The 60,935-nt window shown below is 42.3% G+C and overlaps 1 protein-coding gene across 6 annotated transcripts; it reads left to right on the top strand.

Annotated features, from left to right (window-relative positions):
* The first annotated feature begins 13,603 nt into the window (after positions 1-13,603).
* Positions 13,604-59,846, top strand: PKNOX1 (PBX/knotted 1 homeobox 1). Of its 6 annotated transcripts, none has more exons than XR_014618954.1 (13): positions 13,604-13,706; positions 22,918-23,005; positions 27,557-27,658; positions 30,889-31,016; positions 32,181-32,352; positions 45,500-45,670; positions 47,152-47,251; positions 47,742-47,839; positions 50,241-50,369; positions 51,409-51,485; positions 53,162-53,334; positions 54,309-55,496; positions 56,896-59,846. XR_014618954.1 is itself a non-coding variant. In XM_084298152.1 (12 exons), exons 3-12 carry the CDS (start codon positions 27,608-27,610, stop codon positions 54,518-54,520), a joined length of 1,311 nt encoding a protein of 436 aa, XP_084154278.1. In that variant the 5' UTR covers positions 13,604-13,706; positions 22,918-23,005; positions 27,562-27,607; the 3' UTR covers positions 54,521-59,846. The 6 variants fall into 6 exon arrangements, 4 of the variants coding, with proteins under 4 accessions (XP_084154278.1, XP_084154276.1, XP_084154279.1 ...); XR_014618955.1 differs by having other exon boundaries at positions 54,309-57,054; positions 57,691-59,846; XM_084298152.1 differs by having other exon boundaries at positions 27,562-27,658; positions 54,309-59,846.
* Positions 59,847-60,935: the final 1,089 nt, after the last annotated feature.

The following is a 60,935-nucleotide window of genomic DNA, read 5'->3' as shown; positions in this document are numbered from 1 at the left end:
GTTGAAAACCCCAAATCTGAGGTCCAAAAGTAGTAATGAAAGCAGAGCTTGAGCTGATCACTTCAGGTATTGTAAAGTCAAGGGTTTTTTTGGCTGTCCTTGTGCCTCCTCTGGCATCCAGTCATGGTAACCAGTGCAATCTACAAGGCCATCTGCAAGATGCACCGAGCCTGTCTGAATTTAAGAAGAGATTGGACTGTGAACTTAGGCACATGGTCTGAACTTTTGGGTAGACCTGTGCGGTGTCAAGAGTTGGACTTGATGATCCTTAAGGGTCCCTTCCAACTCAGGATATTCTATGATTCTATGATTCTATGATCTATTTTAAATTTGGGAGATGAGCCTTTTAGCTGGTCCACTTACAAATCTTCCAAAGCATGTCCCCAGCTTTCAACAAAACATGCTCAATGCAATTGAGCAAATGCAAAAAAAATGCAATTGCTCTGGTTGCCTGTAAACTCACGGGCCATAAAATACCTGCCTTTAGTCTTTTCTCCCACCACATGAGATGCTACTGGCAAAGCCACTTGTACAATTACGTTGTCTACATTTACATGTGAAGAATAAACAGTGAGAAGTTTGAAGGCTATCTGAAGATAGTTCTTCCTTTAGCTGCTCATGGTGACGGGAACACGAGTTAAGAAGAGTCTTGAGGCTGTCCAAGTCTGCTGAAGCAGACTGCTGTAGCAGAGTGGGACTTTTCAGCTTCTTGCTGATCAGAGTCCTGCAGCTCACAAAAGGACTGTGGTGGGATTTTGTGGTCTTTGTGGCTTTGGGGATGCTTGTGAGAGCAGCCATTTGTCTGTACCGAATGATTTTATTTGCTGGTGGGCCCAGTCAGTGACTATTCCTGTCCTGTGAGAAAGGTAGAAGAAAACACGCACATGCTATCCTGTAGGATCATAACCTTAGAATCATGAAAATTGAGGTTGGAAGTGACCCCTTGAGATGATCAGTCCTCTGCTCTGCAGCAGGTGCAATGAGATCACGTTGTCCTGGGCCCTGGCTGGCTGAGTTTTGAGTATCTCCAAGGCTGGAGCTCCCATAGTCTCTCTGGTTACCTCCAGCGTTCCAACATCACCACAATTTAAAACAACAAGACACAGCTAACAAAAAAAAAAAAAAAAAAAATCCCAAGCCATCCCATCATGAGAGTTAACTGCAAAATAGAATAAGAGGGACGCAGCTCTGTAAATCTGTCGCCCCACAGAATACAGCCTATGGGCTGTGTGTTAACTCCTTCCTAAGGCTCCCAGAGCCCCTGCCAGGTATCTGAGTTAAAATTAGTGCCTAAAATTCTTAGCAGCAGTCTCGGTTTCTCCAGTCTGACATGCGCTTCAGCCGGCAGTACCCCTTTCCAAATCTGAGTGTTTTGTCGAGTCTGGAGAGTTCCTAAAGCAGTTAATATCCAGTTGGTTAGAAGTGACCTAATTAGGATTATTTGCGCCTTCTGGTTTTGTTGGTTGGGTCTGTGACGTGTTTTCTCTTTCTGTCTTATCTCCCCCCATCATTACGAGGTGCTTATGGTATTACACTTTGCTGTTTGCAGAGTGGAGACGGATACACTCGGTTTCCAAAACCTATGACAGCATGTTTCCAGCCCTGGAGAGGGAACATGCAAGCCAAGACACCTTGTACTAGGCAAATGCCATTGCCCTCTATCAAAGGAGGGGGCAACAGTTACTTTTCCCTAGGGGCTTGGAAAAGGACTTGAAAGAGCCACCCCTTCAAGCTTTCATGTCTCATTTTCATGCGCTCTTTTGTCCTAGAAGCATCTCCTATGCTTAATTTAGTTTAAAATCGTGCCAGACCAGACCTTTCTAAACTGCACTGACGCTTCCCCAGCTCCCCTGGGGTGTCCTTAAAAGCGGCCTATATTCTGTTATACTAGGACGGGGATAATTGTGAGGAAAGAAACTCAGACGATAGAAAACAGAAGGCTAACGTAGCAGCTGGGAGCAAGGATGGCCCTCATGGCTCAGGTGTGGGGCTGGCTCCGGGTTCGTTTGCGAGACCCCTGGCTGCCTGCGTAACCTTTGGCAAGTCGCATCAGCTCTTGGGTTCTCGGCGTCGTTTTATAGATGAGGAGTTAGTGGTCCCAGCTTTCTCTTTGTTCCTCATGTCTATTTACAGAGCAACTCGGACTGAAAACTCGTAAGAAAATAAAGTGTGTTTTTTTTTTTTCCTGCGTCTTCTATGTCGAGCACGCATATTGTTTAGAAACTCTGAGCTAATTCAGGTTCTCCCAGGAGACGCGGTGCTTGTTAAAACGTTGACAAAAATATGCTACAGATAGCCTACACAGAAATGCCAGCGATTCTGAAATTGCATTTCAGGCAATGGCAAGGCCGTTTAGATACAAAAAAAAAAAAAAAAAAGCTTTATGACTGTTCCAAATACAACTTCCAAATAGTGGAAGACTGTTAACAGACGGGAAAAATTGGGGAGGTATCCAAAACCAGCAATCCACCCTGGTGAGAAATCCAGCTGCTGGGAAGTGGAATGGTGCTGGAATTCATACCAGGTTGTTGTCTCTGGACACCAGTCAATGGCCTCCATCTTTTATATCGCCCTCCCATTAGCAATACGGATCCGGTGGTTTTAAACTCTTTTTCTCTTGGTGGCTGGGCAAGCAGAAGGAGCTTTTTCTCTCGGGTCCTGAGGAAGCTTTCCAAAGCTGTTGTCCAGAGGAGGGACACCACGGCTCTGCCCTGCTCCTGAAGGTGGCTGTGGGGCAGAGACAAACCCACCAGCCTGCCCTTCCTCCAGCTGGTTTCCTCCTGCTGGGCCTGCTCACCTTCACAGCCTCCCTCTGCTCTGAGCATCCTTAGGACTCTTCCCCGAGTGTGCTTTCTTTGGCACAACGCTGGGGAAGCAGCCTGTCCGAAAACCTCAAGACACCCCCGTCCCCTCCCTGCAAATTTGAGGCGACTATAAGAAAAAAAAAAAAAAAAAGAGAGATCTAAAGAAAAAAAAAATAATAGAGAGCTCTTTTCCTTGATGTTAGTAGTACGTTTACGATTGTGGGGTGGTTTTTGGTTGTTGTTTTTTTTTTTTGTTTTTTTTTTTGAGATTTTCCACATAGCCTTGAGGAACGGGGGAAGCGCTTTTCCTGGATGTTAAGACTTCAGGTAACAACTGCACGGCTCCAGCTGCCCGGTGTCCGCGGGCAAGCGTTCAGAGACCTGGCAGCACTTCAAGCGACCGAGTGCAAGCACCGTGCTCGCTCCGGGCGTCCCCCTTGCCCTTTGGCTCCCAGCAGCCGTGCTGCTGACCCCTCTGCTCCTCTTCCCCCTGCCGCGGCACGGGACGGGCCCCAGCAGCAGCGAGGAGGCAGCCGGCCGGAGGCTGACTTCGAAAGGCATCATTGCGTCTCCTCACGTCACGCCGGGTAAGTGATCTTTGCTGTCCGACGGGCCAGGATTTTCCTTTTTTTTTTTTCTTCTTGGCCAGGGATGTAGGTGCCGTGCAAACTGACCGCAGAGATTCTGCTGTATCAGCAAGCAAATCTTCCCCTCCATCAGTGGCGAGGTAGCTTTTCAGCCCTGAAACGTAACGCACGCTAAGAAAGATCTCTGCTGGACGCCTTTCAAATCCCCTTTAAATGAACTGTTTGTAACCTTGTTAGGATTTTTTTTTTCCCTCATTTTTAATGTTTATATCATTCAAATGGAAATATTAAAACCAGCACTAGCAATAAAGACGGTTGCCAGTAAAATAAACAGTTTGGCCTCTGACTGCACAGAGGAAGCAGACCGACTCAAGGAAACATTTTCTAAAAGTCACTTTTCTAACCGTGAGGCTACCCAAATATAGCTATTTCTTATTTAAAACCTGCACTATTTTGTAGCTTAAACTAATCCACACATCTAACTGAACGTGGAAGAGCATGTTAATTGACACTCCTCTTCCTCAGCAACACTGAGGAAGGACGCTAGACTGATATATGAACTACAAAGCAAAAGTGAATAGGAAGCAATAGAGAGGTATTTCTGAGGCTCCAAAAAGAGTTTGCAAGCAATAAATAACAAACTAACATGAAATAACAGTTAGATGTATGTGGGATGCTGGTAAAATTCTGGCTCTGGATGAATCACGTGGAAAAATTAGGATAGGCTTCTCTAATGCCAGACTTTTGCCTTGTCTCTTTAAAACTCTTTTGGTGAAACTCATAGGGAGGTATGTCTTGCCCAGTTTGCATTTACTGTTGTAAAAGTATACGTATGTAGAAGACTCACTGGTAGGGGATCACATATGGGACTCTATCCTTGAAGTCACTAAGCTGGTGAGTGTATTTTACACCTATTTATGTTGAGCGTGCTCAGCAACTTGCATGAGGAATGCCATGTCCTGAAGGGCTGACTTCCTAATTTGTGGCTCTGTATATTAGTTCCTTAATGAACACACACTTGTGTTTCTTTATTATCATTATTACTTTAAAGGTTTCAAAACTCCTCACAGCTACCGTTCCTTTTTTCCGTAAGCCCCGCTACCCCTTCTTCGACACTCTGACTTTCTAGATTTCAGATCTTGGCTACGGTGTTGAGGATCAGGTTGCCGGCTGGGGACATCTGGATAGGTTTGAGATCCGTGCATATCATAATCAAATCTCCTAGCTATACGTTTTGAGTCCATGTTTTCTTTCCTCCTCTCTATTTCTCGTTGTCTTGTGTCTTCTGTGTTTGTTTGAGTGAATCCAGTCTCACGCTATTATTATAGAAATGCTTTCCTCACGCACGGTATGATTTTTTATAGCTTTAAATTTGTTTTCTTTCTTTCTTTCCATCACATATTTAAATAGGTAGAATAAGTTAGGTAATACGTACACAGGGACTGCTCCACCATGGAACGGAGCTTTAAGTATCTCTGTTAACACATGCTGCAGCCAAAGAAGTTTACAGCATGCAGAGGGAAAAGGTTATTGTTAGTGTAACTGAATAAGTATTAGGGTTAATATATAATGTATAGGTCTAATAGGTCTATGTAATGGATAGTTTTTATTCATCATAAAATGTTCAAATGACTTGCAGATGTATGACTGCTGCAGCTGTTGCAGACCTTGTAATGGCATTAGGCTGTGACTCAGAGCGCAGCCCCTTTGCCAAGAGATTCTGGCAGCGGCCGCAGTTGTGATATTCCCATTGAAAAAAGTATTGTCAGCTGTGGAGACGGTGATACAAAACCGAACTGGTGTACGAGAAAGGGGCAAGGCTGGGTCTGGGTACGACGGGAAAGCGAGGACTCTGAACGTTTCTGTTGTTTTGACGTTTTATTGTGCCAGCAGCGTCCCGCTGCTACGTGGGGAGCAGCTGGAATTTATAGTCGCTACAGGTTGTGGCTACAGGCAGCTTCTGTTACACTAATTGGGGGAAAACATAGAAAATACCAAACCTTTGATAATACGAAATGCTGTTCCTGGGTTTTAAAAAGGAAAGCTACTGTTCCTAGGAGTAGGTAGAATTGCATCTCACTGTGCGAATGCGGTCTGTTGCACCAGCTTTGCAGGACGAAAGCTAGGCTGCTTTCTGTCTTTGGAGATTGTATGGTCAGGGAATACGCTTACTAGCTGTCAAAAGAATGCCATCGTCCTGTAGATGCACGCAGTACTGTGAAATAGTACTGAGAAAAAAAAAAAAAAAACATGTTTTGTGTTTGTTTTTGTGGGTCTGATTGAAATAAGAAGAATAAGGAAGACTAACCTCTGAAATAGGCACACATTTTATACATGGGATGTCATACTGAAATAAGTATACTGGTCTGATCCAGCTTTTTGGTTCCTGCACAACTGGAAAAGCAGAAGCACGATCACTTTTAGAAGGCAGTGCCAGTGTGCAGTGACAATACCCCAAAACTGGAACGAGAGAAGCAGGTCCTAGGGACAAAGCTGAACTCTAAGTCTCTGAAATGGTGAGGGAACGTAACCTGTCCGTTCAGAGCTTATTTTATTGCTGCCTTTTCTGATGCTTTAAACTACTGATGGAGTGTGTTGGTTAGATATGGAATGGACTGCAGTGCTGACTCCTGCTTTCCACCGACAGGTACAAAGTCATAAGCAGTAATGTTTCTGGCAGTTTTCAAAGGCCTCTGCAGTGCCGTATCTTTGAAGCTAAAGCCACCAAAATATGCAGAATATTATAAAAGTGATGCAATGTGTATGAACTTCACTAACTACATTCACAAAAGAAAATCCATCCCCTATGCCTTATACGTTAGTAAAAGAGAATGAGTTGCTAATGCTTCTTCTCCAGGGTCTGAAATTCCCTGGAGAGGACAGAAAACACTAGGCAGAACGACTGTGTTGGGGCTAGGAGCTGAGAGCTAGCTCTCCCCTATCCAGGGTAACTCATTTGGTCCTCACCAAGGTTTTTCTGGAGAACTTTGCTGGGGTCCGGTCATCAGGAAGCCGTGCATGGCAGCAGCGGGTTATTGGGCATGCCAAAAAATTCACCTTGCCTTAGGGGCTGGGGACTGTAACAGCGAACAGTTTGGAGGTTTTAAGTCTCTCACTGCAAATCTGCACCTGCTCTGGGGGATAGAAGTCGCTGCCCTGAAGCCTCCAGGTGAGACCCTGCATGGATCATGGAGGTGGGCCAGCGTCCTGGGGCAGCGCAGAGCTTTGGGAGCAGGCCTCTTGGGACATGCCCATGTGGCACAAAGCAGCTTGGCGCTGTAGATGCCCGTCTCAGGTCTGAACAGGCCAGTATGTCTCAGAGGAAGGAGCAGAGCTTGGCGGGGGTACAGCATGGATCCCACAAGCAGCACTGCTGGGCTCACGTAGTGCTCGGTCTCCAGCTGACTCGCCTTGCTGCTCAGCCCACCCGCTGACCCAGGCACAGCATGGGCTTGGTATTACTCCTGCTGCTTCCAGAGCCAAAGCTATGTCATGCAGAGCCTGGGTAGGGATCTCTGTACCCTAATGCTCCACAAGCTGTTGATTTGTCCCTTCCTTCCTGGAACGCCTTCTTGCTAATAAACCTTGGTGAAAATGTCTGGGAAGTCTCCTGTACCTCCTCTTCCTTGTGAGGAGGGGCAGGCTTAGGGGTCTCAACTCCTGGCTGGCCAAAGGACATTATAGAAATGCAGTCTGTAAGGGGGTTCAGAAAAGGGAAGGGAGGAGTTAATGGTGGAGAAGACTGTCAGTAGCTATCAGATGTGATGGCCTGACTGCAGCTTAGGTTTCAGAAAGGTGCTGATCCCCAGGAGCAACGAAGAGACACAAGGCTGATCCCGTTGTTTCCATGTTTCTCGCACTCTTTCACCAAGTGTTTACTGTTGGGACTCAAGGCACTTTGGCCCACATGGTTGTTGTGATGTGAAGTTGGCAGGAAGCACTGCCCTGCAGTTGAGAATTAGTTGCCAACGAGGTCTACCTGGTTGGTCACGCACCCATGTGTCAGCCTCGTACCCTGGTGACAACAGCCCTCTGTGTGGAGGAAGAGCCTGAAAGCTCTCCATTAGTGGGAATGCTGCCCCAAACATCGACAGCCGGCTGATCCAGAGCCTGGTCCAGGTGTGTGACCCCTCCAGAGGGAGGATTTTGTCTCCATGTGGTGGTAGGACCGCGTGTCACACCTGGACTGGCGGTGCGGGCCTGCAGGTGGTGTAAGTCCCACAACGGGGACCATGGCAGGGGGCTCGTCTGCTTTCAGCCCAGGCGTGGCAGGGAGGATGGGGAGCGTTTGTGGATCGCTTCTGCCCTTGGCATTTCCTATTTGCCTTTAGCCCAGTGCAGACGTGTGTGTGGAGCTCAGCTTTTCTTTCGCCTTGTGCTAGGAGCTCAGGTATCTGGCTAGACGGTCACATTAGGCAGCGAGGCACCTAATCCTCACCGAAGGCCGCCTAATCCTCTCAGCTTAATGGCCTTCTACTCCTTCAGATACTCCCGTCTTTCTTTTTTTTTCTCTGTTTGCTAAGCAATTGCTTCCTTTCCTCTTCCACTTGTTGGGAGCAGGCTGGCCGGCCGGCCATTCTCCCTCCCCGCTACCAACGCCTCTCAGTTCTGCTGGCCTCCAAAATGCAGAAACCCATAAAAGCAGCTGGAAGTAAATGAGTAATGGAGAGGAAAGCCGGGTCTCGATGGACTGGAGAAAGTGCTCTGTAGACCACTGTTTGAGAACCTCTCATTAATGCTTCCCGGTTATTTTTTTCTGCATGTCGCTTTGCCGAATCCAACTCCTGCTCCAGCCAGTGGGAATTGTTCCACTGACTTCTGTGAGAGTTGGATCTAGCCCCTGGTCTGGAAGGTAAAACTAGTCTCACTGGTCTTCTTTTATTTCAGCTGGTTTCACTCTCTGCTTCCCAACTCCCAGAATAATGTGAATGCATTCATAGTCCTCCATGGTGGGATTCATGTAACGTGTCCTTTTTACATTTTTCTTAAAAATAAAGCAAACAAGATGTGTATCAGCAATTCCACCCCATTCCACCTCTGTCCTTCTGCTTTTCTGCTCCTCAGTCCTTTTTTTTTTTTTTTTTTTTTTTTGCCCTCCCTACCCCTTCCACAGTGACGTAAATGAGAATATATCTTCCTAAGCATAACACATATTTTGGAAGAAACTTTGCAGTCCAACGACAAGATGCTCTCAACTTTTGGCATCACTAAAAGCAGAGGGTTTGCCCTCAGAAGGTAATCTGTTCGTAGTATCTCAAGTGGAAAAAAGGCACATGGAGTTGTGAAAGATGTTTGTTCCATCACCATGGAACCCCCGGTGCAACTCCCAGGGCAAGGCACCGCACGAGGGGAGGCAATAGCGTTTTCCTACATCACAGTTCAGTCTTCAGCTTTTAAGCATACTCTGTGCTTCAGTGATAAGCTTTTTTTTTTTTTTTTTCTCCTTAAAATAGAAGTTTGTTCAAATTAACATCTCTGGTAGCCAAAAGTGAGCGGTGAAGAGCGTGGCACTCCAGAACGTACAGAAGGGAGCTTTATCTTAGAGAGCCTTGGGGTTTTATCCTCCAGATCTCCTAAAATTCTTTCCAAGCAACGTGTTAGATATTGGTAATGCAGTGACTCAACCATATAAACAGATGGAGTGAGTAGTATGCAGCCAGTGATTCAGCTAATGTACAGCTCTGGAAATCGCAATTTGATTTAATGAGAGGAGAAATGTTGAATAAGATATAGGATTTATCATTTTTCCTTTCCTGAAGGAGGCTCTCAGTAGTTTGTCTTTTCTCACGAACAAAAGAGAAGGGGGAAAACAATACAATAATCACTCATCAGAAAGGATGGCATCTTGATCCTGATGCAGAAACTCCTTCGAGCAGGGCTGCAGTGCAGTGCCAGCTCTTGGTCCAAGCCCAAATCCTGCTGTGGGACATGAGCTCTTAATTTCTCCAGAGGGAGCGTTCCCAGCTGAGTTACACAGCTCTCCACGATCTAGCTGAAGCAAAGCTTGACATTTATTTAGACTGAGTTAACTCGTTAATTTCAGCTTTAAAATCTTAAAAGCCGTATCCATCATAAAACAAGTCGCACATTTTTCCCAGGCTCCTCCTGTACCACGTAAAGTTGCGGCCGCAGATGTGAACGTGCTGTGCATGCCAACCGGGCGCACAAAGGTTGCTTTTTGGAAAGCTCTCCAAGCAGCCAGAGGATTACATCGCATTGACGCGCCTGGTGGCAAACTTTCTCCCTAGGTGTGATAAAAGAAGAAACTGGTTTGCCATAGAGTCCTCCCATTGCTACGAGATCGTCACTTCAAAACTCACCTGATTTGTATGGAAATCTGGGGGAAAACCTGCTCTGCTTAGATTATTCCAATCTCCCTGCTGCAATTACAGCCTTTATTCAATAAATTAGGAGGGCAGATTACTGCCACCCGCATAGGAGCCCATCCCTTCTCTTCTAGGTAAATGTTTCCTTTGAGAGCTTAATTATGAAAGAGTTGCAAAGCGCACCGTCTAGAGTAATGCTATGTATCTAAAATGAGAAATCTCCTCTTTCTGAATAGGTTTAATGCATATGAATGTTGTATTATGCACGCAGTTGTAACATTTAGAACTTGGAAATTACTAAAAGGTGCCACAGCAATCCTAACCTGCCTAGCAACTGTACGTAGGATCCAGTTTTGCCCTCTGATACGTTTATGCAGTCCTGCTATCAGTATATTGCAACTGAAAGGGTGTTTCAGAGAAGAGATCTGGGAGCGTGCTTTTCTCATTTGGTGAGACGGGACCTTAATAGCTTAGTGTTTGCAAATATGTGGTCCAACTGTGGGGAATGCTCTTATCTATCTGGGACAGTTCTCAGTAACCAGCTAAGGCCCTGGCTCTGCAAACATATCTGTGCTTGCTTTAAGGAATGAGCTGCGCTTAATGAGCGTATTTAATATGCACAATGCGTAGAAGTAACAGCAGTTTGAGAATCTGAGTATTCTGTTATTTGCAGTTGCCAGCCTAAATATTACTGAACCTAATTTTTACGTGCTTGTAATTTGCAAACACAAAGGATTAAAATGGCATTTTATTCAGCCTTCCGTGCAGCTTGTGAGTTTTCACTTAAAAAAAAAAAAAAAAAAAAGCAGTCTCACCATCGGACTGAAGTGAGTACACCTAGGCCAGTGGAAGTTCAGAGCACAAAACTACACAAATTATGCAACAATCCTCACAAAATGTGTAGTATAGAGGATTCCCTCCCGATAGCTGCCTTCGGTCTTGTGTATTGGACCCTCATCCTTCTGCAAAACTGATGAGGGACAACACACTATGTTTGGATGTTCAGAAATAAAGAAAGAAAAGGATACCTATCCTTTCCTCTGATCCATTTTTTTTTCTTTCTCTCTTTTGTTGTTGTTTGCTTGGTTTTATTTGTCTTTGAATTACTCTTCTCAATTTCTTCTTCATTCCTTTCCCCTGCTCCTCTCCTTCCAGTTCTTTCCGTTTTCCAAATGTTGCATGCTTCCCTCAAAAGCCTTGTCATTTGTAGTGCCCTTCTTAAATCTGCATCTTCTGGAGTCATTTCAGCTGGTGTATTTTATAAAAGTAAGCTTCTTAGCTTTCAAGCCTGCAGAGCCTGTATCAGAGAGACCATAAGATAAAATGAAAACCAGGGACTTCTCATCAGTGGCTGTGAACAGTGAATTCGAGGGGCTTAGAGATGGGTGGTGGGAAGGTACAAGTTAGATCAAGGGTCATTTTTGGGTTACTTGCTTATGGGAATGAGGTTTAAGTGGCTATGTCATGTGGGCACAGGTGTATTTGGGGATGTATCGATGCCACTTAATAACATCTGAACCTAGCGATTTACCTAAGCACCATCTTAAGAGATAGGATTAAAGCTGTGCGAATAATGGAGCTCCTGTAGCTTTAACAAAAATGAGTTATCGAGGAGAGATGAACAGGAATCATCATCCAGAATACTTGCTGGACGATGGGAAGTCTGCAGCAGGAGCTTTTAGGCAACAGAGTGCCCTGATGGAAAGAGCCCTTATGCACACCACAGCTTCGGATGAGATTTCAGTCAAAGCTTACATTTGCCTAGACCCTAAAGTTACCCAGTTGTGAGGCATGCAGGTAGGGACCTAGGCTTTCTTTGTGCTGGTGCTTGGGAAATCGCGTGAGTTAGGATCAAGGGAGTCAGAATGTGTATCTGTGCTATGGAAAGTGGAAGGGATTGAGAAGAAAAAAAAAAAGTGGAATAAGATTAATTACAAAGGAGACCACTAAATGAGATTACTGGGGTGAGGGGAAGAGAGCAGAGAGGAACTTCTACACCTGTTGTGTGTGAGGGGGGAGCTGGGGAAGAGAAAGTGGCAGGCAGGAAAAGAAGGGCAAGTGAAGGGAAGCAGGAGAAAGGAAAATGAAAGTTGGGAAAGGCAACAAGAAAGGCTTTGAAGATACCTGGGAGAAGGGATTAAATAGAAACTAAATTAGTCTGCATTTAATCTGTTCTTTCTCAGAAGGAATCAGTGAAGTCCTGTCCAAAGAAGCACGGGCAAAGCAGATGGAGAACAAAGGGTTTGCAGGGTGAATCAAATCTGAGGAGAAGGCAGGTCCGGGCATGGGAACCAGTTAATGTGAGGCACTGTTTAGTGAATGTGTCACTAATGAATGTGTCAGGGATGGCGAGGGAGGAAAGTTGTGGTAGGAGAAGTCAGCTTGGCCACAGGAATCCTATGAGAGATGTTGCATGGCGCAAGACCAGGAGTAGAGAACGAGGCTTTTGTGAGTAAGAGAAAACTGAGGTGGCTTTTGCTTTTTATAATGTAGTTTCTTTACATGATTCACGTGAACTTTTGAGCACCTTGGATCAGCCTGGTTCATTTTCTTTCCCACTTTCCCTGCATGACGTACGAGCTCCTTCTGTGTTCGCCAGCCTGACGCCGCATGGTTCGGCCTGTACCGGGAGAAAAACATCTCGAAATGAACTGTGAGGGCTCTGCATGGTCTCGGGGGAGGACGAAACACCCGTTTTGCCAGCGGACAAATGGTGGCAGTGTGCGCAGCGCTGGGATCCCTCGGGACCCAGAGCAACCCCATCACCAGGCAGGGTCCTGCCACAGCCAGGGAGGCCTGAAGGCAGAGCAAGCTGGCAGAATATGTAAGGGGGTATTTCTATTGCCAGCCTGCTAGCCAGAAAGCTTGTCAGCCTGGCAGCCTGCTGGCCAGACCTCCTCCAGGCACGTTGGAGGAGCGGTGCGGGCTGTGAGAGCCATGGGGCAGCGCCAGTTTGGAGGGGAATAGGGTGGAAGGGGAGGAGGTTTGAGGTGGGAACGGGGAAGGGGAGTAGGTTTGAGGTGGAATTGGGGAATAGGTTTGAAGTGGAATTGGGGAAGGGGATTAGGTCTGAAGTGGGATTGGGGAAGGGGTATTGGGGAAGGGGAATAGGTTAGAAGTGGAATTGGGGAAGGGGAGGAGGTTTGAGGTGGAATTGGGGAAGGGGAGGAGGTTTGAGGTGGAATAGGGTGGAAGGGGAGGAAGTCTGAAGTGGAATTGGGGAAGGGGAGTAGGTTTGAGGTGGAATTGGGGAAGGGGAGGAGGTTTGAAGTGGATTTGGGGAGGGGGAGGAGGTTTGAGGTGGAATTGGGGAAGGGGAGTAGGTTTGAAGTGGAATTGGGGAAGGAGACTGGGTTTTAATTGGAACTGGGAAAGGGGAATTGGGGAAGGGGAATAGGAGAAGGGAAATAGAGGAAGGGGAGTAAGCGGGCAGGGGAATAAGCGGGTAGCTGCTGTGGCAGTCCCAGCGTGAAGGGGAGCGAGCGGGTAGCTGCTGTGCTTTGTGGGCACCACTGCGCCTGTGTCGGTGCGGAACAGTCTCCTAAAATTTAATTTCCTCCTTCCTCTGACCACTCGCGCCTTGAAAGCGGGGTTGAGACACCCCGGGGCCGTTGTGGCAGCCCGACACCCCCTGAGGCGAGGCGAGGCGTCCCCCCTACACCCCCCCAGCGCTCAGCCCCTTGGTACCTCCCTCCCCCCCCCATAACGAGGAAGTGGTTTCACCTCCCCTAGCTGAGGGCGGGGGGGGAGGGCGTGGCATAAGACGCGACCACGCCCCCCCTTCATGCATATTCACGAAGGGGCCCGGCGGCCCCGCCCCCGCGCAGGGCGGTGAGCAGCGCCGGGGCGTGGCGCGGCGGCGCGCTGGCGTGGGGCCTCGGCGCGGGCGGCCATTGGCCCGGCGCGGCTGTGCGCGGTGACGCGCGGCGCGGCGGTGCGGGTCCCGATTGCTGCAGCCGCTTGTCAGTGTGACGAAGATTGGCACCCAGGTAAGCGCTGTCACTCAAACCCGCGCCCAGCCACACACACACACACACGCGCGCGGCAACCGCGCCGCCGCCTGCGCGCCCGCCCGCCCGCACGGCTTGCACGGGCGCCGCTCGGGCTCCGGCTCCCGCTGCACGGCACCGGGAGGAGGAGGAGGAGGAGGGGAGGGAGGGGTGGGAGGGGGGGGAGCAGCGGGAGCCGCGGCCGGGCACGGGCGGAGGGGAGGGAGGGGGGAGGGGGAGGGGAGGGGAGGGGAGGGAGGGGGGGGGGGGGGGCGCTCGCGCCGCGGCTCGCGCCGAGGTGGGGGGGGGGGGGGGAGGGGGGGGGGATGAGGGAGGGGAGGGGGGAGCGAGGAAATTTCTGGAACCGCCGCCCGCTGGCGGGGGCGCGCGAGGGAGCGCGCACGGGGGAAGAAGTGTAAGGGGGGGGGGAGTCTTAAAGGAGCCCCGCGGGGAGCTCCTCGCCCCCCCCCCCACCGCCACCCGAGGGTGTTAAAGGAGGGTTCGTGGGGTGGAAGCCGCCGCCGGGTTCGGGTGGCCCCTCTCGCTGAGGCGGCCCCCGCGGGCGTTGGGTTTGAATTTTTGAAAAAGGAGGAACGGGGGTGCCGTTGGGTGCGGAGAGCCCCTCGGTGTGGCGCTGGGTTTAACCCGCCCCGAGCCAGCAACCCCCTCACCTCCAAAACCACCAATTCCCAATTCCTTTATACCCCAAACCACCAATTCCTAATTTCTTTATACCCCAAACCACCAATTCCCAATTTCTTCGTACCCAAAACCACCAATTCCCAATTCCTTTACACCCCAAACCACCAGTTCTGAATTCCCTCCCCTCCAAACCCACCAATTCCCCATTTCTCCCCACGCGTCCTGTCAGCTTATTACCAATACCATCTATACGTCTCTCCTCAGCGCCCTGCTTGCACCTTTCCTTGTCATTTTACGATTAAAACACCTCCACAAAAACCCTCCGACGCTGCTCATTGTCACCGACCCGCGTGATTTTGGGACGTACATTTTTTTTTTTGGTCTGTGTATCCCCAGCCACATAAATGTCTCTGGCTTGTACCTGCCTCCCGTCTGGTCCCCGTGCAGTTAAACTGCCTCGCTGGGCTGGAGTTTTATCTCCTCGCCGTTTCCTGTGTGCTAAGAGGAAAAGAAAAGCCTTCGAGTGTTTTTATTTTGTGTGTGCTGCTGGTACAGTTTGGAAATAAGACGTATTTCCAAACGTATGTACTTGGAGATTTCACTTTGGCGTGTAAAACGTGTCGACGTGCCTTTTATATTAAAGACGTAACAGTTTATTCGTATGATTCCTCAATCTGGATAACGTAGCAAAGACGTGGCTTGTCTCTTGAAGTATTCCTATCTAGAAGTAACGTGTTAAAACTTAAGTCCTTGCAGCCTTCCCTGAGCGCAACTAAAAAGAGCAGAGTTGGGCGAATGAAGTGCATGTGGTCATGCTAAATTCTCGAGTCTTACGCAGTGGATGTGCCCCCTGGAAGCTGCACTTTCTTTCTTTTTCAGAGTTTTGCTTTTGGCCTGTATTGTTCTCACACCTTAGCCCGTCCTGTAAGTGCAGCGCTGTAGGAAAGTCACAGCAATTCCGCTTGCTACTACAGCAAATTCAGAAGCGTGTGAGAAGCAGACGAGTTTCCCAGAACAGAGCGACTCTTTCTTTCGCTGTTACTAAGCCTTGCTCTGACAGCCAGGAGCCAGCGGCCCGCAAACCCTCTCCTGTGGTGTTTCCATCCCGCGAGGAGAGAGGTGTAGGCTGGCTTGGCTGACAGAGCATTGCTCCGTGCTCCAGGAGCCTGATGCTGCCTCGGCAAAACCGGCACACGTGAAAGTTCAAAACAAAGCAGATTAATATTTTAATTTCGGTGTAAGTGAGGCTGGATCCATTTGCGTCTGTGTGCGAAATTTAAAATTCCGCAAATGCTACTTCTGCCTTGCAGCAGCAGCAGCTGGTTGCTTCGGTCTCGCTTGTTGAGAGAGTTGGGAGGTTTACAAATGATAAGTCTCTCGGGGGGTTGTTTTACCACAGCTCAGTGCTGTACAAAATGTAAAACAACTTAGTGCTCTTCTAAGCAGAGGCTTCCGAGAGCAAGGAAAAAAGCTGCTGATAGAGTGCTTTCCTTTGCTTGCTCGCTGCCAGATGTTGCCAAAGCATTTTACCCAGCTCATTACAGCTCTGCCTGAGATAATCGAATGCTAAAATATTCACGCTGGTTAGCGGGTTCTTCACTCCGATCAGCCAGGCTGTTTCGTGTCACAACTGTGTGGTGTTGGTAGCACAAGTGGAGCTGGAAGCGGGGCAGAAAATAAAGACGCCAAGAATCTGGAAATGCCAATCTTTTTGTTGCTGGAGCATTGCCGTGCTTTTAGGAAGTTGGTAACGGGCAGCAACTTGGGTTCTGTGCCAGCAGCATGGGGATACTGGGTCGTGTATGTTACCGAAGGATAAAAAGGAAGTCAGTGTTAGAACTGGAAGTAAAATTTGGGGCTGCTTGGCTTCACCTACTCACTTATCGGCCTTCATACAAACACACTCGTTTTTGTTTTTTTTTTTTTTCCTCCCCTACATATATGTGTAAAGGAGCTCTTTGCTCTTTTTTTTTTTATTATTATTATTTTCTTTTTTTTTTTTTTTCCCTACAGGAAAGCCATTTAAACATGTAAAACAGTCAAATGGAGGTTTTTGAAAATGGGAGGTAAATGACTGATAATCCCGTACTGCCCCTGAGCCTGCTATCCAGACAAGTAGGGAGACTGCGGAGTGCTGAATGGGGGAATTTTGTTTATTTATTTATTTATTTACCACTAAACTTCAATTTATACTTTGCTTGTGAGCTTTTCAAATTCTCTGCTTTTTCTCAAGTACAGAGGGAAAATCTGTTTTTAAAAAAAAATCGGAAATCTGGCTATGGTTCACATCCTGCTTAGCTTTTTGCAAACTGCATAGCAAACAAAACAATGGGAAAAAGGGTATTATAACACTTTAGTACTGAAAAAAAATAAATTCCAAGTCTTTCATGTTCAAAAGAAACAGAGGTTTGTAAGACAGAAAGCGGAGCTTTGTGCATGCCTAGAGAATAGGGGAATGAAAACGTGTGCGCTGTGCTGTATGTTTAATAGCTAAAAAACGTCCAGGTCTGTCTCCGCTCACGTAATTCGCATCTTCTAGTCCCACCTGTGTGTGTTGTAGGCCATGACAACTTGGGGTTTTTATTGTTTTTAAAGGTGTTTTCAGTAGCTTATTTCTTAGTCATACTGAAATTTGCCATGATGTGTATATTTGAGCAGGGTTATTCCGGAAAGTTTAGGCTAAAATGACTCAGCAGTTTTGAAAAAGACATCAGGAGAAAGTAAATACGGTGACTGAAAGAGGAAGAAAAAGTGTGTGTTTGGCTCAGTTAAGAGCATCTCAGCACTTGGGCTCTGGTATTGAGCGCTGCAAGGGTGAGGGGAAGGAGTGTGAGCGTCGACAGGGTGCGTGTGGCTGCTCCTGGGGGAACTTCAACAAGGTATAAGCTCTGAAAAAATGGTTCAAGTATATTGCTTGGCAAGTGCTTATGAAATTGTCAGCATATTCTGTGTAACGTGAGTGTTGTCCCGTCTGCTGCGCATCACCTGGCTGTGCAGTTGTCGTCTGGACCAAGTAGTTGAGCGTGATGCTTCCCACAGCAGTAGGTACTGGGTAAGTGCAATCCTGGGTGGTCTGCCTTCAGCTGCACCTCAGCCCCGGGGTGCTCAGGTGGCAGCGGCACTGATGAAGATTGGCATTCATGGGGAGATGGGGACAGAGATGGAAGCCTGGTGGGAAAGCAGTAAGCCCAGGAGCATGGAAAGGACGGTGCGAGCAAAGCTACAGGTGGTGAGAGCGGAGAGAATGAGAGGGCAGGAGGTGGGAAAGAGGAAACCTGATGTGGAAGGAAGAAGGGGCAGGGTGGGAGAGGCAGGGAGCACGAGGGGCACTGACAGCAGCCTCCAGCACGAGAGGCTGGAGCGGGGAGCATCTGCCGTGCAGGAGGCAGTCAGACTGATGGCCTCTGGTTCGCTGTGCTCCGCTGTTTGCTGAGGAGCAGGAAAGGGAGAATTGTTGTTTAAATAAATGCCACTTTGAAAAGAAAACAGCGATTTGCTCCGGGGCTTCGCATTAGTGGTGAAGTGGGGTTGTTGAGCCAAACGTTGGAGTCGGAAAGGGAAAGGTGCTGGAAAAGTTGCTGAGCAATTGGAACCAGATCTGGCAGCTGCAGGGCTGGGATTTTGTCGCTTTAGATTATCAGCTAGTCCAAGTTCATGCTTGGTTCATTGACAGGCTCACAAGTCCACTGAAAACTATTGGTTTTGAAATTGTCAAGGACATAAAAATAAAATCATTGACCACGGAGCGTCTCCGTGAAGTGTTTAAATGCCTGAAATGTGTAGAGGGGGGCTTGTTGCGTATTCAGCATCTTAAGCCCATTTTAAAGGCAGTTATTAGCTAAATAAAACTCATCATCTTCCTTCGGTTGTACTTCAGTATCATTAGGGATTAGTCTGTTATAGAAGGAATCATTAGAAACTTTATTAGTTTTGTAAATAAGAATGTTGGAAAACTTACAGATGCCTATGAAGTGACATCCTCTATGAAAGTCCTGCTAACGTTGTAAAGTGTAATTAATAGCAATAAAGGCATAGTGAGATGGGTTCTTATTCTGGGTCTCCTTTATGAAAATAACTATAAACACAAAACACAATTTCAGTCGTAGCTTATTGGGTGCTGATGCAAGTCTTGATTAAAATCAGACTCCCGGTTCTTGGGTGTAATTCATTTAGTTTAATTCATACGGCTAAGTAGGAAAGTTGTACCAGAAGCAGTTCCAGCTGCCCAACTGCTGCTACGTGTCCTCTGGTCTTCAAGCATTTCGTGGTTGCCTTTCTAACGCGGTCCTCCCATCACTACAGCAGCAAGGCAGGCACTGCGCCCTGTTTGATGCGAGGTCTGAAATGTCACAGTGACAGCGTCTTGGGTAAATCTTGAGGGACAAAATAATTCTTCTCTGCCCTGTAATAACTAGCTAGGTATGCGGCATCATGATGTGCGTGCCGGGATTCACAAACAAGGACCATAACGTCCTTCAGTCTGCAGCGTTAAGAATGCAGGGGGGAAAGAGCTAAAGGAATTGTCTTTTACCGTGTGGGTAGTGGGAATGTATGAGGGAGTGATGGGAAACGCTTTTGCTCCCTCCTCCTCTTAATCCCAGAGGAGTCTTGGAGCAATTAGAGAAGGAAGGTTTCCTTTCCCCCACATTTGGCTTTCCTTTTACCAAAATTTCCTTCCAGTCCCCTTAATTCCTTACTACTTCTTTATGGAGCTAATAAAGCAGCATTGAATTACAGTGTGAAATGGGTAAGAGTAACTGAGATGCCGCAGGAAGTTTCTTGAATTTGAGTCTTAATGCTTGGAAGAATGAAGTTTTCATGACCATGAGGATTACTTTCTGCAATGCCAAGAGCTACCTGGAGCCAGGATGCTTAGGACGCTGAGACGACAGTCTTTTACGACCAGATTGGAGTAGGATTTCTCATCTTTCTTGTAAAGAAGCACTATGGCAAACTGACGATTACATGAACCATGGTTGTGTGCGCTTCCCCAAAACCGAGTTGGTGCAGACCCGAAGGACGTATGCAGAATTAAGGAGCTGAAGACCCAGCTGCCCTGAATTCTGCTTCCATTGCTGTGCCTTGAGAAATTTGTTACCTTACACGTCCTTAATATCTACTTTATCAGTTACTGCATATGCAACTGTAGCTTGTACTACAGAAAAAAAAAGGAGTGCTACTTTTTTATACAGTACTTTTCTGTATTTGGTACCTACAAATGGGAGGATTTACAGAACCCCTTTAAAATTCAGGGAGCAGGGTTTGCTCAACTTGTGTGAACTGCTAAAGGGACACAAGTCTTTTCATGAGGTGGTTTGTCGTTTATCATGCTGAGTGGCAGTGTGTGGTGATGCTTGGAAGATAAAAGCCTTTGATGCAGATTCTTTGTACGCCTTGTTAAATTATCACATGGGATGATTGGAAAAAAGGAATGCAGTGGAGAATTAACGGGACAAGAAGGCAGTACATACAGTATTGGAGTGGTCCTGGTGAAGGAAGTCGGTGTTACACGGTACATACATTCAAAATCCTGCATGCACAGGGAGGTTAATGATAGGTTGCAGCTTGTATTTCTGAAGAAATTCACCTTTAGCAGTGAATTTTAATTTATTTTTAATTTTCAGTTTCTTAAAGTATAAGGTGCATTCTTTTTAATTTAATCTCGTCTTCGTTCAGATTAATACATAAATAACTTCATTGCATCACCAAACAATCGGGGAAAAAAATGACACAAAGTAAATCTCATTTTACTGCAGCAGAAAATTGGTTTGGTGGCTTTTTTAGGGCTCGTCTCCCAGGGAAATTGACAGAGGAGCTGTTGTGTAATAACTGGTTAGCTGTATCTGGGTAGTGCAACTCCCCGAGGCTGGTATTATATTCCTGAACAGGAGCGTCGTCTTTCTGAAAGTGCAGTATTTCTAAATAATGACCGCACTGCGAAACTACAAAAGACAGAGGAAATGAAAGCCACCTTGCTCCTGAATGCGGCCCACGTTCTCGTCAAGCGCAGTTTTAATAAACTTGCATGCAGCAACTTCACGTTGGTTTGGTTGTCTTAATTTTACTAACCATCTCTCTGTAGGCAGCTTGATGGAGATAAAGACCCATTGCAGCAGGGCTAGAATGAATTTCTGCCTGCAAGTTGTCATCTGTACTCCACATTTTGCTTCATTATTAGTATTTGAGTCTATAAACATATCAATGTATCTCACCCTTAATGTATGCTAATATTTGTCTATATGACTGTATGCATGGGTCTTTGTTTCTTCCTGCCATGCAAAATGAGCATGGTTGAGCAGAGGCTTCATTTGTGCTTGAGTGAACAAGGCCGTATTTTACCTTGGAACAAAAAACTTCAGCTGTGATACAGTTTTCAAGTGACAAAGCAAGCAGCCATCTGTTGTGGTGTTGTAGCTGTCTTCTCTACCTTGATAACGGGACTTCAGAGCTCGTCTGCAAGAGGGGTAAGAGGAAGAAAACATGCTGGCAGTGGTAATTCCAAGCTTAGGCCCCACAGTGCCTTGATATTGTCCCCAGCCTTTAACACCACGTCTGCTCCCTGTTCTTGCCTCCTCTGAGACAGATGGGAGGATAAAACAAGCAAGCTCGGATCTCAATCATTTTCTCCTCCGATACGTTTTAGGGTAGACTCTGTAGTGTCAATCTCTCTCAAGTGTCTTTTGGAAGAAAGCAATAAGACTGCAATGTTCTCTGGCTCCTCAGCCAAACCTCTTCCTCTGTAGCATCTTCCACCTGGGCCTGTGTTTCTTGAGTACTTCCTTCCTTCTGCCCTCGATTGCTCATACACGTGGTCGGGAGGCTTGCTGATACCAGCTGCAGGCGTTGCCAGGAAGGGCCACTTTCTTCTTTGTACGTGCTATATTTCTTGAGTGATGCAGTCTGGCAGCAGTGGTGCACTGGGTTCATTGCTGCGGTAGTTTCTGAGTGGAAGGAAGAGCAGGCTCTTCAGAATGACGATGTGAAGTGCTCCTTTAAGTCTGAGCAGAGACAAGGCGTGGATAATGCCCGTTTATCTGGCAGTGACCTACATTCAGAAGACTCTCTGGATAGTGAGACGTCCTGTATTTGAAAGTAGCCCTGTAAGTTGAGGTAGGTGAAAACGAGTATCAAAATGACAGAACGTGGATAGTGTGTGAAGAAGGGGTGCGGTGTCTTCTCATGGCAGAGTTGAGAAGCTCCAAAAATGAGAGAAGGCCATTCCTGGGGGACACAGGTCTTTGAGAGCTTTAGAGAAAGCGTTGAGAACTAGCACCTCATCTGCCCTTCGAGGCTTCATGAGTGGGTACGCCAGCGTGGACTGAGACTCCTAGCCCAGTAGTTGATCTCCAACCAGCGACTAAATCACAGGCTGCCTTATAGCTCCCCTGAGTATCTTCCCAGCTCTTCCAGAGCGAGGTTTCATGTACTCGAGATGGCCTCTGTATTGGCTGGCCTTCAGCGTTTTGTTTTTCTGTGAACTCGCCTGAAAAAACATTACTTGTACACTATGCACAGGTAAATTCCGGTTCTCAAATGTAAATACCAACTTCATCTCGCCTTCAAAAATGGCATTATCTTTGTTACAGGTTTTATACAGATGGCAAAACTGGGAACATGAGAACTTTTTGTGAGAAAGGGAGATAGTCCAACTCAAGACGTCAGCTGTGTGTTTTAGCCATCATATTGTTTGGGTTGGCCTTTGTACAACATTAGTGCCAGGAGCCTCCCCTGAGATAGTTTTGCAGGCCTTCTTTAGTGCTTTTCAGCAGTTGTGTTTTCTAAATGCTTTCGCTATCCTTGCTGCTTTGCTTGCACAATTGTTACTAGTCTGTAAAGTAGCTTTAATGTGTCATGCAATGTGAAATAAAATAAATAAAAGTAATTTTAAGTGATATTTTTTGAAAGCTTTTTAAGATGGTTGAATAATTGTGTAGCAGAACCTGTCTTCTCTGAACATACGGTACCAATGATGGCTCATGCTCCTTCGTATGCTGCTACTGCTTACCTCGTAGCAGATTACTTGATTGTAGCCATCATTAGAATACATTCCACAGTCAAATCAAAGCATGATTATGAAGGAGACTTACACTGGGGGAAAGAGAAAAAAAAAAGTCTTTGACCTTTCTTGGCTTCATGCTGAATTTTTATGCAGAACTTCCTTTAAACCACTGATGAGTTGTTCCTATTTGCATTTTGTAGTTTTATTTTGGGATGTGTCTTGTCTAGTCTAAGCAGACAGACAGTGAACCAGAGAGTGAAGAATTCAAGTGAAGATTCAAGAACAAGTCAGCAGTCCAAACAGAGCTTTCTGTTACGAGCATCAGCAAAGACGAAGATAAAGACGAAGAACGAATGTAATACCATCAGGGGCTACTGTCCCCAGTACTGTGGGACAGTAGGGGTGATACAGGTTATTAAAAATGCAGAAAAACTGCAAAGAAAAATGCCTTTCAGTTTGCTTCTTCCTTCGGTGGAAGAAAAACGTAAACTTTTCTTTCATCATAACTAGTCTCAGAAAGAATGTTTCGTGTCATTGTCTCCTCCTGAACCTTTCTCTGTTGGTTCCTAGGTTCCTGCCCTGCACCTGGTCCGTCAGTGGGATTCCCTCTGCCGGGATGAGATAATGGCGTCTTCAGCCCGCTGAAGGAAGGAGAGGGGTGAGCAGCTTTCTCCCAGCAGGCTTTTGAGCTCTTTTAGAAAGTGGTGTGCCATGGGAGCAGATATCACTCTGCATTTTGATGCCAAGCAAAGCCAGTTCTAGATGCTTTTTGTGCATCAAACAGGCTTGAGGTTTTGATTCTTTTTAACTTTGTTGAATTGATTATAAGGGTGTGTGTTACACAGCAAACGCCAGGGCTCAAGTTAAGAATGAGTGAACAAGTAGCCATACTGATTCTGCCCGTCGCCCGTTTCTCTCTGAAGTACTTCAAAAGGACGTATATAGGGGAAAATTAAAAGGAACAATTACGTGTTAACAAGTCAGTTGGGTAGTTTCTTCACAACCTTCAGACAGTTAGTGGCTGGTTTATACCCTGAAGCATAACTATTTATATCTCTTACAAACATCTGTTGTAGCTTGTATATGTTAAAAATGATATTACTGAACTCCAACAGCGTACTTGCACCTTCTGTTAACGTTACTGGGTGGTCCCTGTGCTCTTAATTATGAAGGGGTAAGTAGAGCAAGTGAGGAGTGATGGACGTGAAGTAATCACTTTGAGTACGTGTTTCAGCTCACCTTTAATCTTTTTGCTTAGACACTCTTTAACTTGCACAGGCTGCACATTTCTAATTATGATCACCCCTCTCGATTTAGCTTCCTTTCTACTGTACGTTTTACCTCCGCGCTTGTTTTTATTTAAAGGCTTGAATTGTTTCCCTTTCAGTTTGGTTTGAGAAACAAAATGCTTTCACGAATTCCCTTTCCCCGCAGATGTCAGTGGTGTTTCTGGTTGCAGTTCATGTGTCAGCTTCCAGTTTACATGAAACGTTTCCTTGCGTTTTGTTTTCAAACTAAATAAAATGAGGTTAATTCTGTTCTGCGTGAAGCAGACTGGCAGACCCTCTCAGCCGCCGGCTATTTTTGTTGTCTGTAACTCTTTGAATGTAACACAACTGCACTGTTTTCCTTCTACTCTCAATTTCTTTCACGAAGAATAATTGGAATTTTTAAAGCTGAGCTGGCCAGGAGTCATGTGTGCTTAGGCCCGCTTCAGATACCTTAGGCCATATAGCGTTCGGCATAGCCGTGCTGGTTAAAGATGGTCCTGCTGTGAGTTGATAATCACCACACATGAACCAGAAATTACCACACTCGTAGGTCAGCCAAGAGCAGGGGTTGTGTGAGTGCACGGCAATGTGCCTGAGACAAAGTCAGCTGGTTTGCATCATAGCCACCTTTAACAGTGGGTCGAACTAGCCTGGCTGACTTTATGCAGAAGGGCTCAGCCGTCGTTCACGTGCTCGCTGAGCTCAGGGGTAGGGCTGTGGAAGCAATTAGCTCTGGCAGGGTGGCAGTGATAAACATCTGGGAGTGATACCAGCTTCATCTAGCATCGCTGCTTACCGAACGAACATCTGCTGAGGCTGTGTATCTGCTAACTGGAACTGGGTGCCGGATCCTAAATTAGGTTATAAAAGCCAAATGTGTAAATACCTTTTCAGTTCTTTTTCTTGAAGTCTAACACAGTTTGTTTCTAACCACTACTGGATAATGAGGAGATGTTTCTCTTTAGTGAACTAAAGTAATTCCTCAGTTAATTGCCTCAATTTAAGTGTGTCATTAGCTCAATTTGTTCTTCTTGATTTGCAGTAGTTGTCTTCACTAAATCTCATCAGTTGCTATCTTGCCTAATAGCTTAATCTTCCTCTAATGTAATTATAAGTCAGAGGGGAAGCTCTTATGGGAAATGAAGAATATACCCACGTAGAATCCTTTCCAGCCATTCCACTGGGAGAGAGTGAGGCTGTTTGGAGAAATAGTCTGTGCATCTAGCTCAAAGCTGAGCACCTCTTTCTTCCGTCCTTCACGTGGACTGAGGTTGTTTCCAAATGCAGAATGTCTCTTCCTCCAGGAAATCTAGAAGGAGGGGTCAGTCCAGAAATTCTTGCCATTGTCTATTGTCTTCACCTCTTCGGATGCGTTATCTTTGTTGTTTCCCTCTTCATGGTGTTCTTTGTGTCATTAATATTAGCTCTCCTCTTTGCTCAATCTAAGGCATCCTAGGCGTACACTTCTTCAACTGTTTTACCTCTTCTTGTTTCCTCATTTCTAAGAACTTATCTTTCTCCCACAGTCAGACAATTTCTTCAACGACATTTTGTGAGTGAAACCACTTCTAAAATAATCACCAAATTGTGTTTACTGTTTCCTTGTTGACTGATGAGTGTGCTCTGCTCAAATGCTCTGTTTTGATTTTGAGGGTAGTCTGGTGTGTGCTTCTGATATCTCAGAAATGAAACGTGTGCCTTTTGGGGAAGAAAAGCAGGATTTTGCACGTGCCTCTTTACTTTGTCAGTACAGTCAATCATTAATGCCCTAGTTGTAAGCTATCAATTCTGAGAAAATAAACACTTAAACGTAATGTAAAAGCTTTCAGGGCTGATGTTTTAGCCCTTATAATGTGTTCCCTTAAAGTTCTCTTGGAAAGATACCTAAGCCTAAATACCTGATTTAACTTTAACATGGAATGATTCATAGCTAGTAAAAAAAAAAAAAAAAGTCTAAGGAGAAAGTGTGGTTTTGTAACACTTGTGTAAAACTTAAAAGGTATTCTTCATGCTAGTGTCAGCATGAGATTTGGGATTATGGGGATTGAGGATCTTGTTCTGTTGATGGTTTTTGTCTTTATTAATAAATATAAGCTAAGTGTTTGTCATGAGGCATGGACAGACCAATGAAGCCACATGACAGAAGAGATTTTGGATCCCTCCCCAGGCCTGTTTGTATAAAGAAACAGAATATTAACATTTGGGCTAGAGTTAGTTCACTTCATGTGTGAATACCGTGTGTTTGGTGTATGTTACAACCACACACAAACGCCGTGTGAGGCTTTTGGCTCGTCGAGGCACGACTTCAGGCAGGAAGTTTTGGGACTCTGCTGCTCGAACCAAAACACTTCAGAGAGCTTGGCTCCTACGGGGTGCTGGTTGCCACCAAACCGCAACCAGACAACACTTGCCTTCAAGCTATTAGAAAAGCCCTGCATGCAGTCTTTATTCTCTTCTTCTGTCAGCTGCATTCTGAAGAAAAACATACTCCAGCGCAGGAGTTCCCAAAGCCCCGCATACCTTTTAGCTACAAGGCTGCAAGCTGCTTCAGGCGATACGTGCGTGTTGTCTGCAGACAGAAACTTGTTCAGCCATGCCGTGACCCTGTGCCAGAACCGAGCTCGAAGAAGGGTATCTTGAAATTTGTCCTGTGTTTCCTAAACGAAACCTTTTACACGTGACTGCTATTATCCGCAGGAGATACAGCTTTCCAGAACTGTGAAAATTACTCTTCAAAATGGTCCTGTATAGTACTAGTATGCAATGGTTAAGGAATGATTTGAAAACGGTTTAGGCATTTGTAGTGATTGAACACATTACAAAGAAAATAGTTCTCATTTCAGATCTTAGGCTGGTCAGAATTCTAATACCTCATTCCTCAGTGCTGATAGAAACAGAAGAGAGCAGGAAACCTGGAACGAATACCTGGATGTAATCATTTTAAAGCATGAGCTCTGACTTTTTTTTTAATATGACTATTTCTATAGTAGCTAAACATTAGGACTCCTACATGTCAAGAAAAATTGAGCTCCATGGTAATATTTAATGGTAACAGCTTAATGGATTGGGCGATTTGTATTGTAGTGCCTGCTAATCTGACAAGAAAATTGTAAGTGAAATAATAGTTTGATGGACTTTTTTTTTAAGCTCATCTAGTTACCAGGCTCCAACTAATTCTTAGAGGGAATGACAGGCATACATTTATTTGTTTCATAAATCTCACTGAAATTAATATTTCCCAAAGTATTAAATGTCTATGAAAATGAGACTCGTGAATTCCTAAGTTGCTTTTCAAAGCATATAACTTCACAGGCCCAATTGTTTAAAAATAGTTAGGTATTGTTCCATCCTTTGCTGAGCCTTGCATGACTTGGATAGTAGATTGCTTGTTTCAGAAGTGATTTGAAACTTAGCTTTCCAAAAGTAATTTGGGGCCCTAATTTTAGAACATAAGATTCATACTCATGAGTAAATTGGCATTCCTTAACACTTCCTACACTTGCTTCATCACTGCTGGTCTCAATACTTTTTTCACTTATGGGCCAACGTGGTGTTTGTTAGCCTTTACAGAACAAAGAAACAAATCTTTGCTCCTTTCTATATTTTATGTATTACCTTCAATAAGTTAGCATTTATTTTTGCAGCGCTTAACTAAAGTTCACCTGAACTTTATGAATGTAGCAGGACCTCATCCTCTGATTAAAAATCTAATGTTAAAATCTGAAATGACAGAATGGGTGTTTTAGTGATGAAGCTTGTTGTGATTTCCTGTGTGGCATTTCACTGAGAAAATACACATAACTTTCATTGTCAATAGACTCGCTGATTTTTTTATTTTGGTGTTATAACTCTTAATGTATTTTATATCTTTTGCAACTGGATTCAATGGTCACTTTTGTAACGGACTTTTTTTCTTTTTCTTTTTTTCTTTTTTAAAGAATAGTTGTTCATACTTATGATGATTGGACATAATTAACATATTCTTAACCATGATGGCAACACAGACATTAAGTATAGACAACTATCAAGATGGACAACAGGTAAGTGTGTTTTTCTTTCTCCATGAACTAATACAGTTAGCAAGAGAAGGACGTGGTGACTTTAATGCCTGCTTTGGCATTATTTCAGTACCTGCTGTTACTTGTAAAAACAAGATCTTTACAGTGATGAGCTAATATTCTTTAATATTTGAACGCTTTTATTAAAAACTTTCAATTAAAAGTTGATCTTCGCGTGACTTCGCTTAACTTCTGGAAGAACGGGTAGGTAAGGGGGTTTTCTTCTGATTCTGCTCTGGATTGTGTGTTGTAATGTTCTTATTTTTAGGAAAGTCAGGTGTGTATCCTTAATATTTTGAGTACACGATTCTTTGGTGTTCCTGTTTGTCTGCAATTACAATAGTCAGATGACATTTAGGCAGCCATAGGCATCTTGGTCTTGAGCAATGAAGTATAAATTTAGTTATCTAGAACTATCTATAGAACAATCTGGTTATCTAGAACTATCTATAAATTTAGTTATCTAGCATAGCTATTATTTGCTAGTTTGAGTTGTAGCAATGACAATGCAGACTGAAAACTGGTAAAATACTTCAATTACTGTAAGGAGGTTACCAGTCTTTTATTTCTGTTAACAGCAAGAATTAGGAAGCCTAGTAGGATATGTCTGGACATGATGTTTCTTTTTTTGTACAACAGGCTGTGTATTGCAACGATTTGAATTGCTAAATTAAAATACTGTTAATTGGAGACAAGTCATGCCAGTGGCCTGTACTCTGAAGACCCATTTTTACGTTACTGTGTGTCAGCCCTAAGCAGTAAATACCAGTACTTCTGTCAGCAGATGGCAACAGTGGTGAACAGTCAGAAGAAAAACGGCAACTTTTTCCATCTCTTATAAAAGAAAAATGTTTATCTGAATGCAGTCTGAGATTATTGCTTTTTTTGTAGTTGTCTGCTGTTTTTATTGCAGTTCTAATTTCTTTCTCTTCTCACCTGCCTTACATCTTTTACTTTATTCCCTCAGCAAATACATGCACTCTGTGTCACTTCAGTGAAAGTAGGATGTGGTTTTATATAGAACAGATTGGGAGAGATCATTTTCTTTCCATTTGTTTTGTGCTTTCAACTCTGTGACCAATATAGGCAGGTAATTTTGGTGCCTGCTTCTTTTGTAATGTAGAAATGGCCCACAGAAAATAGCTCGCAGTTTGAAGTGAGTTCTTTCTTTCCTCTTCCTGGCAAGGTAGAGCCCTAACTAAACAGTCTCCACCTTCAAAGTCTGCAGATGTGTGGCTCAACATTTATAATCACATGTAGGAGTCACCCCCTCTTTTGCTCCTCCTTCTTGTCATTAGCCAAGAAATATGTTCATTAAATTGCATCATTTTTGCCAGCATTCTGGCTTAAAAATCATCTCTGCCTGCTGAGGAAGCTTTTTACGAGGTAGGATGCTGCACTGGGTTGGACACTGTGTCGTTTGCTCAGGTTCCTATTTTGCATGAACATGCCCCTGACAGGTAATAAAGCACACGCCTTTCAGTTCTCTCAGGCCCTCGCTGGGGCGGTGTAAATGCCTTTTGCTTCCCTTGTGTGGAAATAGATGAAGTCGTGTCAGAGTCAGATTCTCTGATAGTTCCTGGAGGGCAGCTCCCCTCCCTCTCAGAGGGCTCCTGTGACGTATACGTATATCAAAGGGGGAAAGAGGGCAGAGGATTGCAGTCTTGAGTCCATTTTTAAAGCTGTCAAATTTGACTGCATGGTGATACCTAGAGTAGCATCTGTCTCTGCTCCGGACAAAACTTGTTAGGGCTACAGCAGAAAAGATCACAGCGACCTCTTGTTTTGTACAGAAGCTGCCGGTGCTCAAAAGGGAGAAAACCGAGGCATTGGGTTGTGGCGGGACAACTATGACTCCCCTTTAAGATACCACTTACTCTGAAAGACATTTAACTGGGGGTGGTGGGGAAAACCACTTCCAACACCTGGGAAGAGCCTCCAAGGCGTTGCCAGCCACCCGGTGCAAAGCAGGATGGGCTGGGTAGGAGCTGCGGCTGTACGTTGTTTGTCCAGTGGTGGCAGATTGTGGTGCTGTGCTCCGAAATACACCTGGTGAGGCAATCGGGGCTTTGCACACAAACAGTTGAATGTGTGGATGCTAACAGAGGGGGAGGGTGGAGGCAAGGGGCAGGAAAAAGCCATAGGGAAGCAGAAAAGCTGTCCCCTGGAAGACAGGTGTTCAACTGCAGCCACGCCACTAATGGAACAGCAGCCTGGAATTCAGCAGTTGCTGACCCCACAGGTGGGATCGATAATGGTAATGTGAGGAGGTATTTCACACAGTCACGGGGACTATGGAGTTATTCAGCCTTTTAAATAGTTCCATAGGTCTTTCTACTTTTTTCTACCTTTTTCCAGTTTTTTCTTGCTCCACTCACTTGCTGACCGTCAATCCAGACAGGTTTTTTTCCATCTCATGGAAATTTATTGCTTTAGACTGACAGCTTTTACATGAGGTGACTAAATTTGTGTATGAATATGTGAATTGCATTTAGATAAACTGACAGATAGTATCTTTAAAAATACTTCTGAATGGCAGGTACTTACCCCCCCTCAAAATTTGCCGAAATGTTTTTGTTAAATGGATTTGTAGCAGCAGTTACTACTGTTTTTCCAGAAGCTTGATGTTCCTAAAATAACTTACTATCTCAATATATAAATTTGGTGAAAGTTATGCTCCTGATAACTGAGAGATGGGTAGGACAATATTTTAGCTTTCTAAGAAAACATGCATTTTAATTGGTAAGAAAAACTTCAGGATCTCTTTTCTCCTGTATCCTGATACAAAGTACAAAAAGAAAAAAGAACTCTCAGCATAGAAGCTTTTCTTTCCTGTTGTTTCCATCCTAAAGGCTTTTTATGTGGACATCCTTGTAAGATTTTTTGGAGCACTGGAGTCTAGCCTGCTTCAAAAATCACCACTTCGAAGACAAATGCTTTAACATTTTATTTTTATATTATATTTACTAATATCTGTATTTCCAGTTTCGAGCTGAGTGCTGAAACTTGAAATGACCTTTACACCACCCATCAAAAAGTCTCAAGGATTAAAAGAGTTTTCTTGTTACTGCTGCGGCTTTTTGTGTAATTGCCAAGTCATACCAACCTTCTGGCAATTTAGTAGCCCTTTGCATTGCTATTTCCTTAGAAAACAGTACACTTATTTTATGTCAAGCATACAGAGCTACAAATAATTTATCCTTTTTCTACAGATGCAAGTAGTAACAGAGTTAAAAACTGAACAAGATCCCAACTGCTCTGAAACTGATGCAGAAGGGGTGAGTCCTGCCCCTGTAGAATCTCAAACGCCAATGGATGCAGACAAGCAGGCCATTTACAGGTAGTAATGGACTCATGCTCTGTCTTTTGAAGGTTAAAGAGAGGTTTGGTTTTTCGTTCTTTCGTGGTTTTGTTTTTTGTTTGTTTGTTTGTTTGTTTTAATAGTATAGGCAGCTTAAAATCAGATGATATCTTGGCTATCTGTCTCAGTAGTAGTATCCAGCGAAAGAAGGAGATCACATTAACTTCACTGTTACTATTTATCCAAAAAAAACTTCCCTTTATTGTGGGATTCTTTCAGCATAGTTTTAGCGATATTCTAAAGCTGGCTGCTTTTAAAGAGCAAGTGCAATATAGCGAGCTATTCAGACCGTTGAGTTTGTTATAATGTGGTTTTTGTTTTTAATGTGGGATTTTATTGTAATTAGGTCAATCTTTACGCCCTTTTCTTCAGGGATTACAATGTATTGTCCAGAAATTAACTCAAACTGAATTAAATGTTGATGTGTAAACATAATAATTTGAGATTTTTTCCAGTGTTAAGTGCTGTGCTGAGCAATACAATCAGTTCTGATGAATTTAAGTATTCTTTCATTTTTCTTCCATTTTAAATGCTTTATACACACAATTATTACCAGTTTGCAGGTTAAAAAGTAGTAAGACATACCCACTCATCTGCAGATTTGTGCTGACAAAAGCATCTTCTGCTCTGAGCCATTCTAACCTATTTCATAGGAGGCCTCTAAGTACAGCATACATGCTGTTGCCAGTTCTGTGAAGTTGTGATGTGTAAATAAGACCCACGTTGAAGAATAAATGATTTATTTATTCATTTTGGACTTTAAATAAGCTTAAATCGCTATTCATCCTACTTGTAAGTCTTAATCCCCATTTCTACTGTGCTGCATTTGATGTATCTCAATTTGCCACTCAATTACAGTAAATGAAACAGCATGGCACAGCTCTTTAGATTGTGATGGTTCTGTTTGTTTAAACAGACTTACTTGACTGCTTTACTTGCCTCTAGGTTGTGTGATAAGTCAAAACGGAAAAACAAACTCTCATCGCGTTCTGCTGTAGCCAGTAATGTCATGTGCTTTCTCCTCCAAGACTTGTCTCTGTTTTTTGTATGAGTGGCTGTTACCTTAAGCGAGCTAGATAGCTCTCTTTTTAGTAGTGTACATAAGCAAAAATACTTATTCATCTATTTTAACTTTCATTCTAGGCACCCACTATTTCCCTTGTTAGCACTATTATTTGAAAAATGTGAACAATCTACCCAAGGCTCAGAAGGTACAACTTCTGCAAGTTTTGATGTAGATATTGAAAATTTTGTAAGGAAACAGGAGAAAGAAGGAAAACCCTTTTTCTGTGAAGATCCAGAAACTGATAATCTGGTAAGTGTAAACTGATCATTTTAGTTCTGAAAGAATCATCATGTTTGTCTCTTTTTCCTAATTTCATGTCGCAACTGGTGCTTATACTTTCCGCTCAGTTGTTTCTTCCTATAAAGGTTATTTTTTTATTATGTTAAAGCTGAGAAAGAGTTCCCATCCCTTTTTTTTTTTCTCCTTTATCTGTAAGCTTTTATTAGATCTTTCACAGTTGTTTCCCATATGGGTTTCTAAACTGGCTGATCAACGTACTAGGGATGAGCAGAAACATCTGCTTTCCGTAGCCAGGTTGACTCTGCAAATCAATTTTAAGTTGTTGAGCATATCACAGATGTTTATCAAAAGCATACCGTGGGTGTAAGTTTCTTCAACTTTTTCTTAATCAGGATTCATATAGTTAACATGTGAGAAGACCTGTTCATAAGATGAGCTTAAAAACTCTTTGGCGTGTAAGAAAAATGTCTGTATGTTGTTGTCTTCATTCAGATTTCTGAAACTCCTTCCTGGGGTGAAGTCATTTCCCTGGTCCCTTAGTCTCCCTCTTGAATCGTATTCTCTAGAGAACACCTCTCTTGGCTTGCTGGTTTCTAAACTGTCTACTTGTCTCCTTCGCTTTAGAGTTATGCTGCAAATCAATTTTATCATGTTCAAGAGTTGCTAGAATTATAGGGGTCAAGTGTTTGTCTACAGGGCTTTGTTTTGTTTTGGAAAACCTGTTCCTTTAAGGTAACTGTAATAAAACAAGTCTTTGTCTTTGAGTCTACTTCATAGGAGAAAAAGCTACTTAAAATGTTGAAGTTCACAAACAAATCTAAATGGACAGTAATTGTAAACAACAATTAGAAAAAGTAGGGTTTTAAAGCCTTTATTTAGAAATACTTATGTGCACAATTAATATCCTGTGTGGGAGGCTAAGATAACATACCTGGAGAAAACCTCTAAACAGAACCAAGGCTTAAGAGATGCTGTTTAGAAGTGGCAGTCATGCTACCATGAACAGTGTGTAAGGAGGGGTGCATAGGGTTGCAAAATAGGGTTGATTTTTGGCTGTTTTTGCAGGCAGACTAGATAGTCACTTTGTATAACCTGATTTTGTTCCAAGCACTTTGTGATTTATAGACTGATATTCAGTGCACTTAAGTTCTGGGAAGATAATATTTAAGTATCATCATTGAAAGTAAAGCTGCCAGAATCTGGTTAGAGCGATGTGAGAGAAAAGAAAGCAGAAGGCAGCAGGTTGCAGAATGAGGCAAGCTTTTATGACAAGCTAAAAAGGTATAGAAAGTTACCTTTCTCAGCTGTTTGTTACAGCCTTTTCACTGTAAGTTTTACAGTGCCTGGGATGGAAATAGCTTCATGCATCGTGTTAATGATCTCAATCTATGTAAACGTAAAGTCACCTTAGTTTAAATATTCTTCAAGGATGCATGAATTTAACACAACTCACTTTGCACTAGTCCATCTTCAAGAGTGCTTTTACAAAGCTCTCTTATAGCCTGGGTTGTGGAGCTGTTTGTTTTACAGAGGCTTTTATTTTCAGTTCGGAAACATTCTGAGGCTCACTGAAGTTCAAATATACACTTCAGATGGGAAAGCAGGTAAAGGAGGGTGCATAACATGATACATAACGATACTCTCAGTATTAGTGTAAAGATTTTCAGTTTATAAATGAAGAATTGAAGAACAGGCATTGGCCACTTCAACCAGAATTAAAACCAGAACAGAATTGAAACCCCAAAATCTCAGTTTCATGGCTTAATCATTAGATCTTTGAAGCAGGTCATTTGAGAAATATTTACTGATAAAGACAGTGATTTAGTTATCTAGTTAGAAGGAATTATTGACTATACACATACTAAAACAGTTTCATGGATAAACCCAGTCGCAGAATGACTGTTGCCTCTGTAGGAAATAAAAACAGAATCTGAAAGAAGAAAAAGTAAGGCAAAGGGAAAAAAATACTCTCTTTTTTTTAGTTATTGCTCTGTTGTGAGAAGCAGTGGTATGGGGTGCTTTTTTTTTTTTTTTTTATATAATTTGAAATCTCAGTGGTGTAATACGTCTGAAATACTGGTTGCATGATGTAATGATTATCTTATAGGTAAGCAGAAAATAAGTACTTCAGAATGGTTATAATGAGATTGTCCGTGAGGAGTATGGCTCTTCCATTGTGGCGGAGAAATCTTTGGTGGCTATGGGGCACTGGTACCATCATTTCAGATCCCCTTTGAACAGCAAAGCATTCATACAAATTAATGATAATAATGAAGTGCATTATTGATGCATAAATACTTTAAAGGGCCATTACTTCCTCAGGAGGACTAAATCCGAGGTAAAAACTGCAGTTCATAACAGATACTATTTTGCCCATGTACAAAATCCTGTGGGACTGTTGGTTGTTACAGAATGAATTGCACATGAACTTCTCTAAATAATGTACCAGTTTCAGCATCTTGTTAATTGACCAGTTATATGAAAAGCTGACTACCAGGAATGTGTATAATTTTAGAATTGCTTCTTTATCTCATTTACTCTGTAGCATGTTCATTGTTTTTCGTTGCTGCTATCAGTGGCATCTCTTGACTGCTGTGCATTGGCTGTGAATTTAAAAACACCGATAGAAATTTCCACATCTTTTTCTCCAAAAAAACTTTTGGGAGTATATTTGCCTCCACTACTTCGCTCAAAATGAAAACGAGAATTAGTTCTGTTTTGCATTAAGTGGGTCTGCTAATTTGCGAAGCCTCTTTTTCTTTTTTTTTTTTATAACTCAAAGTTCAACACGTGCTGTTTTCATTTAGCCCTCTAATTCCAGTTTCTTTTGAGAATGATAAAGTCACAGAACAGTTTGGGTTGGAAGGGACCTTAATGATCATCTAATTCCAATGCCCCTGCCGTGTGCAGGGACACCTCCCCCCAGCCCACAGCCCCATCCAACCTGGCCTTGAGCACCCCCAGGGATGGGGCACCCACAGCTTCTCTGGGCAGCCTGTGCCAGCGCCTCACCGCCCTCACAGTGAAGAATTTCTTTCTTATACCTAATCTAAACCTACCCTCCTTTAAATTAAAGCCATTACTCCTTGTGCTATTACTGTGCTCCCTGACAGAGCCCCTCCCCAGCCTTCCTGCCGGCCCCTTTAGGTACTGGCAGGCTGCTGTAAGGTCTCCCCAGAGCCTTCTCCAGGCTGAACAACCCCAGCTCCCTCACCCTTTCATAGGAGAGGTGCTCCAACCCTCTGAGCATCTTTGTGGCCCTCCTCTGGACTTGCTCTAATACTTCAATTTCCTTCTTGTGCTGGGCCCCAGAGCTGAACGCAGTGCCCCATGTGGGGTCTCAGGAGAGTAGAGCAGAGGGGCAGAATCCCCTCCCTTGCTCTGCTGACCACGCTGCTTTTGATGCAGCCCAGGATGCGGTTGGCTTTCTGGGCTGCAAGCACACGTTGCTGGCTCACATCGAGCTTCTTGCCAACCAACACCCCCAGGCCTTCTCCTCAGGGCTCCCCTCAATGCATTGCTCCGGGATTGCCTTGGCCCAGCTGTAGGGCCTTGCACTTGGCCTTGTTGAACCTCATGAGGTTCGCACAGGCCCACCTATCAAGCTTGTCCTGGTCCCTCTGGATGGCATCCCTTCCCTCCCACATGTCAACTGCACCACTCAGCTTGGTGTCACTGGCAGACTTGGTAAGGATGCACTCAATGACACTGTCCATGTTGCCTACAAAGATCTTAAGCAGCGCCAGTCCCAATACCAACCCCTGAAGAGTGCCACCCATCATTGTCACTCATGTTGACCACAACTCTCTGAGTGTGACCATCCAGCCCATTCCTCATCCACCGAGTGGTCAGTCTGTCAAAGCCATGTCTCTGCAATTTAGAGACAAGGCTGTCGTGGGATGGTGTCAAATGCTTTGCCCAAGTCCAGGTAGATGGTGGCAGTTGCTCTTCCCCTGTCCACCACTGCTGTAACCCCATCGTAGAAGGCCACCAGATTTGTCAGACAAATCTGAGAAGAATATCTGAAATCTAATAGTTGGAATCTAGTGGGTGTAGCTCAGTGGATGAAGAGAGAGCAATGCTTGTGGTTGTGGTTTATTTTGACCTCAGTGATTCTTTCCCTCTCTTCAGCACTGGTGAGACACATTTGGGCATGGTTCTGGGCTCCTCGCTACTAGTCGTAGAGATACTGGGGTGAGTCAAGCGAAGGACCGTGTTGGTAATTAAAGGACTAAAACATCTCTCATACAGGAGAGGCTGAGAGAGCTGGGATTGTGCAGTCTGGAATAGAGAAGACTCAGAGAGGATGATGGGGAAGTAAAGAAAACAGTCTGGCTTTTTTCAGTGGTGCCCAATGAAAGTGCAAGAGGAAGCAGATTTAAATTGAAATACGGGAAATTCCATTAAGGCATAAGGAAAAAAAATATTGTAAGGGAGGTTGAATACCAGAGCAGGTTGCCCCGAGGGGACGTCTCCATCCTTGGAGACAGTCAAAACCTAACTGGACATGAACTACAGTGTTCAAATACTCCTTCCTCCTGATTGACCTGTTTATGATTTTAGGGCTGGCAAAGTCCCTTGGTTTATGTAGTATTTACTGTTGCCAAAGGGCTGCATGAATCTGGTTGACTTTGCTTTAAGTGGCTGAGGAAGAATTTGTTTGTGCCTTGGGCTCCATGGCCACTGAGGCCAGTACTGTCGGAAACCAGAACCAAGTTGCAAAATTGATTTACCTTTGGCTTTGAATTCCTGATGTGTGGTGACATTGTTAGCTGTGACTTGCAGTTAGTAGGTACATTCTTCAAACTCTTCAGCTTGAATTATTGGTGGGTGCACGGAGAAGACTGTAGCTGGGTTTAGTGGCAGTCTTTTTCTCCCTTGTGTCACATAAATTAATGTAGATGGAAAATTTTGTAGTAGAAAGGGATTCTAATATGGTACACCTTAGTTACATCTCCTGGTTTTGCTGTCCTTTTTACCTCCAATGTTAAATAAACCATTCACTTGAAAGAATAATCTAGCAGAGACTGATAATAGGAGCAAGCCAGAAGGGTGGAGCAAGGAGGCCAGATGACTACTGGTTTTCCGCCTGTGCTCTTATCTGGCTACAGCAGTCAAACAAATAAGGTATAAATGCTTGCTTGGAAGCAATCTTTCAACCTGGAGCCAGAGCTGAACTGAGATGATGTCGTGGTTTAACCCGGCCGGCAGCTAAACACCACGCAGCCGTTCGCTCCCCCTCCCCCTCCCTCTCTGGGACGGGGGAGAGAAATGGAAAGTGAAGCCCGTGAGTTGAGATAAAGACAGTTTAATAAGACAGGAAAATAATAATAACAATAATAATAATAATACAATGATGATAATAGTACTACTAATAATAATATGTACAAACAAGTGATGCACAATGCAATTGCTCACCACCCGCTGACCGATGCCCAGCCTAACCCCGAGCAGTCCAGCCCCCTCCCCCCGGCTAGCCACCCCTATATATTGTTTAGCATGATGTCAGATGGTATGGAATACCCCTTTGGCTAGTTTGGGTCACCTGTCCTGGGTCTGTCCCCTCCCAGCTCTTACTGCACCCCCAGCCTGCCTGTTGGCAGGACAGAGCAAAAGGCTGAGATGTCCTTGGCTTGGTGTAAGCACTGCTCTGCAACAATTAAAACATCGGGGTGTTTTCAGCACTCTTCTCATCCTAAGCCAAAACACAGCATTCTACCAGATACTAGGAAGAAAATTAACTCTGTTCTAACTGAAACCAGGACAGATGAATTGACAATTTTATAGTGCTATAAAGACTCATGCTCAAGTCCTGTTAGAACAAGAGTCACAGGCCTGACTCAAGTAAGAAAATTGGACAAGTATTCAGCCAGTTCCGTTTTTTCCTCTTGCTGTTTTTAGGCAATGGCATGCAGAACTAAATTGTTCCACGTAGTTTTTTTTTGTGACAGAAGTTTAAACCAACATCTCCAAAGCAGCAAAATGTGATTCCAGTGTCTGCCAGCCTTAACTGGCCCATGCTGCCTGTATACCTGATACCAGAAGTTTTGAAGTGACATAAATACTAACTGTGGGGGCTCTTATGATCCTTGCAACGATTTATGTTGCGCACACACTTGAAATGCCTTGAATATTCCGAAGGAAAAGCTTGCTTTTCATCCAGAGGACTGCAGAATGTTAATCTAGAAGGTATTAGATCAATTTGACCAGAAAGCAACTTCATTAAGAGCAGTGTTAGGTTGTTCTACCTTCAGCAGTTCTTAGTAAGCTAAGGTCTAGGTTACTTCTCGTTAGTTTGGCATTCTGGTTTCCATTCTCCATTAATTAGTGGTTTCCAGCATTTGTGGTAGCACAAAGGATGTCAGCACTGAGAAATACAGGTAACGTCCACACAAACTTTCATTGTAAGGATTTTCTTGTCCCATTTATTGCTAGGTCTGGCCTCTAAACCATATTTCAATCTTTTTGATTCGCTATGTGAAGGGCTTCTGTTCTTCATATTAATGCTCTAACTTGTGGTTAGCACTGATGTGGTCGGGCAATCGGACTAGATGACCTTTGAAGGTCCCTGCCAACTGAAGGGACTATTCTTTCTAGTTAACCACTTTAAGACGTTTCGTTAGTGATCTTGGAACAGCATGGCAAAGGGTTATGGTTAACACAGAAGTAGTAATAGGCTTTGAAACACTAGGCCTTTTATTTTTGCAATGTCATGCGCAAGGTTTTGTCAGACACGTTGTCAAAACAGAGCTGGCAGTGAAAGGGATGGCAGCACTTCCATTAATATTGATGGCTCCTGGATTGGGTCAGACCTTGTGCAGATGCCTAATGGCCAATTTAAAAGAGCAAGAATTTCTCAGAAGAATTTGGGAAGAGGGAGGGAAATGGCACTTTCTCATGGAATGTTTTTTCATTAAATGAATCTTTAAGGTACTCTGTGAAATGAGCTGAATTAAGCTTCTTTGTGTGTGTGTGTGTGTGTGTTTGACTTTGCATGGTTATTTCTATGTTCCTTTTCTTTTTCTGTATGTGCATTTATGTGATAGAACCAGACCCAATTTGAGTTCAAAACCTGCAATGCTTAAAAAAAAAAAAAAAAAAACAACCTCAAAACTGTGTTAAGGCTTCTCTGAAGCGTGAAGTGCCCATCCTCTCACCCTTCATCCTAGAGGTATATGAGATGCTTCTCTTCCTTCCAAGGAAGAGTGCATCCCAGGAAAATGCAAAGTTGGGTTTTAAGATCTACTGAAACACAAGAATCTGTCAGCTCCTGAACAGATTTTATCAGCTTGGATCTAGGAAGTCTTGACGTTCTAGCAATGTCTTTAACATAGGTTCATCTACCAGTCAGAACAGGTAGTTGTCTTTGGACTGACACTCTCCCAGGAGTTCCAGTCCATCTCTTGTGGATGTGGTCTACCTTGACTTCAGCAAGGCTTTTGACACCGTTTCCCACAGCATTCTCCTCAAGAAACTGGCTGCTCGTGGCTTGGACTGGCGTACGCTTTGTTGGGTTAGAAACTGGCTGGATAGCCGGGCCCAAAGAGTCGTGGTGAATGGAGCCAAGTCCAGTTGGAGGCCGGTCACTAGCGGCGTCCCCCAGGGCTCGGTGCTGGGGCCGGTCCTCTTTAATATCTTCATCGATGATCTGGACGAGGGCATTGAGTGCACCCTCAGTAAGTTTGCAGATGACACCAAGCTAGGTGTGTGTGTCGATCTGCTTGAGGGTAGGAAAGCTCTGCAGGAGGATCTGGATAGGCTGCACCGATGGGCTGAGGTCAACTGCATGAAGTTCAACAAGGCCAAGTGCCGGGTCCTGCACCTGGGGCGCAATAACCCCAAGCAGAGCTACAGACTGGGAGAGGAATGGTTGGAGAGCTGCCTGTCAGAGAAGGACCTGGGAGTGATGGTGGATAGTCGGCTGAATATGAGCCAGCAGTGTGCTCAGGTAGCCAAGAAGGCCAACGGCATCCTGGCTTGTATCAGGAACAGTGTGACCAGCAGGGCTAGGGAGGTGATCGTCCCCCTGTACTCGGCTCTGGTGAGGCCGCACCTCGAGTACTGTGTTCAGTTTTGGGCCCCTCGCTACAAGAAGGACATCGAGGTGCTTGAGCGGGTACAGAGAAGGGCGACGAAGCTGGTGAGGGGTCTGGAGAACTAGTCCTACGAGGAGTGGCTGAGGGAGCTGGGCTTGTTCAGCCTGGAGAAGAGGAGGCTCAGGGGTGACCTTATCGCTCTCTATGGGTACCTCAAGGGAGGCTGTAGCGAGGTGGGGGTTGGCCTGTTCTCCCACGTGCCTGGTGACAGGACGAGGGGGAATGGGCTTAAGTTGAGCCAGGGGAGTTTTAGGTTAGATGTTAGGAAGAACTTCTTCACTGAAAGGGTTGTGAGGCACTGGAACAGGCTGCCCAGGGAAGTGGTGGAGTCACCATCCCTGGAAGTCTTTAAAAGACGTTTAGATGTAGAGCTTAGGGATATGGTTTAGTGGGGACTGCTAGCGTTAGGTCAGAGGTTGGACTCGATGATCTTGAGGTCTCTTCCAACCTAGAAATTCTGTGATTCTGTGATTCTTTTGAAAACATAAGGAAAGTGGCTTTTCTTTGGTGGTTTGTGTGTTTGCTCTCCAAGAACTATTGGCCCCAAGTAGAACTTGGAAACTTCTCACTTCCACTTTCATTGGCTCTACACAGGTCAGACTACTCAGGGAGGTAAAAGAGACAAGTACAAGGTTATGGTTTCATGCAATAAATATTTAGCTCTTCTATCAGTCTATGGCACATGATATTGTTGAAACCAGAATTATCCTCTATATGAAAATATCTTTTAGACAGACTTTACATTTTCAGCGGTTCTGTTTTTCTTTATGACTCTTGGTCACTCGTTCTGACCATTTCTTCAGCAGTCTTCTCTGAATTTGATAAGTGCCAATTATCTGCATGAAGTGCTGCAGACCTCCTGTTTTCAAATCCTAGTCCCAGCAGGAAAGAAGCAGAAGGTGATGATCATGTTTGTATCTAACTTGCTAGACTGGAATCCCACGCTCTCTTTCTCAGAGCTTTAACTTCCTCATCATCATTGGACTGTTGCTGTGTTGCACCTTAGTCCTCAGGTCAAGTGCCAGCATCAGAAGAGATGTTTGCTATTAAGAATATCAGATCTTGATGGTCTGTGTTTCTAGACAGATGTTCCCAAATGCACCTGCTTCTCGCTGAAAGAGTGCTCAAAGGTATCTTTGTATTCTGGAGTGTCATCTCTTGAAGCTCCTGACACTTGGCATCTCCATCTCATTTTGACAGATAGAAAAGATCTTTGATTTGCTAACAGGACAACGAACCATTGTTCTCCTTTAATCCTCTTCCATTTTTGCAATGAACATGGATGGGTTCCTCCGTATCTAAGAAGTTGTAGAGCACGAATATTTGCAGATAATTTTTAGAGCTTTTTACAGCTATGTTTTAAGACATTCAGAACTTAACACTTTTTTGTTGCTTGCTGTTAACCCAGCCATTGCAGAAACATCACAGTGCTTCAGGAGGGTTCCTATCTCTTGAGTAACTTCTGTTCAGAGTAAACTCTTCCCATATATGAGTGTTAATCTCGTTTCATTTTGTTTTTTTGTTTAATTTCACCACATTCGTAGGACCATAGGATGATTCATGATGGATTAGGAGCTCAAGAACTCAGGAGGTCTGTAGTCCAACCTCTTGGACAAAACAGGGTCAGCTGTGAGGTCAGAGTAGGTTACATAAAGCTTAAATCAGCCAAGAAATTATACAACATATGATGTGTTACATATGTTCTCACTTTTGTATTTGAACAGGACACTGTCCTTTTTGAAGACCCCTGAATTTTTTTGTTTCATTTGGGGTAAGGATTTTTGGTTCAGTAGCCTGTTCTTAAAGACTACGCTATTGCATTTTCAGTTGTGTCAGGAAAAGTTGTAGTGGTGATGAAACCAATGGATGTCACTTTAGTATTCTCTCTGTGAGGGCACAAGCCATGTTTTTGAGTTTCTTCATCAAACATTACTTTGGTAAGGCTTCACAGACCCCTGGCCACATAGCTGGGGACTCAAAACAGACAAGAGGTTATCAAAACAAAACAAATGAATACCAAATGCCACCTGTCCCAGACTTTGTGTTCTTCCCCTGAAGACCTAAATCCTATATAAGGATTTGCTTGGGAAGGCAGATAAATTAGGAATGGGCATATGGATGTATTTTAATTGCTTGTGAAATGAGAACAGTTACTGAATGAGAAGGTTGTTTGTCAGTATACATGGGATCTTTCAGATATGTTGTCTACATATGTATTTGCCATATGCCTGTGCTGTATCCCTTGAAATCCATAAAATGTTGTGGGTGTATGTTGTACTTGAACAAGGGTGAGTTGAGGATAATGACTAATGTAGTGCGTATTCTGTGCCCCTTTGTACCACGTGCTTAAGGCACTGAAAAGACAGGACAAAGGCACAATCCAAACCATTTTAGAACTACAGATGTTCCAGATAGGTTATATTTATATGTGAGTATGCTCTTGATAGCAGTTTTACCAAGAACTGTGAATTTTTCAGTAATTTTTTCTTTCTCTGCTTAGTAGCTTACCACTGCCTTTATTTACAACAATATTGACAATATCCCTGTATCTAATGTTTACTTAGGTATTTCTGCATTTCTCTGAAATGGTGTTCCTTTTTTTTTTTTTTTCTCTAAGCTGAAAAGGCTGAATCAAGTGGCTTTTACAATTCCTTAGTGCTGTAGCAGATTCTGCTCGGTAGCACTACACAACAAACGCGTGTTTTTTGTAGAATTTGAAGCTATGCGTTCTTCTTAGAAAATGAGAATGAAATATTGCTGCTGCTGTGATGTGTCTGGAGGCATTCCTTTGTTAGCTTTGTTCAGCGTGGGTGGTTCTATCAGAAGTTTTCAGCGGTTCTTTTTTCGTTTAAGGAAAACGTGAACTTGAGGCAGCAAATGTAAGTTTTCCCACCCGTGCTGCAATACACAATGAGCCGTATGGCCAGAGCTAATGTCGTTGTAAATAAGTCCTGGTGACAGGCATGGTGTATTTACAAATTTCTGTTTGCCTTTCTAACCACAGTAGCACAGCTTCCTCTAAGAGTGGTGTGGTTCAGCCTGTGTCTGCAGAAACCTGGCTGTTGTTGCTTAATCCTTGGTTTATGGTTAGGTTTGACTTGAGTTCAGTTCTCACATCAGATATCAACCATCTGTGTGAAACTCTATTTAAGTTCTAATCTTTTTTTTTTTTTTCCCCTGTAAACAAGTCCCGATACATAAATAATACAGATATGGGTGATGATTTAAGAAAAGAACAAAAAAATCTTACTAAGCAGAAGTAATTCATCACTAATACTCTCAAATATTACATTGCCTCGGTTTCAGTCCAGCAAAGGGAAGATGAGATGCCTAAAATAAAATCTGTTTCTGGCTAACGTGTGTTCTCCGTGTTGTTCTGCCCTGTGTAAATAATTTTATAATTCAAGATTTTGGTCTCTGAAACTATTTGGCTATCGGAGCATTACAGGAAAATCATTAGCAATGCTGAAAGGAGCAGAATGTATTTAAACGTAGATGACCCCTGTTTTGGGTTAAAATCTAGATAATTTGGATAGTTTAACTTGATTGTGCTTAAACACAGTTTTAAAGGCAACCACTGTTGAGGGCTGCTCTAGAAGACTGCTGGGCCTCAGACTGGGCCACCGCACGCGGGATTTCAAAGGGCTTTGGTGTCAAAGGTCGTAAGGGTTACTGGATTTTAATTGCAAGGGTTACTGGATTTTAATCTGAATTAACTGCCTCAAGTCTACAGCTCATTTTTTTTCCTGCAGCTGGGCTTTTAAAGTTATATTTATTTATAGCCCTTAGAAGGGATAAGATTTCCTGTTTTGTTATCATTTCAGGTTTTTTTCTCTAGTTTATTTTAACATACCATTTTCTTAATTGGGTGACCATCACGCAGCTGGAATACCTGTTACTGAAAAAAACAGGGAAAAAGTCTGTCATAATAAAAGCTAAAGTCCTCATGAAGGAGAGGGGAGCATACCCGAAAGTTTGCCTGCCTTCATCTCCTTCAAGTGCTTTGTATAAAGGCTACTTCAGCTCCCAGTTGGCTTCTTTAGCTAGAAATAAGTGGATGACTTAGTAAGCTATCATTTCTGGTCATTGCATTCAGTGCTCTGGCCGGGTAAATGACCCTTTACATATGACAGATTTTTTCTAAATAATGCTAAAATCAAGCTCTGCACTATGTTTCAAGATTATAGCCTATTCAGATCCATAAAACTGAAGGATATTTTTCTTGGAGATCTAGCGTAGCAAGTAAGTGTTGGAGATGGCACATTGCATTTAAAAAAAAAAAAAAAAAAGGCAATTATTTTGCTGATATGTTATGTGTGTATTTGAATGTCCTGTATTTCCTACTGCATCATCAAAATCCAGACCATCTGGATTTGGCTTTAGCTTTTGATCTTCTGCCATGACCCGTACAATCACCTAAGCTATTTTTATGCGGTATGAAATACTCTTAGCTCTCCAAGCTTACATGTCTTTTTCTCGCAGTAAGCATAAGTATTCTCGTCACGTATGTACCTCCTCTACTTCAGTCTTTGTTTAAACATGGATTTGTTCGTTGGTTTTAGTGCTCTTTCATATATTGCAGAAGCAGTCTCTTCACTTGAAAGTTCTCAAGAGATTCTACCCCAGGGTTGTCGTTCATAGTTGACATACATTTGCAAAGGAACTTCAGAGCTCTAGGATTGAAAAAATACTTCATTACTTTAAGCTTTGCTGAACAAGATGACAAATGTTTAGATCACTTTATTAATTGGGCTCTGTCTTTCTAATCTGACACATGTGACACAGGCAAAGATTATAGTGTAGTTATGTGTTGTATCTCCTGTATCATGGTTTACTTAAGCAATGTAATGATACGGGTTTTGCATGCAAACACATTTCTTTCACTTTCCAGGAGAAGAGCTTGACAACTCTAGTCAGCGCTCAGTAATTAATAGCTCTGCTTTAATTCGGTGGTCTTTGTTACTGGAAAGTAGTGTTTGCTTAAATTTTACATTGAAATATTTTTGAAATTAAGTTATTTTCATTTCGTTTGTACCTTTTTTTTCCAATTCACTCCCTAGATGGTAAAAGCAATCCAAGTTCTACGTATCCATCTGCTTGAGCTAGAAAAGGTTAATGAACTCTGCAAGGATTTCTGTAGTCGCTACATTGCCTGCCTGAAGACAAAAATGAATAGTGAAACTCTATTAAGTGGAGAACCTGGAAGTCCTTATTCACCTGTGCAATCTCAGGTATGTTTCAAGTACTATTAAGTATGTTTTTTCTTAGATTTCCTTAGGAAGTTATATTTATATTACTATTAGTTTGCAAACAAATTCTGCATTTTCTCTCACTTTTTAAAAATCTGTTATTAAGATTAGAAGTAGTTCTGTTTGTTTTTGTGTGCACCTGTGTGCCACTGCCTGATGAACAAATGTGTTAAAATATACCAGAAATTAGCCACTTTTTAAGTCATTCTTCCTTTTATGATTTGCCCTCACTACAGGAAGATGAGATACTCAGAATTGCCTGGATTTGCAGTTTGGTTGGGAAGAGATGCAGGGAAACAGAATGGACAGAGAGGGCAGAAAAAAACACCTTAGTAGGAAGATCTCCCTAGTCTTGTCTGCTTCACTAAAGTACTGAGATGGCTGATACTTTTATAAACAGCCTGTATTCGGAAATTAATAGATAAATACAAAGCTAATCCACCAGATATTCAGACGTATGTCTTTGCATATCACCTGTGATAACTTCGTAGTTATGAACAGTACCCATATGTGTACTTGTGAGTATCAGTTTATATACCACAGACATACCAAAATGCAATAACCAATTGTATTTTGTAGTACTTTGAAAAGCAACAGTTGTTACATTGTGGTTGATGTTTCTGCTCCTATGTGCTGGAAAATGTGAGCCCTGCCATCCCACTATGTACTGGACACAGTCACAAGGGACGGTCCTTCTCAGATTTATGAACGTGTTTGGTGCTATGTATTCTGAAAAGTCTTGATGACTCTTAAACTTCACTGTCTGGGCTCCTTACTAAAGTTTTTGTACCTGGAAGTGTGGAAAGGAGAGCCTGCAGTCTGACAAAAATTTTTTAAAAGATGTTTTTGATATGGCTGTTACAGCCTTGCTTCTGTAGAGACGGGAGGGACTAAATTTTGCATTTGGTAACAATGGAGATTTTGCATACATGTTAAGGAATGTGCAGTTAGCATGGTCAGGGTTGAGAAAGACCTATCCTGAGCAGAATAAAACAGATTGGCTACTTTGAATGCATAATACATTATTTTGGAATTGGAAGGAATTAAGGTACTAATTAAAAAGGTAAATTCTAAAGCTTTGATGCTTGTAATAAGAGCATCAAAGGTCCATTTCATCTGTCCTTTATCCCTCATGCCTTTGGAAACTTTTTCTCTTAGTATTTATATACCTCAGGATCATTTCTCTCCTAAAATTTCTCCAGATAGTTTAACGTCTTTTCTAACCGTTGCTTTCATGAGGGTTTTCAAAGATAATGATTGGTGATAATGAGAAAGTTAATGTAGGTAATGATGAACCTCTAATGAAGTCTTTTTCTCTTTGAAGCTAATCCTGTGTTTAAGCTCCAAATGTATTTTTTAGAGCCAAAATTACACAAGCATGCTTTATCTCCTTTAAAAAAAAAAAAAAAAAAAAAAGGGAAAGAAAGAAAAAGATCAACCAACTAATTGTTTTATTTTTCTAGCAAATTCCAAGTGCCATTGCAGGCACACTCAGTCCCCAAGGGATTATGGTGCCAGCATCAGCATTGCAGCAGGGAAATGTAACTATGGCAACAGTGGCAGGTATGGCACAGTAAAGAAAAACTGGCACCTTGCTCTTCATTTTGTTTTCTTTTATAGTTGTTACAAAAAAAAATACACAAATACTTCATAAAATGTGTTTGAATTCTAATACCTGAGAAGTTGTTGTTTTAATACAACTGAGTGCCTTAACAGTTTTTGAGTGTTGGTTTAATTTCTGTGTATGCCAGGTATGTACATGTGAGTGGAGGCAGCAGTTTAAGTACCATACTAAGAGATCTTTCTTTACAACACTACTTTAGTTAAATAATATCAGAGACTGGAGTGTTTTACTCTTTCATTTTGTTTTGTGGATTCTTGTGAATAGAAAAGAATATGAGATGTGCTCTGCTACACTAACATAACTACTAGAATAGAATAACTGATGTGTTGTCGGACCTGTGGCATTGTCTGTAGTGATGATGTGTTTCTGTGTTGAAAGAGACTATCTGAAGAGCTTTCACTTACCTGTATATTTCTATTTTTTTTTAAGGGGGGACAGTGTATCAGCCAGTCACTGTGGTCACTCCACAAGGTCAAGTAGTGACACAAGCACTGTCGCCTGGGACTATTCGGATTCAGAATTCTCAGGTGTGTTTCACAGGCTTCAGAGAATAGTTTCATGGGTCCACGTACATGTCATTGTTTTCAAGAATTTTGATTTAAATTTGATGCATTGTCAGCGTAATCTATGTGCTCATGCATAGTAACTAATGTAAAATTAACAGAAGCACTGCTATAGGATTTACAAATTTTCTAATATGGCATAACGTCCCAGACAGATCTTCTCTGCAACATCAAGTCATCATAGTTACAACAGGTTAAATATTTTTATTTTTTTTTAACTGATGGAAGAAAATTACTTGTACATGGATTAAACAAAACCAACCACTACCAAAAAACAAACAAACAAACAAACAAACAAACAAACCCTCTGAATTAAATAGTAGACAATTTTCCCATGATTATAGCTTTCCTCACTGTTGAACTAGGTTTTTGGCAGGATAGATTTAAATACTGCTTTATGATGTTTTGCTATTGTTGTCATCAGAAATTTGACATTTTAACAAGATGGCAACCAGCAGTACTGTGAAACTATGTATTCCAGAATTTATGCTGAGAAGTGTTTTGCCATAAAACTTCCAAAATACTGAGTTCAGGCTATAGGGCACCACTTCATTAGCCTCTCTATATTACACCCTGAAAGATAAGGGCCAGCTCTCCTTCCTTTTTTTAGGGATACTCTTAAGAGTTGGGTTAGGAGAGATCAAAGGAATAACTGAGGAAAAGAAAACATGAAAACTAGACCATTTTGAGTTGAGAAAAACCTTGTTAGCTTTCTCTTGGAGCAGAAGGTGTTAAATCAAATCTTCCAGGCATGTGGAGATGATTAAAAATGTGAATGAGGAGCTATCCTCTCCACAGCATGAAGTCTGTTGGTAATCACGGACTTGGTGTTGTCTTTTCTTCCCTCTTCTGACCTTACAACTAAAAAAATATGTTTAAAATACTCCTATCTTGTTTTTATTGGTAGTAGCAAGTATGTATTTACCCATTTTTTTGCCCTAGAATACATGCAATTCTGTCCTCAGATACCTTTCAGAAATATGTCTGAAATTACTTTCCTAGACTGAAGTGTTTGTGAAGAAAAATGCCTCTATTTCCAACTCAGCATCTTTTTTTTTTTTTTTTTCCCCCGGAGGTTTAAAAAAAAGTCCACAAATAATAAAAACAAACAAAGTGTAGGTTTGCACTTCTGTATGGATCTGTGGCTTCTCTCAGTGTTAGCTAGAATCTCCAAACCCACCTATATGTAACTTTGGGCCTGCATGCCTTCTCACCCCCAGGAAATACCTCCTGAAGTTCTTTTTCAGTGTTCCACAGTGCTGTGGATGTAGACAAGAAATAACAGGAGAGGCTTATTTGAAAGTTCATTATAAAGCCTCCATATGCAGACAGATTATTTAGAAAGTAAAACATTACTTTGCAAATAAAACTATGTTCCAAATATGTATTTGTGGTAATTGGATAACTTAAGTTTTAAATGTCATTTCTGAGCTAGGTTTGTTTCATACAGGATGTAGACATAATGACCGGCCTGAAGAAATTGCTCCCTGTTGTTTGGAAAACCTGATTTAGAATGATATGAGTTATAATTGTCTGAAATAGAATATAAATTGCATATGAGGTTTGTGTTTCTCATTATCTCTGCCTAAGCACTTAAGAACATATCCCCTAATGTTCAGATAACCAACAGGCAAACAATTTGATGTATCAACAGAAAGCGAAAAAGAAAGCAAAACTACGAAACTTCACAGCACTCCTACTGTTTTCCTAAAAATGAATTAAGAGTTCTAAAGTAGCTGGAACCTGTTCCCCTTGTTAGTCTTTGACACTTACCTTCTTGCTCCTTGAGAATTAGATTCATTTATTTAGCAGGACCTTAAGCACCTTTGTTTGCAACTCAAGTGTTATAATTAATTTTACTTTAAGCCCTTAGCTTAAGTCGTAAATCTTTATTATTTTACAGCCTCTATAGTTGCTTATGCTTGCACAGTGGGTATATTCAGCATTACATTTTTCATGTGTTCTTCATTTGTACAAATGACTTGGTAGGGTGAAAAGTCAATTGAAACCCTAACGTAGCACAAATCAGTACAGAGGATCATTAACCTGACATCTAGCACGTGGGTGGGCTTTATTCTTAATTACAGCAAATCATTGGCTCTTGCCACAAGATCACGTACACACCCTGATAACCGTTGCAATTCTTAAAACAGGAAAGTTACAGAAAATGTGAGAACTATAGAAACCTGATACACCATTTTCCCTCGATAAAGACATTTTGGAACTTTTAAAACTTTTTTATAATAAGTATGCCTACAGCCCAATTTCTTTTCATTCCTTATCTAAATGACTTATTCCCATATTGATACACAATACTGCTATTACTATGCTAACTTTCTTCTTTCTTTTAAAATTGTATATGCAGCTTCAGTTGCAATTAAACCAAGATCTAGGCATCTTGCATCAAGATGATGGCTCATCAAAAAATAAAAGAGGAGTTCTTCCCAAGCACGCTACAAATGTGATGAGATCTTGGCTTTTTCAGCACATAGGGGTAAGGATTGAACATGGTCGTGGGTTTTTATGTAACTCTTTTTATGCGGCCTCTTATGATATTGCTTCATAAGGAAGGTGAATTTATTGGTGTTGTTTGCATAATCCCAGTTCAATTTTTCCTGAAGTCATTTGCAGTAGTTCCACAGAGCCTAATGTCAGTTGATTTTATTATTATTTTAATCAGTATGTTACATTTGTACCCTGTGAGCTCAAATGTTTGTAAAAGGGATCTTTCTTCATTTCATTGTGTTGAGAACTTACTGCTCTCAACACCCTGGTCCATAGTACAAGGAAAAATAGTTCCATCTGTGGCTGTGGTTTTATGTTTTTGCTTGTTTGTTTTGTTGCTGCTGCTGCTGGTTTCTGTTTCTGGAGGAGAATTTTGAGTTTTCTGGCTGTCTCTCCTTTTCAAGAACCCTCCTAATATGTACCAAGTGTGTTACTATCTACTTGTGCATACAGTAGAATGTCTTTTTTTTTTTTTGTATAAATATTTATTCTCAAAGGATAAACAGCTCTCAAGTTATATTCCAGTGTTTTGTAGGTTGATATTTTCAGTCTTTAAAACTATTTCAAACAGAAAAATTGAAACAGGGAAAGTTCATGCACATTTCTTACGTTATGTACACTATTTTCGCCCATTGAGTTAATGGAAGCTTATTTTAACTAGAAAGGCTTGTCGGTACTCTCATATGACATTGCCTTTAGACTGCATAACTAATTGGATCATATCACATGCTTGGTGCCCAGAGATCACATTGTTGAATAAAGGTTGGCATCCATGAGAATCTTTTTCTTCCGATTTAGACATAAACAGTTTGATGGTATGATATATTCTTTCAAGGGTAAAAACAGTTTTGTGTAGCAAAGCCCATTTCGTTAAATGATTTTTATCTATAAAAGTTTGTGAGGTTTCTTAAGGTTGTTGACAATGAATGAGATAGCTTTAGTCAGTTGTAATAAAGGAGTCCTTATTTTTGATGGTGAAATAAAACAAAAGGTTGTGCTTTTTTTTCCCCTCTTTCTGTCCTGTTTAGCATCCATATCCAACAGAGGATGAGAAGAAACAGATTGCAGCACAAACAAATCTGACACTACTCCAGGTTAACAACTGGTAAGAGCAAAAACTCTTCCTTAATGTCAGTTGTTGTCTCCACATCCTTGCAAGACAGAAATACTTACGAGTGTGACTTAGGCATCGGGGTTTGAATTTGTTGTTCTGCACTACATATATGTAAAGACTGATAGGTATATAAAAATACAGGAATTGTGTATTGATACACAGGCACCTTATTTTTTTATAAGGTAAAATAGTGCTTGTGCCACTTAAGTTATGTAAGGACTTGAGAAAACTTTGCAACATTAAGAATTACATTCTGTTCTACCGCTGAAAGAGATGGAAGTACTCTCACATCTCCTCTGCAAGTAACAAATTTCAATTTTAAAGGGATTTGGTGACTTGAAGCTCTGAAAAGTGTTCATGGTAATTATGGCTGCATGTTTTAAAGCTATTACTGTCAACAGATCTTCATTCTGCTCTTCTATCAAATGATGCTATCCCCTAAACAGTGGTGACCAAATGGAAAGTGTCAACTGCTATCTCAACTACTCTGTTTCGTGGCTCAATATGTTTTAGTCTGTCTGAAGTGCACTACAGATTTAAGATAACATGCCTGCCCTTGCAGAAGAGGAGTGAGGGTGCCAACATGCATCCTATTCTGCCTACGGCGTTGGTTCCTAAAATCATTGCAGCAAAGTCCAGGAGGGATCTTCCTCAGGTTTCAAAGCTGATGCTGGCTGCATGGCTGCAGAGGGGTTCAGTGGGGAAATACACATGCTAGTGGCAGTGCAGTGGCTCCAGGAGTGGATCAGTGCAATTGTGTCTGCATGGCATAGTAGCAACGGAGCTCTGGGCTAAAGTCTCCGCAAAGCATTGAGCTCGCTAGGTGGACCTGCCAGCTGCGCTCGGCTTCCTCCCACTGCAGGTAGAGATGGATCCTGGGTGTGTTTTGTCAGACTTAGCAGGAAATGCTGTCCTCAGTCACAGCTCCTTCTTGCCACAGCTACCTACAGCGAAATTAATTTGCTTAACTGCTAGTGGCCAAGTGAAATGCGGATTAAATACCGTCTTGTTCACTAGTAGAAAGGAGAAAGAGTGATAATTAGCATGCTGGAGTGAACAAGTGGAAATCGGGGAATGAAAAGGAATTGGATAAGATCTGAAAAATGTGTTTAGTATTGTCTCCTGGATCAGGAACCAGGCCTGGGAAAGCTAGTGAGCCTATAAAATAATTAAGTCTGGAGCTTAGGGAAGTAAATGAAACCAGACCAAACAAACTAGGTTAGAATGGGGATAGATTTTAGGTGAACCCTAATGAGAGTATCATTAGTAGAGTATCAGCTTTCTGAATTGTGCTGTCAGCAACTTTTCTGGTGCTTAGCTTTTAATAAGATCTTGAAACTTATGTCTGTCATGCTGTCTGGAGAATTTCCGTAGCTGAGGTCTGGGGGAAAATGCTGCTAGCAGCAAAATGACAGAAGTACTTGCTTAGCTAGTTTGCCAATATCGAATGATGCCAGTGCTCTAGGAGTTCTAGTTTTACATGCTAAAAAAGAATGTCAAGTGGAGCTGGGAGGGAGAATTGACACTCTGCAGTTTTCATACTTCTGTTTTGTGTTGTGTTTTTTTTTATTTCCATTTTTTTCTACTTCATACTTCGTGAATCCAAGAGAGAGAGAACATTCACTGCCTTCAGGTTATAAGTACTTCTTACTTTTGATTGTGTTTAGGTTTATCAATGCTAGAAGGCGAATTCTTCAGCCAATGCTGGATTCCAGTTGTTCTGAAACTCCAAAAACAAAGAAGAAAACAGCTCAGAACAGACCGGTTCAGAGGTTCTGGCCTGACTCCATTGCCTCAGGAGTTGCTCAGCAGCAATCTAATGAGCTCACAATGTCAGACGGTAAGGAGAACTGGCAAGAACACAGATAATAGAGCTAATTCCTCTCTACCAGGGAAACGAAGGGGTTGATACATCTGGCGGGAGAGCTTGATATTTCAGCATGACTACGTTTTTAATCTGGAAAAGCATAACAGAAAGTGTGATCTTTTTTCCATCCTTTGTTTTTTTCTGGGTTTGGGGTGTATTTTATTAGAATCTATGTTGTGAGACCGTTGCTTTTATTTCAAAAGTTATGAAATGACAGAGTGAAGGTTAGATGCTCACATAAGTTCTCTCAGTAAGTGTTAGGTACATTGCTAGCATTCTGTTTGACTGGCAGGACTTCTCTTTCAGCTTCATGACTCCCCATACAGCTTGCATTCCTTTCGCTATTGCTAGAGGGGCTGAGCATCTGCAGTTCTATATATGCCTCATGTGTTTCAAGTTGAGCATTGGGAAGCAGAAACATACAATAGTTTCCAAAGAATTTGACTGAAGTAACTTCCCTAGCATCAGATCAAACAAATACTTCTCTTTCTTAAATTGAATCTAACTGCTTTAATCTCAGGACCATCCTTTCTCTCCTGCAGCCTGCTGCTTTATTCGTCACAATCTTGTAGCAGCCTTTCCCACAGCCTTTGCTGAATCTGACAACAGCTTTATCCATTTAAGTCACCTTGGATCTCTATGAACACTCCCACTTTTCTGCAATTAATTAATCTGTAATGCTCTGCAGAAATGCTCTTGTGATGACTAGATTGGAGAATTCTTGTAATGAGCGTCCAGAACACAGCTACCTTTAAGATTCTTGGCCAACTTAATTCTGGCATTTCCTAACATTTAAGTGTAAAACAATCTGTTTAGCTTTTATTCTAATTTCGTTCTTCAGCTTTCCTTCCTGTCAATTAGAAACAAAATCTGTTACGTATACATATGTATAGCTTAAACTGAGAAACCAAGAAAGATGCTAAACTTCTACGATTGTGCTTCTGCAGGTGCTGTTGTAACAATTACAGCTCCAGTCAACATGAATGTAGACAGTCTCCAGTCCTTGTCATCTGATGGTGCTACTTTGGCTGTTCAGCAAGTTATGATGGCAGGGCAGAGTGAGGATGAGTCTGTAGACAGCGGTGAAGATGATGGAGGAGATCTCTCAACGACAAATATCAGTGGGCTGGTTTTGGATAACAGCGATTCTCTGCAGTAGGAAGCAAGAGAGTGTGACAAAACGTTTAGGAAAAAGAATGGACTGACTGACTGTTTTTATAGTTTGCACAGCAAACATTTTACACAAGTTTTATTTCTAATATGTTTTATATGTAGATATAGAAGGGTGCACTTTTTTGTATTTCATAGTAAGCTTAAAGAGTGTTTTTGCAGGTGCAGCAACTTCTTTCAAATGTGTTTTTTCATTTCTTTTAATTTTCTTATTTCAGAAAATTATATCTAGTAATATAAAGAACCATGTTAGCACCCCTTTATTCTCTGAATTGGAAGTGCTGCAGTTTCTAAAGAATTATGCAGTTTCAATTAGCGCTGTTATTTAACACAGCTCTTGATGGGCAGGTGATGTAAATTTAAAGCATGTGACACTAGTGTGTGGAAATTGATCATTAAGTTTGATGCATATATTTGAAAGATGCTTCTGCACCTTAAAAACTGCTAGTCTGAGGTGGACAGCAACACACACAAAAAGAAAATGGTGATGTGTGATTCGGTAGCGAATGTATGGCAACTTAAATAAGTTTAGTTTCTCTCATAGTCCGTGAGCCTGTTTATCATTTGCTATAAAAACTCCTATTTTTACCTTGCCGGGGTTATTGGATAAAAAATATTTTTATAAATTCATTAGGAATTGGGATGACGACTGTATTACGCAGGAGGGAAAAAAAAAAAAAAAAAAAAAGAATTTCCAGAGGGGAAAAATAAATGTTTAGTATTCCTATTTGGAAGGTCTGAAAACTGACCAAATTTAATAAACAAACCTATACTAGCGTTCTATGATTCTCAGCTATCCCACAGTGATATAGTATATTTGATAATAGCATAAGAAGGGGCCCACTGTTTGATGGGATTTTGATATTGTCAAACATTGATTTATATTATGTGTAAACTAATATTCAAATTACATTAACTCTGTATCTAGACTTGTATCTGAAGATATTTGCTAAATGAGTATTCAGGTAAGTAAATTGAAATGCCTACGACACTTCCGGTTATTAGAGAAATTTAAGAGTTTATAGTTTGTACATCTGATTCTGAAAAGTGAAAAGATATGTACTATACAGTCATGAGTTCTGCTGTCACTATTTCATTGCATTTGAAATATTTTCCCCCAATACAAAAAGACATATAATTTATGGATTTCTGTAAAAAAAATTTCAAATCTGAAGGTCACGACCAGAGTATACAGCAGGCTTTATTAGAGTAGAAAATCCTATTGTCATTTAAAATCTAAGAGCTAATGATGAAAACACTTTTTGTGGTAATAGTCCTTTTATTTTTTCCCCCAAAGTTTGGAGTCTTTCTGTTCATCCATGAACGCTCACTCTTGGAACTCTTCATATTTCCCGTTGTTAAATAGAAATAACAGATGCCAAGAGTCTTCACAGTATGATCAGTGTCCTCTTTTCCCCTGTCCCTTTGTCCCTCTGTCAGATTAGATCAAAGCCAGAAATCTCTTGTTTAGATCAAATCTAGTTGCATTTCTAACATGACAGGGAAAAGGATGTTAGCTTATGGAAGCTTTAGACATTGTATTTGAGCAGAACTCTCTAGCAGATGCAAATATTTAATTGAATACTTAAATTTCTGTTTCACAAAATACTCAGGCATATGCTTAGGTCCCATTGATTTCAGTGGGATTTTCAAGCATGTACTTTTTTATATGCTTAAATGCTTGAAAGGAGGTCTTTGAAGACTGTTTTACAGGTCATGTTTAAGTTGGTATGAAGAAAAACTTCAGAAAGAAATGTCTATAACACTGGTACACATACAAGGAGAATGATACTAGTTTTAAGTGACTGGTAGCTGTTTTGACAAATTGGGCTTTACTCATCACTAGTGATGTTTCTGCAATAGCTTTTGTTTATTCATGACTGAGGATTTTGCTTCCTAGTTCAAAGACTGTAATGATCTGTTCCTGCTGGAGTGATAATTTCTAAAGAATTTTGTTCTTCTAAGTTCTCTACTTTGCTACTAATGTGACATGTTTGTAAAGAGCATAACTTGCAAATGACTCACGTAAGATTTAATTAGGAAGACTTTGACAAAGCTTAACTATCCCAAAAGCTATTGTCAAATCCAATTCAACCCAAAAATACTTTTAAAAGAAAGCTATCATGTGCAGATCATGCTCCTCTGGAAACATTCAACCCACTGCTCCTACAAAGGATACCTAAGATGACGAGAACTGAGAGACAGATTTTTTATATATATATATTTTTTTTTACAGCTCTACAAGTACTTCATCACCCTCACAATTTCCACTGTGTAATTGGCTATGCTTTTTGATTTCCCTGGGGGGATTATTCAGCTACCCTTCTCCACATGTAATAGTGTGCTAACTTTTGTATCTTGTAGGCAGCCGAGTAATGACTTCTCGATATGTGCAGGGCTATGGTCAAATCTGTGCTTTTCCAAATCAGCCTATGCTAGAAGAACAAGTCATTTCTCACTGCCTTTTCCCTCCTGAACCAGTTATCAGTGCACAACAGCAGCACTTTCCTCACCGGCTTGAAGGTAGGCAAGGAAATGGCTCAGCGGCAGATCTAGGAGGGCAGCAAGCAGCCAGCACCAAAGGGAAGCACGAACTAAACTGGGGTTCGTAGATCATTTGTCTCACATTTGTCACCTTGTCTTTAGCTGGTTGGTAAATTCCTGGAAAGTGAAGCTGATGGAGGCTGCTATGAAAGGGAGAATATGGAGTAGTTCTACTGTCAAATTAGAAACACAGATGTGGTCAAATCAATTATTAAAATTGGAAAAGTTACCAGTATAATCCAAGAGATTACTTAACATGAGGAACTCAAACCCTGTCTTTTAATTTGGTGAGAGTAGGGGTATGAGCTGCCTAGACATGCAGCTGTCTTTTCACAATTGAGAAGAAAACGTGCTTCCTTTTTTGCTGTGTAAGAAAGACTGCTGGTTTAAACAAAGCATCACTATTCTGTGGTAGTTGGAAAAAAATGTTTACATTAGGCAGTTATGTACAAAGTCTTCATAGAGAACCTAACATTAAACCCATGTATAATTGCCCCTTACCCCCAATTAAAGTTGTATTGGTAGGCAAGAGAAGAGCTAATTTGGTTTTTAAATTACTGCAATTCTTATGCAAACATAATTATTGAAACTTTACTTTTTCCCAATGTAATCTAGATCATTAACCCAAAACGGAGTTTTCAGTCCACTTTTCCCAAGACTTCTGTGACAAGCAAGCTGATTTCCCATTATTTTGTATCTTTGGAAACAACTTTATTTAGTAAATCAACTCCAAATTGGTCAGTATGTATTTTTAAATGACTGTTCAAAAAAAAAAAATTAAAAATGTTGGAAGACATAATTGATAGGCATGGCTCTGGCTCTGCAGAGACTTTCCTAGATCCGGATATTGGGTCAAAGTGGAGTCCAGCTGACCTCAGGGAAACTCTGTAAGGGCTGCACGTTGGGCTGCATTTACCTGCAAAAGCATTGCTTCCCTCTTCTGGTCCCTGATCATGAGTGGGAACCTCTTGGAGAGCCCTTCAGCTTGCTTCTGCCTGCATGCCTAGGTTTTCTTGCAGAGAAAACCTGCCTGTGGGTGAAGGGATTAGAAGGGAAGAACTTCATGTGGTTCTGCTGTGCACAGTGCATCGTTTTGATGTGGAAACATGGCCAGAAGACAGACCCACACTGAAGGATGAGAGTTCCCAGTTCCTCTGTTCTAGAAGTAGCTTCAGGTTTATGGATCTTCTTCTGGAGCAGGGCCACGGAGATGTACTGCATGAATAATAGAGCTGTTTGTTTCTCTAATCACGTGGGGAAAGAGGATTGGAAAGCAGTTCAGCTTCCTGACTTCATGAACTTGACAGCCCCAAAGGGTGAAACAGTCTTTCCAAGGGATGAGAGCTTCATAAAACTATTACACTTGTAGCAGCAGTTAAAAAGAAAATAATGTATTTTGGAAAACCAAAACACACACATTTAACTGTAATTAAAGTTGATTTAAGATTTATTTTCTGAAGCTGAGTTGTCCTGAGGGGAAAAAAAAAAAATAATAAGCATTTGTCTATGCAAGACATGAATGTCAAAAACATTGTGTGAATCTCCCATTTTTAGGTGCTATATCGTTGTTGTCTTTCTGGCTTCTGTTACTTCGACTGATCTTTTAAACCTTTCAGCCTTATATTCAGCTTGGTTTTCAGAGTTGAATAGGCAAGAAATGTAGTTTTGGAATCCTGTTGGAAATGTAACTGAACTTGGTTCCCCCATGAAAACCTTGCATGTGAAACAATTACCTGAAATGTTTTGGTTTCCTAAGAATAAATTGAAACTGTCACCACCTCCTAAAACCAGAGCACGTCCATGACAATGCAAGTTTAATTGTAACGTCAGATCATCAGCCGTGGGCCGAGTACTCTCAGCTCTTTACTGTCCAGGGTAGCTGGAGAGCAAAGCTGGCTGGTTTTGCCAAGCTCCCTCTCGGTGCGGATTCCGCACGCGCCCCTCCTGGGCTTGCTGAGCTCTTTCAGTCGGTTCTGGGTTGTTTAATTTTAAGTCCTGAAGTAACTCGATCACCCAATGTAATGTGTAGTGAAATTGGCACTAATGTGCTCTCAAGTGATTGCCCAAATCATGTTATTTGTTCGTTCATGTCACCTGGAAATATAAAAATTTTCTTTTTTTTTCTTTTTTTTTTCTTTTTTTTTTTTTTCTGTAACTCGGTTATTTAGGACCTGCTGAGTGATCACAGCTGTTTTTTGCCAGCGAAAAGCAATGTGCGAGAAAGCAGTGAAATGCCTTACCAACTTTGTAGACTACTATAAAGATCCTTACCTTGTGTTAATCGAATCCAGCGTTTTCAGATCATGACAGAAGTGGCCCATAAATCTGCCAGTGGGTTGGCAACGTTTGGTCTACACGATGGACAATCTTTAAAATGTAAACCTGTAACTTTTTTTAGCCCTCAGTTGTTAAGAGACTTTTGAAGCAACCAAACTCTCGAAGGATAAAATTAAAAATCAGAATGTGCTTCGTGGATGACTTATTTTTACACTACTGTTCTCTGTGAACTGGAAAAGCACATTTTTAAAGCGAAGCATTCGCGTTACTTTAGCAGTATTGTTTGGCTGAAAGACGCGGTTTTGAGAAATCTTGAGCTGAGTTTCAAAATATTTAACCAGTTTTTGGCCGGGGCAGTCAGTCTTGGGCCTTCTTGTTTGTTTGGGTTTTCCTGTTTATGCAAATGAAGAAAAATGTTTACTAGTCCTTAACAGTATGGGGATTTTTATTATGCTTTTGTAACGCGGGAGCAGCTTTGATGAAAGACAGAATTAGCAGGTAAATAGTCCATAATGTGTGTGACTTTGGGATTTCTTTTTGTTGTTGTTTCAAAACTGTTAATTAAAATGGCATGGACATCAAACTTCCAATAATGGTTCCAAGCATATATGGTATATATATACTTATGTGAAAAGAATTCTCTGGTACGAGCCCCATCTGCTGACTTCTTCAGCAGGGTAGACTGTAACACGTTCCTGAAATCATGTCCTGCTAGGTCAGGTATCGTCAGGAAGGGAGCAGCAGCCTAATGTCAGATAAGATAGCACCTCCACTAGCAAGAAACTCAAACTCACTTGACGTGCACGTCTTACTCGGCACAGATGCAGACAGACAGCCTGCCTCGCGTGGCTGTGCCTTGCTTGGCAGGCACATCCCCTTGGGTGACAGCAGGATGGAGGTCACGGCAGGGTGTGGGCACCCTCACAAATTCCTGGGGCTCTCATGGGCCACGTCAAAACTGCTCAGGTGACCAGGTCAGGGCCTCCATCTGCTCCATGAGCAACTGCACAACAGCTGTCTTCCTGCACTGATGAGCATGCGATTCTAGGCATAATTGACTGTTTTCAAGGAAAATGGTCTTTTTACACCTATCTACTTACTCCAGAACACGTCCCTGAGGTGTTCGGGATTATATTTTGTTCCTGAGGTGTTAATCTGTGATTAACTGCATAGTACGGGTGCCTGCGAGTAGCGTAACTCCCCATGATATGATTGGAAAGAGTTTTAACTCCACTCGTCCCAGGGAGCAAATTTCTCCGTATAGAGAATAAACAAAACCAAAAAAGAGGAGATGCTTGTACCTGAGTTACAGCCAGAAGAGCATGTTCCTGGTCTCTTGGTCTCAAATTCCCCTGCCAGATGAAGGCACGACAGGGATTGGAAGCGTAATCATGAGTAGCTGATTAGCGTGTTGGCTTTCGTGGAGCACCTGTTTACAAAATGCTAATCCTTTATTATCCAACTTAGGGCTGCTTCTAAATGCTCCTCTTTGTAGAAAACCAGAGCAGTACCTTCAATGCCAAAAAGAAGAAAAATAAACTCCATACGTGCACTGCAAAATGAGGATGCTGTAAAAAGTACCA

Source organism: Netta rufina, assembly GCF_964035555.1.
Source record: "Netta rufina genome assembly, chromosome: 1".
Taxonomy (NCBI): Eukaryota; Metazoa; Chordata; class Aves; order Anseriformes; family Anatidae; genus Netta; species Netta rufina.
Note: the sequence above shows the minus strand (reverse complement) of the source record. Positions and strands in the feature narration are given on the sequence as shown.

What these genes read in the sequence shown, in the direction of transcription:
- PKNOX1 (XM_084298152.1), top strand. Translation starts at nt 27,608, where the DNA reads ATGATGGCAACACAGACATTAAGTATAGACAACTATCAAGATGGACAA. An exon ending in ATCCAGAAACTGATAATCTG is followed by an intron (nt 32,353 to 45,499) that starts GTAAGTGTAAAC and finishes TTCACTCCCTAG; the next exon opens with ATGGTAAAAGCAATCCAAGT. An exon ending in AACTATGGCAACAGTGGCAG is followed by an intron (nt 47,252 to 47,741) that starts GTATGGCACAGT and finishes TTTTTTTTTAAG; the next exon opens with GGGGGACAGTGTATCAGCCA.